This window comes from Emys orbicularis, chromosome 14 (assembly GCF_028017835.1).
Source record: "Emys orbicularis isolate rEmyOrb1 chromosome 14, rEmyOrb1.hap1, whole genome shotgun sequence".
Lineage (NCBI taxonomy): Eukaryota > Metazoa > Chordata > Testudines > Emydidae > Emys > Emys orbicularis.
In genome coordinates, this window is record NC_088696.1 from 44,430,305 (window position 1) to 44,501,520 (window position 71,216).

The 71,216-nt window shown below is 51.5% G+C and overlaps 1 protein-coding gene across 1 annotated transcript; it reads right to left on the minus strand.

Moving 5' to 3' along the window:
* Positions 1-6,594: 6,594 nt before the first annotated feature.
* On the minus strand, positions 6,595-38,320 carry ACD (ACD shelterin complex subunit and telomerase recruitment factor). Its single transcript, XM_065416636.1, has 14 exons — positions 38,256-38,320; positions 34,654-34,783; positions 25,554-25,669; positions 23,559-23,649; positions 20,026-20,105; positions 16,841-16,885; positions 15,882-15,916; positions 14,409-14,569; positions 13,887-13,974; positions 13,206-13,283; positions 11,319-11,414; positions 9,472-10,343; positions 8,486-8,565; positions 6,595-7,524 (listed from the first exon to the last, which is right to left on the minus strand). Exons 1-14 carry the CDS (start codon positions 38,261-38,263, stop codon positions 7,464-7,466), a joined length of 1,941 nt encoding a protein of 646 aa, XP_065272708.1. The 5' UTR covers positions 38,264-38,320; the 3' UTR covers positions 6,595-7,463.
* Between the last annotated feature and the right edge of the window lie 32,896 nt (positions 38,321-71,216).

Consider the following 71,216-nt stretch of genomic DNA (forward strand, 5'->3'; position numbering starts at 1 on the left):
GAAAGGACCTTCCCTTTTATCCCATGACAGCTTAATTTACGTAAGAGCCTTTGGTGAGGGACCTTGTCAAAGGCTTTCTGGAAATCTAAGTACACTATGTCCACCGGATCCCCCTTGTCCACATGTTTGTTGACCCCTTCAAAGAACTCTAATAGATTAGTAAGACACGATTTCCCTTTACAGAAACCATGTTGACTATTGCTCAAGAGTTTATGTTTTTCTATGTGTCTGACAATTTTGTTCTTTACTATTGTTTCAACTAATTTGCCCGGTACCGACGTTAGACTTACCGGTCTGTAATTGCCGGGATCACCCCTAGAGCCCTTTTTAAATATTGGCGTTACATTAGCTAACTTCCAGTCATTGGGTACCGAAGCCGATTTAAAGGACAGGTTACAAACCTTAGTTAATAGTTCCGCAACTTCACATTTGAGTTCTTTCAGAACTCTTGGGTGAATGCCATCTGGTCCCGGTGACTTGTTAATGTTGAGTTTATCAATTAATTCCAAAACCTCCTCTAGTGATACTTCAATCGGTGACAGTTCCTCAGATTTGTCACCTACAAAAGCCAGCTCAGGTTTGGGAATCTCCCTAACATCCTCAGCCGTGAAGACTGAAGCAAAGAATCCATTTAGTTTCTCCGCAATGACTTTATCATCTTTAAGCGCTCCTTTTGTATTTTCATCGTCAAGGGGCCCCACTGGTTGTTTAGCAGGCTTCCTGCTTCTGATGTACTTAAAAAACATTTTATTACCACCTTTGGAGTTTTTGGCTAGCCGTTCTTCAAACTCCTCTTTGGCTTTTCTTATTACACTCTTGCACTTAAGTTGGCAGTGTTTGTGCTCCTTTCTATTTGCCTCACTAGGATTTGACTTCCACTTTTTAAAGGAAGTCTTTTTATCTCTCACTGCTTCTTTTACATGGTTGTTAAGCCACGGTGGCTCTTTTTTAGTTCTTTTACTGTTTTTCTTAATTTGGGGTATACATTGAAGTTGAGCCTCTATTATGGTGTCTTTAAAAAGGGCCCACGCAACTTGCAGGGATTTCACTTTAGTCACTGTACCTATTAACTTTTTAACTTTTAAATTAAATTTATTTAATTTATTTTTAATTTTAATTTAATGGAGATATCCCATCTCCTAGAACTGGAAGGGACCTTGAAAGGTCATCGAGTCCAGCCCCCTGCCTTCACTAGCAGGACCAATTTTGATTTTGCCCCAGATCCCTAAGTGGCCCACTCAAGGATTGAACTCACAACCCTGGGTTTAGCAGGCCAATGCTCAAACCACTGAGCTATCCCTCCCCCCCCACAATGCATTGGTGATCTCCCAGAAAACACCATCCTAGCCACCATGGATGTGGAGGCTCTCTACACAAACATCCCACACACAGATGGAATACAAGCTGTCAGGAACAGCATCCCTGATGATGACACAGCACAACTTGTTGCTGAGCTCTGTGACTTTATCCTCACGCACAATTATTTCAAATTTGGTGACAATATGTACCTCCAGACCATGGCCCCACAATATGCCAACATTTTTATGGCTGACCTGGAACAATGCTTCCTCAGCTCTGGTCCACTCACGCCCCATCTCTACCTACCCTACATTGACGGCATCTTCATCATCTGGACCCATGGGAAGGAGACTCTGGAAGAATTCCACCACGATTTCAACAGCTTCCACCCACCATCAACCTCAGCCTGGACCAATCTACACGGGAGGTCCACTTCCTAGATACCACAGTACAAATAAGTGATGGTCACGTTAACACCACCCTATACCGAAAACCCACTGACCGCTATGCCTACCTTCATGCCTCCAGCTTACACCGCGGACACACCACACGATCCATCGTCTACAGCCAAGTGCTAAGATACAACCGCATTTGCTCCAACCCCTCAGACAGATACCGACACCTACAAGATCTTCACCAAGCATTCTCAAAACTACGATACCCGCACGAGGAAATAAGGAAACAAATCAACAGAGCCAGACGTGTACCCAGAAGCCTCCTGCTACAAGACAAGCCCAAGAAAGAAACCAACAGAACTCCACTGGCCATCACCTACAGTCCTCAGCTTAAACCTCTCCAACGCATCATCAGTGATCTACAACCCATCCTGGACAATGATCCCTTGCTTTCACAGACCTTGGGAGGCAGGCCAGTCCTTGCCCACAGACAACCTGCCAACCTTAAGCATATTCTCACCAGCAACCACACACCGCACCATAACAACTCTGGAACCAATCCATGCAACAAACCTCGATGCCAACTCTGCCCACATATCTACACCAGCGACACCATCACTGGACCTAACCAGATCAGCTACAACATCATCGGTTCATTCACCTGCACGTCCACCAATGTAATATACGCCATCATGTGCCAGCAATGCCCCTCTGCTATGTACATTGGTCAAACTGGACAGTCCCTACGTAAAAGGATAAATGGACACAAGTCAAATATTAGGAATGGCAATATACAAAAACCTGTAGGCCAACCTCCCTGGCCACACAATAGCAGATTTAAAGGTAGCCATCCTGCAGCAAAAAAACGTCAGGACCAGACTTCAAAGAGAAACTGCTGAGCTTTAGTTCATTTGCAAATTTGACACCATCAGCTCAGGATTAAACAAAGACTGTGAATGGCTACCCAACTACAAAAGCAGTTTCTCCTCTCTTGGTGTTCACACCTCAACTGCTAGAAGAGGGCCTCATCCTCCCTGATTGAACTAACCTCGTTATCTCCAGACTGATCCTGCATATTTATACCTGCCTCTGGAAATTTCCATTACATGTGTCTGACGAAGTGGGTATTCACCCACGAAAGCTTATGCTCGAATACATCTGTTAGTCTATAAGGTGCCACAGGACTCTTTGTTGCTTATTACCTTCACAGTTATACATAAACATCAATAAAGAAAACAAATGAAAATCTGAACAGTTCAGTCCCCCCAGAAACACAGTGAAAGTTCCCCAAAACTTGGGTTTTGTTCACTTAAGTCTCAGAGTCTTTGATCACCAAATCGAGACAATCTGCTGAGACTAAACAACATCTTCCCTCCACTTGCCTGTAGGGATCTTCAGCTGGAATCCAGGCAGACTCTTCCTCTGCTGAAATCACTGTTAGCCACTCAGCTGATGGATTAACCAACCACTCAGTTACCTGTATAGAGTTAAAGAAAACCCTGTTACAAGAAAATACAAAACTGAGAATAGCAAAATAGAAATGACTCTTTCCCCATTATCACATTTAAAGAACAGTTGATGACTCAAACTAGTTGAGATAATGTAACTAGAGCAGTTTGGCTAAAATCAAAACAATATTCAAAGCGTACAAATTAAAACAGAAGTGATTTTTCCCTCCCACTTTCCCTGGGCTATAATTAGCATTGCCCAGGCTTCCCTGTTAGAGGGTTCACAATATCACTAATCTGCTGCAAAATGCTTCAGAGCAGCGGTTCTCAAACTTTTGTCCTGGTGACCCCTTTCCCATAGCAGCCTCAGAGTGCGACCCCCCTTATAAATTAAAAACACTTTTAACACCATTATATTTAACACCATTATAAATGCTGGATGCAAAGCGGGGTTTGGGGTGGAGGCTGACAGCTCGCGACCCGCCATGTAATAACCTCTCAACCCCCCGAGGGGTCCCAACCCCCAGTTGAGAACCCCTGCTTCAGAGTTCGGGAGAGCAGCCTGCTTCCTCCCCCTGGCCTCAGCTTCTCCCGACTCACCCAGGGCATGTGGCCTTCTGCCAAGCACCTGCCCTGACTGCTGCCCTCAGGGAGTCTGACCCCAGCAACAGGGAACCTACGGGAGCAGACCCAAATCTACTACACCCAATTCCAGAAGCTTCTGGATCTGGAGTGCTTAATCTGCCTAGCAACAATGACCCAGAGACAGGACACTCCTCCCTCCTCCCTATCTTAAAGAGATATCTCCCTATTAGGCACATGGGTTACACGCGCACACCCCCTCCAAGAAGAAAGGGGCCAAAGCCAACTTCAAATAGAGGTGGCCCTGTTCCCCACCAGTGCCACCCCTCCCCCCAGCTGGTAACGTTACACTGCTTGCGTTTCCTTCAGGTGTAAAAATCCCCCTGCGCCTGCAGCGCTCGCCAGTCCTGAAACGGAAGCCTAAGCCCAACTCCATGGTGGATGTGGCGGGGAGCAGCACGCCCAGTGCCCCGGCAGCATTGCAGGGTAAGGATGAGCTAACCCTACAGCCTGTGCACAGGGCATGGCACCTGCACCAACTCAGAGCCCTTTCCCCTTCGGCATTGCCCCGGCACCTCCTGCTGGCCTCCCCCCAGGCCCAGTCCACTCCTCTTCCCTACACCCGCGTGCTGCCCTGGGCCTGATCCTGCTCTCACCCCTACTAATGTAAGGTGGGAATGGCCACCCTGAGGCCAGTGCAGTTACACTGGTGTAAAGGGGGAGAATCAGGCCCTACGGGGACAGGTGCACAGAGACTAAAGCAGCCAGTCAGGCCCCTTCCCTCTTACTGAGCTGCGGCTCCCTTTGTTGCCCTACGGAGGCACCTTTAGTAATGCTGTTGTGACCCTCGCTAATGCCGTGTTTGTGGCCCCTTCCCCAGACACTCTGCCACAGGACGAGCACAGGGCCACAGCCGAACTGCAGGGGGAGCAACCGCAAGCCGTGGAACAACCGGTTGAAAATGCACAGAACAGCCATACACCAAAGAGCAGCAGCTCCAGGCCTGCCAGCAGCCCCCCAGGGACAATGAGTTAGTGAGGGCTGCGGCCCGCTGTCATTTCCAATAAAACACTGCGACCAAGTGCAAGCTGAAGGGTTATGATTTGCAACAGAAGCTCAAGCACCTGTGCAGTGTAGGGCACCATGGTGCAAGCAGCGGGGAGATGGGGGAGGAGGCCCCCAGCTTGCTCCCCCTCCCTTCGCTGCTCCCAGGTGTAGAACATCAGTGCTTCCTATGGAAACGGGGACAGACCGGAGCCTGGCCCCACTGGGAGGCTGCTAACACTTCCTGAACGATCTACGAGAGGACCGCCCCTTCCAGCTCCCACTACCCTCTGCTAGTCTCATACTGCGCAAAGCTGGCTTTACACAAGCTCCAGCTGGCTAAAACCGAGATGCCAGAAGCCAGTAGCTGAGTTTGCCACCAGCCTAAGCTTTTCCTGGAGCATCTGGCTCTTTGGATGCATGCACAGCTATTAAGTATGCAGCAATAGCAGGCATGGGCCAGTGGCTTGTGTGTGTTTGCCATACATGGGGACTTGCCTTGCATTGTACCGCCCCGGATCAACAGGGCTGCACAATGCTGAATTAGGTGGTTTTCAGGCCGGGTGTGGCACTCACATCCAAACCTACTCAATACAGAACAATCTGCCTCTTCTGGGGGCCAGAGCGGGTCGTTCCCCTCCAACCATTAGTCTGGGTGCATGCCGTCGGCTTGGTTTAACCTGTCTGCACGATCCTGCCGTTCTTCCTCAAGCAGATCCTCCGCTGCCAGCAACGGGAGTTTGGGCTGAAGGCACAGCCCCATGTGCTCTGTGCACGCTGGCCCTGCGTTCTGCGCTGCTCCACCGTGGCAGGCTGGACATTCCGTGGCACCGCTCAGTCAGTTGAAAAAACAAAGCTGGAGGGTTTGATTAAAATGTGAACATGACTAATCGAAGCAGTGCAGCTCCCTGTGGTGTTTCTCCTGCCGGTGCATTTATTTCAGGCTGCCCCATCATTTCAGTGTGCTGCAGAACTGGGCACTGAAACGGAGCAACTGCTCTGAAGCCAGCAGCAGGTTTAAGGCAGCTGGACAAGGCGTGGGGGTGGGGGTTGATATGCACAGGAACTCGGTGTTTGCTAAGATGAGCTGCTGGGAAATAGTTAAATTGAAGCTGGTGGGAGGCTTTGATGTCATCAAGCTGCTGTGGAGAATGGAGCTGTTCAGAGCTGTCGTGCTCTTGGTTCTGGCTGGCTGCAGCCTTTACAGGTCGGTCACATTTGGGTCTTGGTTGAGGTTTTGGTCACCAGCACAAGGGCTAGAATTTATTTAATTTAATTGAAATAGTCTGGAGCAAAAATCTGCAGTCAAAAATACAAGTGATTCTGTCCCCAGGCTCACAGCCGAAGGCAGTGGTCCCCAAACCTTTTACATCAGTCCCCCCCGTCCATGTGGTCCCCAGAGCCACGGTCGGAGCTGGGGGTGGGCTTGGGGCTGGCAATCAGGGCTGCTGCCAGGTCCAGCGCTGCAGCCGGGCTGGGAGCCAGGGGCTGAGACCAGAGCTACAGCTAGGGGTGGGGCATCCCCTACACCCCCCAAACGTTCCTCCACACCTCCCCCTCCCCCAGTTTGGGAACCACTATCCTAAGGTAACAAAACTTCCCTTAGCTCTGCTATTTCCCCCCACTCCTCGGACAGACAATACCTGACCTTAGCTCAGCCAGGCCCACAGCCTCCCCCAGGATAAAGCAGAGTGAAGGGTACTGTATTTGTATTCTGAACAGAGGTCTCTTTGCTTCCCCCTCCAGCTCTGCAGCATGCCCCTTGCTGCACCTCACGTTTGTGAGGGGGGATGAGGATATTCTATCAGAGCCATGTATTTAAAAATAGACACTTTATTTTTCATTTCCAAAGCATAAACCATGTGAAATATTTTGTAACAAACTGAGCAGGAATCGAATCAAACTAAGCATTAAAAGACCAAACTACTGCATTGACTCCAGAGTCGCAATTGGTAGAGGGGTGCGCTGCTGTGGATAAGGAACGCTACCACAGCGCTTTCTTAACCTCTGCTACATCATGGACCTCCTCTGCCTGGAGCCCAGGGCTGGGGCATTAGCCCAGTTAAGGGATGCTGCGGGTTGTAAGGAGATGTAGCAAGCCCCTTGCTCACAGCTGCTCTGCGGTAGTTGCCTGCTCCTATCCCAGCTCATTGCATTCCTTGACAAATAACAGACCGGGCTGGTGTGCGCGACAGGCAGAGCGCTGAAGGGCATTGCTTTCCAGCTGGGGTTTAACGTGCTGAAGAGGTGATTGTAGGGAGGAGGGAGAGCAGAATATCCCACAGCAAGGTATCCAGCTGCCAGGATGACTTGTCTACCCGACGTTCCCTCCACCAGCCCCTTCTCCGTGGAGCACAGGATAAAACCCCGCTGCCCCTCACAGCCAAGCATGAGATTCAGTCCCTGGCACACCGTACCAGTGAAGGCTCATGCACGCTGCTGCCATGCCCCCGCTGTGGCCGGGGACTCCCAGCATATGGCACAGGAGCTAGTCCAAGAGGCTGGGCAGGAGTCGTTGGGACTGGGAGTGCCTTTTGGGTAACCTGAGTGCCAGCGGACCTTCCTTTTGGCCCCAGAGGGCCTACTCTGCATGGCTATCGAGTCACACCCTTCCATGCTCGTCCCTTCGGGTAAGCCGTGAACAGGAACAGGAGAACCTAGGTACAGCACATTGGAACTCCCCCAGGGCCTTCGCTCAGGCCTGCTCAGCTTTGGTGATCACCCAGCAGGCCCAGCGCAGCATCGCCTTCGAGATCCTATGAACCAAAACAGAAGCGCAAGTGAGAATGGGACGGTCGCTCTGCAACTGCAGTGCCTAGCTGCTGCAGGGCTCGGCTGCCATCCAGAACGATGCTGTATTCTGCCGAGGGAGCCCCTGAGTGAGACCCCCAGAGCAGCTGTGCTCCACACAGCAGTGACTGGTGGTCCCCAAAGTGGCTGGTCATGTGCTGCTGCTTCTCTGTAGCTGCTTTGACAAGGGTCCAAGCGCTCATTGCCAAGGACTGTAAGAGCAGCTCAAACCAGGAGTCAGCCTGGCTGCCTTTACTAGAGCTGGCCAAGAGCTGGGACTGCCAGCCGGCAGGGAGGGGACCGACAGTCTGTCCAGGGTGGAAGGGAACCGGTGGGCAGGGGAACATTGCAGGTGGGAGGAATTAAGCTGTGTAATGAAGAGCCAAATCAAGTGTGATTAGCTTTCTCAGCAAGGCAACACGGGTCAGAGCTCCGGTTCTACGCTCCCACAGGCAGCACTGCCCTACTTACCACCCACATGTTTGAGAACTGCAACTGAGATGGGAGAGGGCCATGACTCAATCTCTGTATTACAGGGTGAGCCACACTGGCTTGGTTTGAGAGCCTAGTGAAGCAGTGGGGACCCAGCCCACAACAGCGTCAGTCACTGCATGGCCAGAGACCCACAGGTTGTGTTTGTAGGGGCTACGCAAAGGCAGTTCCCTGACAGCGGCACTGTGGCCCAAGCTGTTATCAGAGGGAGCTGGCAGACAGGAGTGAAATCTAAGGGGGACCGGCGCAGCTCTCTCCTCCAGCTGTACCGGCAATAGGGTCTCTGGAGCCGTGCCGGCTGCTTTGGACAGGGCGCAGAGCAGCTTATGGGGTGAGTTTATTTTTGCTCTTATTTTAAGTGAGGTGCAAAGGGTATTTGAGAAGCCCACTTAGCTGGGGTGTGCCCCGTCTGGGAGACCCACGCACCGCACTGACCTGGTGGAGTTCACTCGGGCACAGAGATCCGGCGTTGGTGCCGTGTAGGCGTATTGAAATGGGGTTGTTTTCACATACTTCTGGAGGGAAGGAAGACAATTCAGCTATATTAAACATCACAGCTGAAAAACATCCCCAGCCCATGCAGAGCTCCGGACATAGCTTTCTCCCCCACCAGCTCTCCTGGCTCAGAGAAGCTGGTTTCATGCACATTTACCCTGCGGAACCACGGCACTAGATGTCCCCAGGGGAAGGACAAGAGCTCTGGGCAAGCCAGCAGGCAGGAGTGGTGGATTCTCTTGGAAATCTGAGTTACCCTGAGTGCTTGGCGTAGCCCTGGAGTGGAAGCCTCCCGAAACAGAAGCCAACCTTAAGGAGAGGTCCTCTGAAACAATGACCGATCCCTTCCAAGGAGGGGGCCTTGTGCTGTAAGATTGAGCCTAATTCAGCAAGCGCAGCATGGCAGGGTCTCTCTCACACATGTTATTGGGTTAGTTACTTAGAGAGCTGGAGGATTTCCCTGGTTGTTTAGGACCCAGTCCCCATCTGGGAGCCCAGGAGATGGCTTGTAGCAAGTGCTGGCGTGTGTTCTCTGTATTCTCACCCCTGCGCTCTGACTGGCTCCTCCAACTCCTGCTGCATGTGGCTTCAGCCTCCCCCTTCCCCAGCCACATGGTCACAACAGGCTCTTCCCACCACGGACATGGCTGTCTCCTGTCTGGCACAGGAGCAATGGCTGTTATTCGGAAGTGCCTGGCAGAGGGCAGTCCCCTGGCAGACGTGGGCTGGCATGCAGACCCCTCGCTCCTGGAGAAGGACTGCTGCAGGGGCAGAAAGCTCAGGCCCAGCCTTCAGAGGGAGCCCTTCCCTTTTCTTCTCAGCTGGAAGGCTGGTGGCTACAAGGCAGGGCTTTGGGGCCCAGAGACGGGAGATTGTGGGACACTAAGACAAAACTAAGAAATGACAACGAGCCTGCGGACCTTTACCTGTTCCTGGGCTCTGTGCTGGCCTGGCCCGGACGCAGCCACGCTCCTGACTGCTGCTCTCTCATTCCCCCTTCCTGGCAGCCCCTCCAGGTCCCCGGGCAGTGCAGGCTCCTGAGCTGGCCCGGCCTGCTCCAGCCTGGTCTTCTTGGCTCTCTGAGCACTCACCAACTCCATACCTGGGTTCTGGCCCACTATGTTCGCGTCCACGCAGCGCTCGTCCCCCATGGGCACATCCGCATGGGGAGGTTTCCTCTGTGCTCTCTGATGGGTTTTGCCTGGATTGGGCAAAACCTCGCCGTGGGCCTTATTGTCATCCACCAGCAGCTTTCTCTTAGTCACCCTGTGCTGCCTGCTCCTGGACAGATCTTTTCCCCCAGCTCCACTCCCCAGCTCAGTGTCCCATTCAGAGCTTGGCAGACCACTGTTCTCCACATCTGGGAGGGAAGCCGCGCCACCAAGCTCAGCCTGCTCTCCATTTGCAGGGGGTGCTGCTCTGCTGTTGATGCTGCCCAAAATGGGAAGAGCAGGAGAGAAAGGGCACAAATTGGTTTGGAAAGCTCCAGATGGCTGGCCGCAGGGGACGTCATGGCTGGCATCAGGGTGTTTATCCACATCAGGTGCCCTCTGGAACGTGGCAGCAGCTGTTCCTCGACTGGCAGCCTCTGGGGGACATGTACTGCTGTAGGACAGCAGTGATGGGGATACAGTCTCCACTGGTTCATTCTGGGATAAGCTACAAGGGGACTGCTGGCTGGAAGGCTCCAAGAAATCTGGGGTGTTGCTGTCAGGCTGTGTGATGGCCGCCTCCTCTGCGGAGTTGGGTAGCTGGGCCTCTTCTGTGCTTGGCAGGCTGGGCTGGATAATGGACTTCTCTGACAAAAGAGAACAAAACACAACTTTCCCCATGGAAGAGGGCAGGAGACAGCAGCACGGGCAGAGACTGTCCCACCTGCCTGGAGCTGGGAAGGCAGCTGGGGAAGGACAATTCCAAAGGGGAACTATCCAGAGGGGCCAAAGATAGCAAAGCTGGCAGGAGAAGGTTCTGCCACAGCAACCCTTGGCTACCGGAGGCGTCCTCCAAGTGTCTTATCCAGGTTCTACTGGGCATTCTCTCCTCTGTGCTGACTGGCTGTTTGCATCAATACCCTCCCTCAGAGTCTCTGCCTGCTGTACAGGCTGCCCCGCCCCGTCCGACCCCCTCCACGTCCCCTCTCCCTTCGTTTAGCTGATCTCGTCCCAACACAACCCCTCCCAGAACATTAAAAACAAACCCAAATGGTGGCACTACTACAATTTCTGTCACTGATCTCATTGTTTACGCTGCCCATTATCCTCCATCCCCCAGCCTTTGTCTGCCTATTACTGTGTCTGTACAGCACCTAGCACAAGGGGGTGATCGCCGGTGGTCCCTAGGCATGACCATGATACAGTCACCACCAATACCGTGCAAGGGCAAATCAGCCATTTATGGGGGAGATAAGGTCTATCACCCTTGGTGCATGCAGATGGGTGGACTGGCAAACGCAATCACACACACAAACAGGCACCTGAATGTATCAAAGAGATCCAGGCTGCACCTTCCTGAAAACCATCCCCATCCCCTGCACGCGCACACAGCATGGGCCATGTTTTAAGAACTGCATGTGTAAAAGTGAGTGTGCAATTTCAAGTGTGATGGTGGTAACAAGGCTTACAAGTTGCATGGGTGTGCGCGCAGGTGAGCACACCGTTCTTCCTGTCTGACCCTGTATCTCCAGGTGTAAGATGTAGGGTGTGCAGACACAGAGAGAAGGAAAGATGCTCTCCGCTTGCAACAGGAGATGCTGGAAGGCAGTGTGTGCACTCACCTTCCAAGGAGGAGGACAGAGTCACGGACAGTGACTGAAGCTTGTCCCAGGGATTATCCAGGGATACGTCCAAACTTCGGGACATTGCGCCAGGGTCTGCCAAAAGCGAGAATGAAATTAGACTGCAGCCCTACAGATCGGAGCACTGTAGGCCAGGCTAAAGGCCCCAGCAAGGAATAGTAACACCCACACATGCTACAAATCCCTTCTGTCTCCTTGTGTTCCCATAGCCACAATCCCCACCATGAGCAGGACAGCAGTTCTCTGCACCCCCATCTTCACGGTGTCCCGCTGAGCTGAGCTTTTGTGAGGACACATTCCTGCTTGGGGGGGGCTAAGCATTGCCTTGGGCGGGTGAGCTCAGCATCCACTAGACGTCAGCGCCCCTGGGGCCACTCAGCTGCGATCCATCAAACCAGGGACCCGGACGCTGATTAAGTTGGCCACAGAGCCACTCTGGTGAGCCGATCCCCACAGTGGCTGATTCTGGGCATGTTATCGGCTGAGTAAAGCAAGGGCTTATACTCAACTCAAGCTGCCGTGCAGGCGAGGGGCCCAGCTAGGTTACAGATCGCCTACAGAAGCAATGAAGCGTGTGACTCTCCGCTATTTATGCTGTAGTAGCACCCAACGGCCCCAGTCACAGATCAGGGCCCGGCGTGCTAGACGCTGTACACACTGTACCAGACCTAGTCGACTGGGTCTGCCCCATCAGCAGGGGGACAACTCTCCTACTCATCCCACCCCTTTCTGTCTTCTTTGGTTCTAAGAAAAAAGAGGATGGACTAGCTAGCTGTAAACAGCCAAAGGGACAGCAGATGAGACACTGCTATGGGGTGCAAAGCATGGGTGACCCCATAAGAGGCTGCTCCAAGCACACATGCCCCACGAGGGGGATGCACAGAGACAACGCCTGTCAACTGGAGTGGCTGGTTAGCACCGATCTTCCTGCCCTGGCAGGTTTAAGCCACAGCCTGAGTGCTGATTTCCTGCCGCTTGGGGGTAAGAATTCCCTGGGGGGGTTGTGTGTTTTTACAAAGCCACACCTCTTGTCGGTGCATGCGCAGCAAAGAACTTGCCTGGGCAAAATGACAGATACCCCTGGCAACGGCTGGTGCAGAACCGCTGTCCTTAGGCCAGAGACGTTTAACATCTGACAAAGCCTCTGGCCCACTAACACAACCTTACGCTGCATCGCACAGAAAACTAGGCTCAAAATGCCACGGGACGGGGACCCTCAGGTCAGAGGTCCCCGGCCCCCCCAAAAGAACCAAGAGCAAGCGCCTCCCAGCTGATGAGAGGGAGGGCTGGTCCCTTAGGGGACGGAGGGCCAGGCCAGGCTAATTGCCAGCACCCTGAACGGCACTCAGAGAATGAGACCTCGCAGACAGACATTCGCCTGCTGCACACTTCTGCGTGCCATGAGCTGGCCCACTGCAGAGCGAACAGCAGCAGTCTAGCCAAGCGGTGGCAGAAGCATGGGTGATGACTGCATGTGGGAGAGGAAGCTACAGCTCCTTGGCCGGCCGGGGGTGGCAAGAGGTATCGCTGCCACTTATTTTATTCCACATGCAGCTTAAACAATTGTTTTTCAAGACAGTTGGTGCATTGACGGTTACCTCTAACATGGACAATCTATAACTGGGGGCAAACAGCCCCGCTTGGTTAGCAGCCGACCAAAACTCCCCCCACATGCTCCATACCAGAGTTTACGTTTCAGAGAAGGACAAGGGCCTGGAAGACTAGTGGGATATTGCAATAGCCCCTCCATGGACCCCATCCTCCAGTGGAGAGAAAACTGGGATGGGCAAACCCCAAAAGAAAATCCAGAACAGACCAGACAGCTGCTGCAGGATCCAGGCCACTGCCTTAGGCTCTACTACTCACCACTGGGGCATGACACTACACTACAGTCATCCAGGTCCCTGTCAAGGCAGCTTCTCCCAGGAACGGTGTGAGGAGCTCCTGCAGGAATAGGGGGGTTGCCGTCACCCTCTGGATGCCTCTCGCTGATTCAGCTTGTTCCCTGAGAGTTCCCTAAAGCCCCCCCTCAGAACCACAGGTACCCGTCAGGGCAGAGCTCCACTGCAGCCGCCCCTCCCCGCCCCCCCCCAGTCTCCACTGGGGAAGATCACAGGGTTCGCAAATCCCCTGGCTAGAGGCAGCATCTCATTCTAGCTGCATCTGTGAAGGGCCAGGCCGGGGACTGGAATGTCAGTTGCCGTCCCGCGCCACGTGGATCAACATCCCCGGAGAGCGCAGCCCCGCAGGCAGGGCCTGACTGAACCATGCGGCTCAGGAGCCCTTCCCCCATTCCAGAGCCACCCCGGAGAGGCAGACCCGGTTGGTGCAGGAAGCTTGTGAGAGATGGGGGCGGAGACAGCGTCAGGCAGAGGGTGCTTCACTGAGACCTGGGCACGCTCCTGGAGAGCCACAGCCTGCTAACCCGAAGGGACCTCTGACTGAGAGCCTGCAGCTCTCAAAATCAGGTCTGCAAGGCGCTGGGGTAGAGCCCCAGCCCAGACATGGCCAGGCTTTGCAGACTGTAGGTACAGCTGTGGCACTGACCTGCCACGCAGGCATCACGAATCGCCTCCTTCTCCTCCGGGCCAATCACCAGGAAGTTGGCTGGCACTGTAAAGACGTCTTTACTCAGCTGAAATGAGAATTGTTAGCCAGCTTCTACATCACAGACAAAAGACAGAGAGTCCAGGCAGCCCGGCACACTGACCCATCCCTGGGGCTCCCAGCATCACTGGGAAGACCAGCAGCTCTTCCCCAGACCAGGAGAGAGAGCCCGGAAGAGCTGATTTAGCTCTTAGGTCTGAGCATCCAGCGTGAGCTCTAGGAACCCGACCCAGTGCAGCACTCTCCCAAGAAATGCCAAAAGCCAGTATGCCACAGCAAGAGCCACCCTCGCTCCCTCCAACTCGAAACCCCTCCCGCACTGGGTCCTTCCCTCCCAAGGTCGAAGGATTTACCTCTTTCTTCTGCGAGAAGAGCCCCACCGTCGCCCCTCAGCCCCACCTGGCCCCGTACCAGATCATCGGACACATGCACAGCCAGGACAGGCTGGCAGCCAGCACTGACCTCTCTCTTGCGCTCCACTTCCCAGTTGGTGACAGGGAGCCTCTCCCCTATGGCTGGCACCTCACTTGGGTCCAGTAAATCCAAGCAATCCTCAACATTCTGCTTCAAAACCTTGAGCCGTCTCTGCCCTATGTCGATCATTAACTGAGACACCGACATCCCTAGAGGGGGACAGACGCGCCCACGTCAACAGGCCATTGAGACCCCCTTGAGGCCACGAGCCCAGAGCCTAGCTGTGACACACACAGAGAGCCTGGAGAAGCTATTTTGTACCAACAGCTCTCAATACTTCCTTTCTGTTCACAGCAACAACCTTGTCTTACATTCCCACAGCACCTTCCATCACACAGGATCGCCAAAGCACTTTGCAAAGGATGTACTGCTCAAGAATTACTTAGCACGAAATGCCACCGCCTCTGGGGCAGAAGGGGACAACCCAAAGGCACTGGGGAAGGCAAGAGGAGTTTGAATGGCGTCTGCTCCGAGTCCTCAGCTGAGAGTTAGTTTTGGTTCCAGGAAGACCCAGGACTGGAACAGCAGGGGTTGCTAAGAGCCAGGATGGGGGTGTCTCAGTGCAGTTCCTGACGGACAGGCGCCCACAGCACACCACAGCCTCCTGCTGGCCGCCTTGCTGCCTGTTGCAGAGAGGCAAGGGGCTGATTCATTCGAATGCAGACGAGTCAGAGGCTGCCCAGTGGGAGCACAGTTATACCCAGTGCAGTGACTTGGCACTCCGGTGTAGGAACGAGGCAGAAGGGGGCACTGCCCATGCTCTGTGAAGGCACACAGGTGCCCAGTGCCAGGGCTGTCGATCAGGCCCCTTTCACCAGCACGGACGTCACTTCTGGGTGGGGGGGAGAGAGAGTTAATATGAATCTGGACTCTTTATTAACCAAGCGCTTAAGACCATTTTGTGCTGCCGAGAGTTCCACAGGGAGCCACCCAGGGCCAGAGGGAAGGCAGGGCAGAGCAGGCTGGCCTCAGGGAAAACACACCTCCATTGCACACCAGTGTAGCGTGGCCAAATGTGGCAAGCAAATCCTCAGGCCGAACTCCCTGTGCTTAGGGCCTCCCGCTGGCCTGGCTGGGTTTACAGCCCTTTGCTCCAGAGTGGTTCTCTGACTGCAGCACAGATCAGGGCTCTGCATTGTCAGTGGGTTTAGTAGCGGCACTGACAGCCCCAAAGCTCTCAGTCCTGTTTATCCACTGAGAGCCCTGGCAGTGTCAGGACGCACGGCTCATGCTGTTCCACCAGTGCGTCTCAGCCCCGCCCAGAGCAGACAGCTCCAGAGCGCAGGTCAGTCTTCAAACCACATCCAACTCCTTGCTGGGACGGCCGACGAAGCGGGCAGTTAGTGCCATCGTGGCAGAGGTCTGTGTAAGGTGGACTGAGAACTGAGATCCACCAACTCATTTCACACAGGTCAGCAACACCTACCACCCCCGCCTCTCCCGTCACTGTTCCCACTGTACCTGAGGAGGAAACAGTCTTCAGGGTGAGGCCTCTCCTGCAATAGTCAAACAACACAGATCCCAGGGTCAGGCTCCAGACAGCTTCCCTGCCCAGAACCCAACAGAAAACCTTACAAAGGTCATGCAGTGCCCCCCGGCCCAACAGGGAAACCAGAGCCGGGGGAGTGCCCCAAGACTGAGCCCCTGTGGGAATCAGAGCCATCCCTTGGCCTCTCTCTCGGATACCTGAGCAATTTCACTCCGGCAGCTCACTATACAGACGCTCCCTGACTTACGCAAGCGTTCCGTAAGTTGGGAACATATACCTGACAATTACACACACAAACAAGGCTTACAGAACTTTTCCCATAAGTGCGGATTTGCGTAAGTCGACCTTGCTGCAGGCAAAGCACTGCACTTCTTTGAGGAGATGGGCCTTTCCGGGAATACGCTAGCCCTGCACTTCCGTGTGCAACGCTTGCACTGAGACACGGGGGAGCTAACCCTACTGTTTCAGCCCAACTCCCTCTGCAGGCGATATGAAGGGAAGCGTGCTGCTCTTCAGCAGCAACCCCAAACAGGAGGTGAGCAGTGGAAATTGTAAGACATTGTCTCAGCGGAGCAGGAGCCGCCTTCTTGCACACTAAGGGAGCCATTCACAAGCAAGGCAATGTTCCCTCTACCCCTCCGAGCCATTGCTCGCTCAGGAGGAATACGTGGCCAGTAGGGGAAGTTTCCTCACGCCCTGAAGCACAAGGGCTAACACCCTCACATTTCATCCCAACCATGAACACGCTCAGCCATGAAAACCAGCTTTTTTTGATGACTCCTGCTAAGCTCAATCACAGCCTGTGACACAGGAGTCCCGCACACTGCGTAAACATGCACCTCCTTTCGCTAGTCAGCACTACCCATGCCCTGACCTAGCACAGATCTTGGCAAGTCAGGAAAATGGTGCCAGAACTGGGTCATGTACTCACTGCCATAGTTCCTTTATCTTCTGAAGGATTGAGGGCTCCTGATTACTGGAACAACAAAGAGTCTTGGTTACTGGTGCAGCAGCCTACCCCCCACGCCCAGACAAGGCGCTGCCCTCGCTGTAGTATGCAGCGCTATTTCCTTGAAGCCTTCATCTCCCCCTTCCCTCATCGCCTCCCCGAAAGAGCAGATGAGCTAGAACACGTGGGAGGGTCACAAAGACAGCCTCCAAGGGTGATGTGATTAAAGCCAGGGGGAGAACGGCAGTTTAGAGCTACAGAGAGCCTCCACGGAAAAACAGGGACCCGGGGCATACAAGGGGTTTAGAGAACCATCACACAGGGGTCTAGTGAAAGCCCCAATGACTGACTACATGCCTTCAACCCCTGCAGTGCCCAAGCAGCTGGGCCAGGGAGTGCAGAATGGCCAGCCCCGCAAGTTCAAAAACCTGAGTCAGACACCCCAAAAAGGGTTAGAACACCTGGCCTGCGAGGAAAGGTTAAAACAATTGGGCACGTTTAGCCTGGAGAAAAGACTGAGTGGGGCCCTCATTACAGTCTTCACGATGTTAAGGAGTGTTATAAAGAGCATGATGATCAATTGCTCTCCATGCCCACTGAAGTGATGGGCTTAATCTGCAGCCAGGGAGATGTAGGTTAGATATTAGAAAAACTTTCCAACTCTCAGGGCAGTTAAGTTCTGCAATATGCCCAAGGGAGGTTGTGCAGTCCCTGTCACTGGAGGTTTAAGAACAGGTTGGACAAACCCGTCAGGGCTGGTCTAGGTTTGCTTGGTCCTGCCTCAGCGCAGGGGGCTGGCTTAGGTGACCCCTTTGAAGTCCCTTCCAGCCCATGATTTTATAAAATTGGCCCCCAAATCATGAGTTTTAAGATTCAATTGTGATTTTTGGTCGGTCTTCTGAATTCTGCCCTCCCCATGTACCCCACTGTGTGTGAGCGCGCCACTATACTCCCAACTCGCCCAAATAGCGAACGAGGCGATTTTAGCCTCTTGAGCAGGAGCTCGCAATAGAGAACCCAACCGAGATCAGAGCCCTGTTGGGCTACGCACTGTACAGCCACAGAGTAAGAGACTGTCCCTGCCCTGAAGAGCTAACAAGCTATGGACTGGCTCATCACATATTGCTAGCGGGGTACACAAATCGTAGTGTTCTGGAGTTCAAAGCCAGAGGGGACCATCTTCTAGTCCCATCTCCTCTCTATCATAGGCCATCAACACACCCAGCCACTTGCCTAGTAAATCCAACAACCATAATTACACCAAGGTATTACAGTCCTCAGGAGATTAAACTACTGGGGGCCACAAGCAGAGAACAGGAGGGACCCAGGTGCATCAATATCTGAGGCCCGGCAATAGCAGGGGATTGATTAAGTGAGATATGACCAGATGATCCCCACTTCTCATGCTGCAGAGGAAGTTAAAAGAAACCCAACCCAACTCTGACTCCAAGTATTTGAGGGACTTCAAGGGGATACTGGGCATTAGGGCCGAGATCCCCAAAAGGTATTTAAGGTAATGGATGCTCGGTGCCTAAAACACTTTGAGGACTTGGCCCCAGGATTCTAAGTTTCTGTTCCCAGCCTCAGAGCAGATTGTGGTGAGAGCCCAGCCCAGCACCACTGCTCAGGTGCTCTGCGAGGACTGGACCTGGGACCGCTGAATGTAAAAATAAGAGGCTAACTCACTTGAGCTGAAGGACCAGATCTCTTAGCATGGAAGTAGTAGTAGTAGTCTCAAACCTCTGTACATGGTCTAGTTGCTAAAGGGTGACCCAGCCCTGTACTGTGCTAGTGTGGGTCACAGAGGCACCTCACTGGAGAAGTTCCTATGGAAGGTTGTGTGGCAAAGTGCTCAAGACTTAGCTCTGCTCTGTTAGAGACCTGGGTTCTATGCCCCGCTCTGCCTAGGGATCTTGTGCAAGCACGTACTGATCTGTGAAAATGGTGAATGATAGTTACTCCTTCCAAGACCATAGCAAAGGCACAAAAATATCATCCCGGGAAGAGCTAGGAGTCTGGGCATACAGTTTAGCAAATCTTCCATCTGGCCAAAGGGCCCTGTCTGGGACGAGTCTCTCATATATATATATATATATATTTTGCTTTCCAAAAAGCATCTGATAGGTGGAGCTTTTCACAGCATCTGCAGCCAGGGCCTCAATTCCATGACCCGCCATAAATTCGCAAGAAATGGCCATGCCGTGAGCTGCATGAAGACTAAGGCTTGGTCTACACTTACCCCCCAATTCGAACTAAGGTACGCAACTTCAGCTACGTGAATAACGTAGCTGAAGTTCGAAGTACCTTAGTTCGAACTTACCTCGGTCCACACGCAGCAGGCAGGCTCCCCCGTCGACGCCGCGGTTCCCCCGTCGACGCCGCGGTACTCCTCTCGTCTAGCTGGAGTACCGCAGTCGACGGCGATCACTTCCTGGTTCGACTTATCGCGTCCAGATAAGACGCGATAAGTCGAACCCAGAACTTCGATTCCCAGCCGCTCAACTAGCGGCTGGGTGTAGACATACCCTAAGTGAGGGACGCTGCCACAGGACCTCAGAGGGGTAAAGAGGCAGATGGGATCCCAGACCGCCAACCCTATGCAGTTCCCACACAGAGGGTGGTTTTCTGCCCGTGACAGGCCTGCAGGGAAAAACCCTGCTCTCCAGGGAAATCCCCAGCTATGGGCCTTCCCCATTCCCTGTCTCCTGCAGGCGGGGGGGAAGAAGATAGCCAATCGGAGCTGCTGGATGTGCTGCGAACAACCTGATGCCTCAGCACAAGCAAGAGGCCTAGCCCCTCCCCCTGAAAGCAGAGGGCTGGTGCGCCCCGCAGCTCTCGCCCCAGTGCAGAGAGCTGCACAACCCCTCTGGCTTCCTTCTCCCAGGCGGGGGGGAAGAGAATCTGGCTGCTGCTAACCCCACAAGCTCCTAGAGGTGAGGGGTGGGGGTGATAAAATTAAAAGTTGGAGGGTGCGATACTGGGGTCTTTCTGGCATCATCCCCGTGCACAGTCGTGCAACACATGGGCCAGTCGATGCACTGTTTGCAATCTCTTGGCTTTGCCTTGAGGGTGCGGGATCCACATGGGGCCCCCATCCCCAGCTGCAAACTCAGCGAGTGGGGAAGTGCGTGCGCGCCAGCAGCCACCACACCAGCAGAGGGCCTTACCAGTTCAGCGCCTCCATCCTCTGCCTCTGCAAGGGCAACACGATGAACTGGTGGACGGACAGGTAGAACTCGCACTCCTCCTGGAAGGGATGGACAGGCAGGGTCAGGCGCGGGGCGCACAGCAAAGCCACCTGCTCCCCACAAGGGGGCATCGGCACCCCCCACGGCACTGGAGGGTGAGGGCCCAGTGAGCGAGGGGAGGGTCTCCACCAAGCCCCTCAGCAAATGAGGGGTGCGAGAGGTGTAGGGGGCCAGGGAGTTGGAGGGAGCAGGAGAGGGGAACGGGGCCCTCTCGCCTCAGTGCTCTCTGGGGCTCCCCCTGGCTATGTGGGATAACAGCCTGCCCCCAGTGGGCATTAAAGGAAACCGCTGCAGGTGGGCGGGCATCCCACAGCCTAGGCCCAGCCACCTCCGGCCTGGTTGCCAGGGCGCTCAGCCTGGCTGGAGCGCCTGATGGCACAGAGACCTCTAGTGGCTGAATAACGTACTGCAAGCTCTTTCACACACCCCGGTGTCTGAATAGTGTACCACAAAGACACACGCCCCAGTGACTGAATAACATACTGCAAGCTAACACACACACCAGTGTCTAAACAACATATGCACATGCACCACAACCAACCACACACACCCGACACTAGTGGCTGAATAATATACTGCAAGCAAACACATCCACGCACCCCCTCCCTCCCCTCGGCTCTACCTGGGGCATCCACAAACAGTCCTGCTATTTTTTTGGAATGTGAAAGGATTGGGCTGCTCAGGCTCAAGTCACAAACCTCTGAGCACTGCCTGTCCCGGTCTGCCCCCTCCAGGCACAGCCTAGCCCTCTGCAGACCGTCTCCCTCTCCAGGGCAGGGCCTGTGCCCGGCTCCAGCCTCAGGCCGGTTTGGCAAGCCAGGCTGGAGCAAGGCGATGCACTCCCCGGCTAGCCCCTCGCCGAGGGATGGACCCCACAGGGGAGACAGGCCAAGGAGTGCCTAGAAAGCGTTTGGGCAACAGCCGCAAAGGATTCTGGGAAAGCTATTGGGCTGCAAGCGGACGAGCAGGGGACGAGCAGTCACCTCAGCAGGAATGAGAACAGTCAGCCCCATGGGACGGGCGGTGTGACACAGGTGCCAAGGAACTGAGGGTGTAATGGGATTGGGAGCGCCTGCTTCCTCCAGCCACCACATCTTCCCTCCCCTCACAAAACCCACATTTTCTAAGGGGCAGTTCTCCAGAGCCTGGCACTACCCCTACTCTGGTTCACTGGACCCTCACCTCTCATCCCCTCAAGCAAGGCCTGGGTGTGAATGGGGAGCTTGGAGTCAGGCTCCTGCAACACCGGGGCGCAGACCCCTCCAGAGATCTCACCCCTCCCAGGTGCCCCACCCCTCAGGTCTGGAGTGCACAAAAAATTCCTGTAAAACAGACGAAGGGCCCCCCTCAATCCCCCACATGCCACCCCCCGCCTCCCCAATCCCATGACGTGCCCCATCCCGCCCCCATCTCCCACATTCCATGCCCCACTCCTTGTCTCCCACGTACCACCCCATCCCACATGTTCCATGCCTCATCCCACCGCATCCATAATGATCTATGCTGTCTCCTCATTCCAAATGTTCTGATACTCACCGGCTCTTTCCCACATCCATCCATAATGTAACATGCTGACAGGCCGCAACTGTCTCTCCACACCCCATCAAGGCCCATTCCATATCAGACATGCTGCATTGCCATGCCCTCCACCCCCCTCACCCTTTCCAGGACTTTCTGTGCCCAGGTGGCACCCCAGAACATTCTACCTGAGGAAGCCCCTACTCCCATCCAGAACAGTCAGCAACTGGGGGCTGCACTCCCATCTCCATCCCATGCCCTCCAGAATATTCCATACCCAGGTGGTGCATCCACAACACACTGCCGACACACTGTCCCCATGCCCGCCCCTGGGGCATGGGAGGGCCTAATTTGCATCCTGACATGTCAGCAGAGGCTGTTTTGCATAAGAGATGTTGAATGGACCAGGGAGGGACTCGTTCGTCAGGCCCGAGGGACCCATGGCAGGCATGGCCCACTGTTCTGCAAACAAGACCTCTGGGCAGCAAAGACCAGACCAGGAGCAGGCATGGGCCTGAAGACCTGGAGGCAGCCTGGGGAGAGGCAACGCAGGGCTGCAGTGCCCAGGCGCCGACCACACATAAGGTAGAGGGGTGGGGTGTAGGACTGGAGGCACCATGTGAGGCGAGCCCTGGCTTAAAGGCGAAGCCAGAGTGACAGCAGTGTGCTGCCGAGCCAGGCCCAAGGAAGGGCCTGCTGCTGAAGGACAGGGAGCTGGGGAGGGTTGTATTCACTTGGGAAGGTGGGGGACCCTTCAGGAAGGGGGCACTGGGGGGGGGGGGAGAGAGAGGTGTGGTGGAGAGGAGTTCTCTGCAGTACATCACCCATCAGTCCAGTGAGCCTCACAAGGCTGGCTGCCCAGAGCAAGCCGGAAGAGGAGGCCCAGCAGGCCATGAAATATGCCTGCCCACGTGCCCAGAGAGTGGAGGCTGTTGTTGACCACACAGCTAGGAGCTGGTTCCCTAGCAAAGGAGCACCAGCCCTTCAGGAGAGGTCATACTGGGAAGGTCCACACCATCCACCTGCCCGCGCAGGGGCCGCATTGGAGGTGCTAGTTCTGGAGCTCCACCTAGTACTCCTAGGCAAAAATAGTCACGGCTTAAAGCACCAGCTCCACTCTCTAGCCCAAAGCAAGGGTTAAGCCTCGTAAACACGGCTGGAGGCCCTGGCAGGCAGCAGCTACTGGGGTCACTCAATGTGTTGCTAGAGCAGAATGAGTTTACATGTGCACCATCCGTCTCTGTTGTGAACATGGGGTGAACCAGAGGCTATGGAACTAGACTTGGATGTGTGGAGAGGCTCATGTACCTTCCCTTGAGGATCCAGAGTCTATTCCTTTCCCAGATAGCTCAATTCCCCCCTCCTCAAAATCCCCTCCTTCCCCCAAGCATTCTCCTCCTCAGTATTTTGCCATCAGGTCTGTGACACCCTGGCACCCCAGTGCATTCCTTAGGAACTGGGAGATGCCTTAGCTTTGCCTTCCCATGCAGGGGGTGGTTAAAGAACCTGTGTGTGTTGTGCTGCAGTTGGGTGTATCCCTACCTGCATGCATGCTGGAGGGGGCTTGAGAGTTTGTCACAGCAGTACAGTGTAAAGGGAGCCCAGGCTGGTGGGTCAGGCGGGCTCAGTGGTACCCCACTCCAGGTGGCATCCTGGAGGGAACTGTCACAATGTTGTAACATTTGCTGAACACCTCAGCCACACAACAAAGTGAGCCAAAGGGTTTCCAGCTGCACAAAGGGAGCTACGTGCAGCTTACGTTTGATTCTGGGCCCTTGGTGAGGGCAGCTGCCTGTCCAACACAAGGCATCTCAGCGGGATCCAAGAGCATTAGAATATCCAGAGAGCAGGGCACAGGGTCACCCTAGAGTACAACCCCCATCACTTTGCTCAGCTGGTGGATCCCATGGCCGCGGAGACAGACAGAGCCTTACCGCTTTGGTCTCCTCCTGGAAGCACACCATGTACTTCTGCAAGATGATAATCCTGCCAATGATGTTGGAGAACCCAGACTGCAGTTGAACACTAGGAAACAGAGAGCAGCAAAACAAATTTGTGAGTGACAAATGGTCTCAAACGTGCATGAGCAGTTGGGTGATGGCCTGTGAGAGGACTCTAGAACCACTGCTCCAACTCAGCGGCGCTGTTAGAAATCGGCCTGTTGGGCGACTATCAGACAAAGTGATCCCAAGTGCAGCACGGTGCTTAGAGCTGCGCGGCCTGCATGCTATTCGTGACTCCACTACGGACAACAGGCACGGCACTTTTCCCATCTGTAAAATGGGGAATTAGAATACGTACCCGCCTTTGATGGGGAAGCTGAGGCAGACAGGTTAAGTAACTTGGCTCGAGGCCACAGCACGACTCAGTGGTGGAGCCAGGATTAAAATGTTCATGTTCCAGTCCCATGTTCGGAACATGAGCCTTTGCTCCCAAGAGTTTTCCAACAGTTACTGCTGCAGAGCTCACCTTGGTGCATGCCAGGAGAGAGCGAGACTGAGCCGTGATCCATCCGCTGCAAACACTGCGGCAGCAGCAGAGACTGGACACAGAACTGGCAGGCACTGGCTGATGACGCGAGGCAGAATCCTGCAGTAGGATGAGCCGCTTTATATCGGCAAGGGATGAATTGCTGCCTGCGTGACTGAGGAGTTCAGGCTAAGCCACAGGGCAGTCTCTAAGTCTGTGGTGTTAGCTGATGTCCAGCGCACAGCTGCACTTACATAGCCAGGCAACACCCAGTGTCACAAGAGCAATCATCCTGCGTGTTTACATAAAGCTTTTCTTGCCTTGCTCTCAAACCTCTTTACCAAGGCTGGTGAGTATTATCCCCATTTGACAGATGAGGAGATGAAGGCTCAGAGGGGAAGTGACCTGCCCCAGGACACAGCAACAGAATTGGAACCAGAACTCAAATCTTGTGACTCCGATGCCTAGCGACTGGATGCTGCTGCACGCCTCAGAAGCACCACTCACTCTGAGGAGTGTATATTGGACTAAGGCTGCTAACAGGAGGCTCATAAATGTTCATTTAATTCCACATACGCTCACAGAGCTCCTCTGCTGGCTGGGGATCCGAGTGTTTCTGGCGCGAACACCCAGTTCTCTAAGCTGGGAGAAGCCCCCCGGCTTGGGAAATGATCATGAGGGGCAATGTCTGTCTCTGGAAGCGAGACACTGAGAACATCAGCAGGACGTTTGCTGCCCGTGTCTTCTCTTCCACCGACAGACAGACATTTAGCTTAGAGCTAGTGGATAAGTAGAAAGGCAACACTGCAGAAATGGCAGAAGTGTTTTCCTTCCATTGTTTTTCCTAAAGGGCCAATTCCCAAATTTTCCACACACAAAAATGGTAATTCTGCCTTTGAAAATGAAATTGGAGAATGGGGCGACTTTCAAACCTTGTGCTGAGCAAAATGAACACAGCTCCTTACACCTCATACCAGCTTGTAGCCAGCGGAGTCCCAAGGAGGATTATAGACCAATATAATCCCTTTACCCACGTTGGGGGTGGCACATACAGCAGCCCTACACAGACTGTTTAGGACAGGAAGTGAAGGACATCAGATCCAACTGAAACTGCAGGGGGAAGTTAGAGAGGCAGAATGGAACCACCTGAAGTTACCAGTAGCGCTGGTGTCCTGGCCAAACTCTGTGACTCCTGTGTAAAGTGCCACTGCACCTTTAACGATCCCGAATAAGCAGGACCTCAGCCGAAACTCAACTCAAAGGCAGCACAGTTTGCAGCACAGCACCTGCAGGTGTCATGCTGGGACAGTAGATAAGTTACTTCCAGCAGCACCTGGGCTTTCCACATAGGCTCTCACCCAGCTACTGATTTAGCCCAACCCAACTTTCAATGAGAACCTGGCCGCCAGCTGCAATGCACAGTTACCCCAGCAAGGGTCGACAGACAAGGTGTAACCCACCATTCTGCATTCTGCACAGCTTCCGGGGAGACGACCACCCGGATGTAGTAGGACCCATCTGAGATGTGCAGGACGGCGGCACTGCCTTGGTCTGCAGCCTTCAAGTCACTCACAACCTATCAAGAGATTGGGAAGAAAACAAACATGGGCTTGACTCTTCCATCATCCCCGAGGAGCAGAGCTAGCGTTCAACACCGCTCCCAGCAAGACAGCCAGGGCAGGGGATGCTGCAGACACTCGGGCCCCCTTTACGATCACTCACCATGAAGTCAGTGAATTAAATTCACCCCTGAAGTCACAGGAGCTCTGCATCTGCCCATGCCTGCCTGTCAGGGAATCACACTTAGGAGGAGCAGCAGATGGAAACAGCGGGGGTCATGAGAGTGCTACTCCTCAGGCTGGGTAACAGCAGGAGCTATTACAGGGAGGATTGAGAATCAGGCAAGGGGCAAAGGAGGGGTGGCCCCACCACCCAGAGACTTTCAGCAGGACGCCAGGCAGGAGGGGGCCGGGGAAGGCTGTGGGCAGGAGCCCTGCAGGGAAGCAGAGTGAGAGGCATGGCTGCTGCCCTGGCTCTAAGGCAGTTCCTTGCTTAGCGATGCTTCGCCATTGTCACATGACACAAGTCCCAGGTTGGGTCAGAAAGGCCCCTCGAGAGGAAGCAGCCAGAGCTGGGAAGTATTGCATGGAGGCCTGTCCAGGGTTACAAGAGTCCAGCTCGGCCTGTTACATGAAATTGTTTATAAAAGTCAGCAAACGTTAAAGACCGCCAGACTGGCTTAGCATCACACAGAAGGACTGTGCCCAGGGGCTGTGTGACGGTAATGACTGGTAAATGCAAGAAGAATGGAATCGGAAATTAACAGACCAAAATTGGTATGTTGGAAAATAAACCTCACCCGTGATGGGCTATTGTGCACACCGCTCTCTTTTGGGGTCCCTACAAATAGGCTTTGGAGGGGCTCAGAGCACCAGGGATGGCTGGAGTGGAAGAGCACACTTTACCCTCCCCTGGCTGGGACCTTGGGAGCTGCTATGACACCAATGGACCTTCATCATCCTGGTCCTGAAAGGCATTCTGAGCCGCCCCAGCCAGAGAGGGAACTGACACCATTGGGCTCCAGCTAAACCCTGAACAGCATCTGGAATGGGTTCCTGTTCTCACCCCCACCCTGAAGTGTCTTTTTCCTTCCCATCTCTCACTCTTTTTCTATCTTCTGTCTAGAGTCTGGCTTAGACAACGCCATTTTTTGCAGCACTGCTCTGAGCCTGCGACCAGAAAGGTAGCTGAAAGCAATGCCCTAAACAGCCCGACATTGGTACGAGTTTGCCAGGTCTCAGGATGGCTGATCAGACCACGTGTTTCTCCAGCAAAGAGGTTGCAAGTGAAAGTCAGCACCAAAGACAGAGCTGCATCTTCTATCTTTGCTGTTCTTTTCGCCCTCTTTTGTCTTGCTTTATCATAAGGAAGCAAGACTGGACTTCCACCAAAACAACTGCAGCTCATCTGTTTAATTTTCCCCCAAAAGGACATTTATCATCATCTTTAACACGATTTAAAAACTGTCAGGTGCTCTTCCCTATAAGAAGTTTTCTACAGCGAAAGGGAAAGGGAGGAAGAGATACTGTTAAAATGAAAGCCTTACTTCATACTCTCCTTTCTAAATGCTCTCGCTGTGTTTCCTTCTTTTTTTGTATCTTTAATAAAAGGTTTAAAACAATTTACTGGTTGTTGTCCTGGGACTAAGCAGGTCTCTGTGCTCAAAACCCCAAGCCATGCTTAATGTTTAATGTCGGACAGTGACAGAGTCATGTTAATGCCCTTGACTCGGTGGGCTCATTTATTCCATCGGAATTAACACAGCAGAAGGAAGACTGGTCATAGAGGAAAAGAGGGAGTGCAGAAGAGAGGCAGGGGGATGGGGGTCCCATTCGGGAGAGGAAAGGGGGCTAATTCAGGACAGATGGCAAGAGGGAGCAGATGACTGGCAGGAGTGAAGAAAAAGTTGTTTGGAATTTCTAAGGCAGGTGGCAAACTCCCCTGCGATCAGTTTGCATGAGAGCAGCTCAGGGGTGTACAAAGGCAGAGGAAGGGGGTTCACTAGAGCTGGGAAGGAAACCGTTTTTCCATCCCACAAACAATTTTGAGATTATTACCGCTCAGTAATAACAACCACAGTGGAATTAAATTTAACATCCCTGTAGAGGGGAAAATACCGAAGAAACCCACCGTAGTAGCATTTAACTTCAAAAAGGGGAACGACACACAAATGAGGAAGCTAGTTAAATCAAAATTAAAATATACAGTCACAGGAGTGAAATGCCTGCAAGCTGCATGGAGACAGCATAACAGAGGCTCAAACTAAATGAATATCACAAATAAAGAAAACAAAAAACAAAAACAGCAAGACCATCAAAAGAAATGCCATCATGGCTAAACAACAGAATAAAAGAGGCAGTTAGAGACAAAAAGACATTGCTTAAAAATTGGAAGTTAAATCCTACTAAGGAAAACAGAAAGGAGCATAAAATCTGACAAGTCAAGTTTAAAAGTATAACTAGGTAGGCCAAAAAGAGAATTTGAAGAGCAACTAGCAAAAGACACACACACACGAAAAAAACATTTAAGTACATCAGAAGCAGGACGCTTGCCAAACAATCAGTGGGGCCACTGGACGATCGAGATGCTAAAGGAGCACTCAGGGAAAACAAGGCCATTGTGGAGAAATTAAATGAATTCTTTTCATCTGAAGAGGATGTGAGGGAGATTCCCACACCTGAGCCATTCTTTTGAGGTGACAAATCTAAGAAGCTGTCCAGAATGAGGTGTCAGTAGAGGAGATTTTGGAACAAAATGATTAAACAAAGAGTAGTAAGTGACCAGAACCAGATGGTATTCATCCAAGAGTTTCAAGGAACTCAAATATGAAATTGCAGAACTTCTAACTGTGGTATGTAATCTGTTACTTAAATAAGCCTCTGTACCTGATGACTGGAGGGTAGCTAATGCAATGCTGATTTTTTAAAAAGTTTTCAGAGGCAACCCTGGCAGTTACAAGCCGCTTAGCGTAACTTCAGTACCAGGCAAATTGGTTACAGTAAAGAACAGAATGATCAGACACAGAGACGAACAGCATATGCTGGGGAACAGTCAACATGACTTTTGTGAAGGGAAATCATGTCTTGCAAATCTGTTAGAATTCTTTGAGGTATCAACACGCAGGTGGACAAAGGTGATCTAGTGGATATAGTGTACTTGGACTTTCAGAAAGCCTTTGACAAGGTCCCTCCCCAAAAGCTCGTAAGCAAACTAAGCTGTCATGGGATAAGAGGGAAGGGCCTCTCATGGATCAGTAATTGGTTAAAAGATAGGAAACAAAGGGTAGGAATAAATGGTCAGTGGAGAGAGGTAAACAGCTGGGTCTCCGTTCAGCATAGAAGATTAGGATCCGAAGAGACCTCAGGAGGTCATCTAGTCCAACCCCCTGCTCAAAGCAGGACCAACACCAACTAAATCCCAGCCAGGGCTTTGTCAAGCCAGGCCTTAAAAACCTCTAAGGATGGAGATTCCACCACCTCCCTAGGGAACCCATTCCAGTGCTTTCCCCCCTCCAGTGAAATAGTGTTTCCTAATATCCAACCTAGACCTCCCCCACTGCAACTTGAGACCATTGCTCCTTGTTCTGTCATCTGCCACCATTGAGAACAGCCGAGCTTCATCCTCTTTGGAACCCCCCTTCAGGTAGCTGAAGGCTGCTATCAAATCCCCCCTCATTCTTCTCTTCTGCAGACTAAACAAGCCCAGTTCTGTCACCTCATAAGTCATGTGCCCCAGCCCACTGATCATTTTCGTTGCCCTCCGCTGGACTCTCTCCAATTTGTCCACATCCTTTCTGTAGTGGGGGCCCCCAAAACTGGATGCAATATTCCAGATGTGGCCTCACCAGTGGAGGGGAATAATCATTTCCCTCGATCTGCTGGCAATGCCCCTACTTATACAGCCCAAAATGCTGTTAGCCTTCTTGGCGCAACAAGGGGACACTGCTGACATATCCAGCTTCTCATCCACTGTAACCCCTAGATCCTTTTCTGCAGAACTGCTGCCTAGCCAGTCGGTCCCTAGTCTGTAGCAGTGCATGGGATTCTTCCATCCTAAGTGCAGGACTCTGCACTTATCCTTGTTGAACCTCATCAGATTTCTTTTGGCCCAATCCTCCAATTTGTCTAGGTCACTCTGGACCCTATCCCTACCCTCCAGTATATCTACCTCTTCCCCCAGCTTAGTGTCATCTGTGAACTTGCTGAGGGTGCAATCCATTCCATCCTCCAGATCATTAATAAAGATGTTGAACAAAACTGGCCCCAGGACCGACCCCTGGGGCACTCCGCTTGATACCTGCTGCCAACTAGACATCGAGCCGTTGATCACTACCCATTGAGCCCAGCTCTCTAGCCAGCTTTCTATTCACCTTATAGTCCATTCATCCAATCCATACTTCTTTAACTTGCTGGCAAGAATACTGTGGGAGTATATATAGTCATAACAGTCATAAATGATCTGGGAAAAGGGGTAAACAGTTAGGTGGCAAAATTTGCAGATGATACAAAACTACTCAAAATAGTTAAGTCCAAAGCAGACAGCGAAAAGTTACAAAGGAATCTCACAAAACTGGGTGACTGGGCAACACAATTAACAGCTGAGTCAAGGGAGAGAATTATTCCAGGAGTGGCCTGCATCATGCGGGAGGTCAGACTAGATGATCATAATGGTCCCTTCTGACCTTAAAGTCTATGAGTCTATGAGTCTATGAAGTTCAATGTTGATAAATGCACAGTAATTCACACTGGAAAACATGATCCCAACAATACATACAAAACGATGGAGTCTAAATTAGCTGTTAGCACTGAAGAAAGATCTTGGAATCATCGTGGATAGCTCTCTGAAAACATCTACTCAATGTGTAGCAGCAGTCAAAAAAGCTAACAATATTAGGAACCATTAGGAAAGGCATAGATAAGACCACCGTAAATATCATAATGCCACTATATAAATCCATGGTATGCCCACACTTTGAATACTGTGTGCATTTCTGGTCACCCCAGCTCAAAAAAGATATTAGAACTAGGGCTGTCAATTAATCGCATTTAACTCGCGCGATTAACTAAAAAAAAATTAATTGCAATTAAAAAAATTAAGCGTAATTAATCGCACTGTTAAACAGAATACCAATTGAAATTTATTAAATATTTTTGGATGTTTTTCTATATTTTCAAATATATTGATTTATATTACAACACAGAATACAAAGTGTACAGTGCTCACTTTATATTATTTTTTATTACAAATATTTGCATTGTAAAAATGATAAACAAAATAAATAGTATTTTTCAATTAACCTCATACAAGTTCTGTAATGCAATCTCTTTATCCTGAAAGTGTAATTTACAAATGCAGATTTTTTTGTTACATAACTGCACTTAAAAACAAAACAATGTAAAACTTTGGAGCCTATAAGTCCACTCAGTCCTACTTCTTGTTCAGCCAATCCCTAAGACAAACAAATTTGTTTACATTTACAGGAGATGCTGCTGCCTGCTTCTTATTTACAATGTCACCTGTAAGCGAGAACAGGAGTTCACATGGCACCTTTGTAGCTGGCGTTGCAAGGTATTTACGTGCCAGATATGCTAAACATTCGTATGCCCTGCATGCTTCAGCCACCATTCCAGAGGACATGCTTCCATGCTGATGATGCTCCTTAAAAAATCATGCGTTAATGAAATTTGTGACTGAACTCCTTGGGGGAGAACTGTATGTCTTCGGCTCTGTTTTACCCACATTCTGGCATATATTTCAAGTTATAGCAGTCTCGGATGATGACCCAGCACATGTTTGCTTTAAGAACGCTTTCACAGCAGATTTGACAGAACGCAAAGAAGATACCGATGTGAGATTTCTAAAAATAGCTACAGCAGTCGACACAAGGTTTAAGAATCTGAAGTGCCTTCCAAATCTGAGATAGGGATGAGATAGGGAGCATGCTTTCAGAAGTCTTAAAAGAACAACACTCAGATGCGAAAACTATAGAACCCAAACCACCAAAAAAGAAAATCAACCTTCTCCTGGTGGCATTTGACTCAGATGATGAAAATGAACATCCGTCAGTTTGCACTGCTTTGGTCATTATCAAGCAGAACCTATTATCAGTCTGGATGCATGTCCCCTGGAATGGTGGTTGAAGCATGAAGGGACATATGAATCTTTAGCGCATCTGGCATGTAAATATCTTTTGACGCCGGCTACAACAGTGCCATGAGAATGCCTGTTCTCACTTTCAGGTGACATTGTAAATAAGAAGCGGGCACATTATCTCCAGTAAATTGTAACCAAATTTGGTTGTCTGAGCGATTGGCTGAAGTAGGACTGAATGGACTGGTAGGTTTTACATTGTTTTATTTTTCAATGCAGTTATTTTTTGTACATAATTCTACATTTGTAAGTTCAACTTTCATGATAAACAGATTGCACTACAGTACTTGTATGAGGTGAATTGAAAAAGTACTATTTCTTTTGTTTTTTTATAGCACAAATATTTGTAATAAAAAATATAAAGTGAGCACTATTCACTTTGTATTCTGTGTTGTAACTGAAATAAATATATTTGAAAATGTAGAAAACATGCAAAAATATTTAAATAAATGGTATTCCATGATTGGTTAATCACACAATTGATTGCGATTAATCTTTTTAATCGCTTGACAGCCCTAATTAGAACTGGATAAAGTAAAGAGAAGGGCAACAAAAATTACTGGAGAGATTAAAAAGACTGGGACTGTTCAGTTTAGAAAAGAGATGACTAAGGGCAGATATGATAGAGGTCTATAAAATCATGAATAGTGTGGAGAAAGCAAATAGGGTAAATAACACTTCCTTTTCATATAACACAAGATCCAACAGGCACCATATGAAATTAATACGCACCACGTTTAAAACAAACAAAGGAAGTACTTATTCACACGATGCACAGCCAAAGGATGATGTGAAGGCCAAAGTATAAGTGGTTTCAAAAAAGAATGAGGTAAGTTCATGGGGGATAAGTCCATCAATGGCTATTAGCAAGATGGTCAGGGATGCAATCCCATGTCCTGGGTGTCCCTAAATCTCTGACTGCCAGAACCTGGGAATGGGCGACAAGGAATGGATTATTTGATAATTGCCCTGTTCTGTTCATTCCCTCTGAAGCACCTGGCATTGGCCACTGTCGGAAGACAGGATACTAGGCTAGAAGGATATTGGTCTGACCCAATACAGCCGTTCTTATGTTGATTTAAAAAAACATTCCCATCCCAAATTGGGATGAAAAGTCAAAATCTCAAAAATATTTGCAAACTGAGCATCCAAAAATAATAATAAATCAGTTTGGGTCAATTCATAGAAGATTAGGGTTGGAAGAGACCTCAGGAGGTCATCTAGTCCAACCCCCTGCTCAAAGCAGGACCAACACCAACTAAATCCCAGCCAGGGCTTTGTCAAGCCTGACCTTATATACCTATAAGGATGGAGATTCCTCCATCTCCCTAGGTACCCCACCCCCCCCGAGTCGAAGTATTTTGTTTTGATTTTGACCTTTTTCATATTTTTACTATAAATTAACTTCACTTTTGAAATGAAAAGTGGCTTCTAACTGAAAAACTGAACTTTTTGTTTAGAAAATGTCAAAATGAAACATGAGACACAAGGTGGGTGAAGTTTTATTGGACCAATGTCTGTTGGTGAGAGACAAGCTTTTGAGCTTACACAGAGCCCATCTTCAGGTCTGTGGGGCTCGAAAGCTTGTCTCTCTCACCAACGGAAGTTGGTCCAATAAAAGATATTTCCTCGCCCATCTTGTCCCTGATACCCTGGGACCAACACAGCTACAATAATCCTGCATAAAACAAAACATGGACAAATCAAACTTTTTTCTGAAACGAGAAGTTTGTCAAAATTGACCCTTTCCTGCGACAAGTTTTGATTTAGATGAATTGACGTTTTCCAAAGAAAAAAAAGTTTTATTGAAAAATTCCCAACCAGCCTCAGGCATCACAGCCTCTGTCTTCTCTTATGACATTAATGACACAAACTACGCTCACTCTACACACACACTCTGGTCTTAGTGAGGCCAAGGCACTGCCTTCCTGCCCCATTCTCCACCAGCTATGCCTCTGTAGTTCGTGGGTGTGTCTCCACTGTGACTGCAGCATGTGTAGACATACCCAAGCTAAGCTGGCTCAAGTAACAATAGCAGGGAAACCACGGCAGCACGGGAGGCAGCCGCTCAGGGTCCCACCATGACTTCACTGCGACTCTTGCTAGAGCTAGCTTTGATCTAGCTTGGGTACATCTACACGTGCTGCGATCATACTCCTGATTGCAAGACAGACATACCCTGCAAACCCCTCAGGGCAGGCACCTGTCTCTAGCCAGTGTTCAAATAACAAGAGTGGGACGAGACCCAGATCCAGGAAGGGAAGGGGCAGCACCCCAGAGGCCGCCCCATTGCAGCACGTGTGGGAGTGCTGTGGGAAAGGGCTGCCTTGCCCAGCTGGCTAGCGACCACCTCAGGCTGATGGAAAGAGCAGCAGCACCATGCGCTTCAGGGCTCAGACATGGGAGGGGGTCATGTGGTATGTTGACCATGAGGGGCAAAAAGAGAGATCTCAGCCCATCCCCACCCAAAAAGCCGAAAGAGAAATGCCACAGGGGCGGGAGAGAACCAGACAAAGAACTGGCAGGCACGTGGGTTCTAGGGAGAGAAAACTGCACAACATTCAAGGGGAAGAGAGAACCAGAGCCCCAGGAGGGGAGTTCAATTTTAGAGCGAGATGGTGTGTGGGGAGCTGGAAAGACCAGCCCTCTAATGTGTCTCAGTTCCCTACCCTTTCTGGGGGAGGGGCAACAAACCTGCACCATGCCCTCCTGGCTAGCCCTCGGGGAGCCCAGTGAGTGGAGCCCTGCAGAAACGCTCAAGCCACAGTGACATCCCGCAGCAGAGGTTTCCCCCGTCCAGCAGGGTGCTGGGAAGAGGCAAGTGATGCACAGCAAGTCCCAGTCACTTACTTTCAGGATATGCCCAGGCACCTGAGTATTTCTGGAGTCCAACTCTTCGTATTTCATCAAGAGGCTCAAAATCCAAGGCTGGAGGACGTAGACTTTAGGGACAGACAGCCACCTCCTCTCGTCCTCTAACCTGAGAGAGAAGAGGCAGGGGTCAGGTCTGAAGACAGGGAAGTGTGAAGTCTGCAGCTTCAGCCCAGAGTTCAGAGACACGTACAAAACAGCAGAAAGGCCAGCAGTTGCCCCCAGCTCTCACTGGTAACAGCTCAGTGACCATTAGGAAAGATGGATCAGGTCCCTTCCCTGGGCAGGACCCTGCACATGGATCTCACCAGCATTCCTTCTCTGGCTGTCCGGGCAAGCCATTTTCCCGTTGCATCTTTAATGCATACAGCTATTTGCGGTCCCTCCATGGCTGCTATTTAAATCCCACCGCAAAGGGCTGGTGACCCCTCGCAGTACAGTCGAGCAGAAACAGCTACCCATGCTTACCCCAAAGTGTCCATCCTTCTAGTAGGGAAGGCCACAGATCTCGCCCAGCTGAAGAAAACATCTGACCTCTGGACTGTATCTCAAGAGCTGTGTTTTTTGACTGAGGAGAATAGGTTCCCTGCAGTAATTGACTGTAATAGGAGGGTATTAATTCCTCATTGTTCATGACGAATTAATTTATTATTGATATTGGCAGAGCACTTGGGAGCCCCAGCCATGGCCCTAGCCCCCGCTGTGCCAGGCACTGGGCAGGCACAGAACAAAACGAGCTCACAGTTTCAACATTAAAAATAAAGTAACTCTTCTAAAGCTGCTGTGGCAATTCTCTTGTTCAGGGACTGATCCACAACTTCCCATGCCTTGCCCAACAGGCCCGATTCTGGGCTCCAGGCAGGCTGGAGACCCGCTGGAGGGGATCTGCAGAGCTTCCTGTTAGAAGAAAGGGGATTTGCAGGTACACATGGATGATTTCCCTGTGTCTAAGCCCCTTTTTATTCTACCATAAGTATTTCTACGGCCCCCATTCTATGGTATTTGAGCACTTCCCAGGCTTTGATGTATTTCTCCCCCCAATACCCCTGTGAGACAGGGCGCGGCTACTATCCACAATGGACAGAAACTGGAGCACCAAGAGGCTGGGCCACGGGAAGTCTGTGCAGGAGAAGAGAACTCAAGCCTACTAGGCCATCCTTCCCATCAGGTTTTACGGCAGTCACCGTGTGCAGCTCTGTGACCGGCTGCATCACTCAGCGACAGGCAGTGCTTGAACAGCAGGCCTGCGCGTCTTTCACTGTGCAGCTTCAAGGGACGGTACCACACTGAGCTCCCTCCCCTCCTTCTCTCAGACGCCTCTTCCCAGAACGCGTCAGCCATAACCCAGGCTATCGCAGCCCGGCTGTTCCACAGCACAGCCGGAGGGAAGAGGTCGCTAGCAGCTGCCGTGGGGGCTTGTGACCCCTCTCCCATTCCCCACCTCCAGTCTCTGCTGAAGGGCATTTACTCAGCCACGACAAGCGCCACACACAAACGTGCCTACCCCCAGGTTCCTCGCTCAGGGAGAAGTGCCGTGATTTCATAGAATCATAGAATATCAGGGTTGGAAGGTGTGACATTTAAAGCCTTATGGGGTACACTGTATGTATGATATAACTGGAATAGGGTTTTGCTACATATGCCATGTAACATATCTATGTAAAGGTTATGATCTACTGGTTATGTTCATCCTAGTTGTATGCAGGCACCATTTGTGTGTTCAAAGTTATGAACATTGGCTGTATAATTGCTTGATTTCTAAGTAGCCTTAGTTAGAACATTTGGTCACTTCCTGGGAAAGGAATGTGCAAATTAGGTGCTCAATCAGGAAGCACTTAACAGACAAGAGAGCTTGGAAGGCTCCAATCCACATAAGAAGTCTACCTGAGGACGTTCAAGGTAGCATGTGGGTAATGGCTGCTACCTGCAAGTCCTGAGTCATGCATGGGCATGTGACTTGCCCATGTGATTCCGGATCTCCATTTTGTGCCTGGATTCTACACAGGGTGAGGAGGGGGTCTCCACCCACAAGAGAAAGTCTATTTAAACCCCTGGGAAACCCCTCCATTTTGTCTTCAGCTGGCTAAAGAAGGAGTCTCTCCACCCCCCAGAATACTGGAAGGAAACTGGAACAAAGGACAGTAACTACAGGGGGTGTGAGTGATTGCTGGACCCAGGCTAAAAGGAGATTAGCCTGTAAAAGGGAGCATTCTGGAACTGGTGAGGATCTTATCTGTATTCAGTGTTTGATTAGACATGGATTTGCGTGTTTTATTTTATTTTGCTTGGTGACTTACTTTGTTCTGTCTGTTACTACTTGGAACCACTTAAATCCTACTTTCTGTATTTAATAAAATCACTTTTTACTTAGTAAAAAACTCAGAGTATGTATTAATACCTGGGAGAGCAAACAACTGTGCATATCTCTCTATCAGTGTTATAGAGGACGAACAATTTATGAGTTTACCCCGCCTAAGCTTTATACAGGGTAAAACGGATTTATTTGGGTTTAGACCCCATTGGGAGTTGGGCATCTGAGTGCTAAAGGCAAGCACACTTCTGTGAGCTGTTTTTCAGGTAAACCTGCAGCTTTGGGGCGAGTAATTCAGACCCTGGGTCTGGGTTGGAGCAGACGGGAGTGTCTGGCTCAGCAAGACAGGGTGCTGGAGTCCTGAGCTGGCAGGGAAAACTGGAGCAGAGGTAGCCTTGGCACATCAGTTGGCAGCTCTCAGGGGGGTTTCTGTGATCCAACCCGTCACAGAAGGGACCTCAGGAGGTCATCTAGTCCAACCCCCTGCTCAAAGCAGGACCAATCACCAGACAGATTTTTACCCCAGATCCCTAAATGACCCCCTCAAGGATTGAACTCACAACCCTGGGTTTAGCAGGCCAATGCTCAAACCACTGAGCTATCCCTCAGTACTGCCCCTTTGACAGGAATTCCTGCCCAGCTGGTCCCCTCTATGCAGGGCAGCACTAGTCTGAGACTCCCACGAGTCCCTATAGGGCTGCCCAAAGTGCTATTCAAAGCCCCTCAGCCCCTCCCTGAGGGCAGAAATGCAGGATTTTCAGCCCTATGCTCCCTGGGCTCTTAGATGAGCTGGGTTTGGGAGCCTGGCGCACGAGGAGGGACGGAAAGAGACCAAATCCCAACGTCGCCTTGGCGTTGGCCTGCATAACAGATGAGGGAGTAGCTCAGGTCGGCCCAGTATTTGTCCTGCACACAAAAGACCATTTACCCTGCTCCCCATTCAGGGCCCGAGCCTACCAGGCGCTACAGGCATTCCACACTTCCTAGGATCTGGCCTCACAATCCCATGGGGTAGCCAGTTCTCCACATGCAGGAGACACAGAGCCAGCATGTCTTTGTAGGTAAACGTCGCCGGCCGAGATCGTGAGGGGAGAGCGCCACGTGAAGGAAGGCCAGCATGGCGATAAAGCAGCACGCTCAGTAGCAGAGACATGGGCATACAGCACATACATGGGCATTCTGCATGCAAAGACGGAAAGTGGGAGGCTGGCCTCTCTACAAGGGCATGGGTGAGGTAGCTGGGTGCCTGGCGTGGGATGTACAATCTTACCGCTGCATTCCTTCGCACTCTGGAATTCGGTCAGGGTTCTTTGCTTGGAAGATCGTAGACCTCGGAAGGTAACACACACTCAAACCGCTGACATGCCTACAACCACGAGAGAGACAAAGCAGGTAAAGCAATGTCTGTTATGAATCAACTTGCATTGGAGAAAAGGGCAGCTTTTGAGCTTCAGGTAGCTCTCCTTCAGGTCTCGGGAAGGTAGCCAGAGTGTCCAAGCTAAAAACATGGTGGGATAGCGGTCTCCTATAGCATGTCTGAACCACTTATGCTTAACAAGCTGTCCCACCATGTATTTAACTTGGACACTCTGGTCACCTTCCCCAGACATGAAGAAGACTCTGAAGCTCAAAAGATTGTCCCTTCCACCAACAGAAGTTGTCCCAAGAAGAGGTATCACCTCCCCCACCTTGTCTCTTTAATATCCTGGAACCAACAGGGCTACAACAACCCTGCAATTAACCATGTCACCCCCTTAGCTGTGTGTGGGAATTTCCTTGGTTTCCCCACACTCTGTTGGAGAACAGCCCAATTCCTGTAACCCGCCCTAGGAGGCCCACAAGAGGGAAGGCCTGCTCTAGTGCACCATAGGGAGCATGAGCGGGGGAGAAATGAGTTGATTAATGCAAAGATACCAAGCTGTTGGGATAACATGCAACACTGGGAACCATTTTATACATTTCCACAAACTTGGTCACCTGCAGGCTGGCATTTGGGGGATAGAAAAGGAAAGGACGTAGAGATATTCCAGCCACAGATGAAGATTTCTTCAAATGCCTTGAAAAGGAAAGTGTTCTCTAAAGCTGCTAGCTGGTTCATCTAATTGCAGTGTACAGGAATTAGGCAGACTATTTTACAGCAGTTTGTGAGCCTTCTAGTAGTGCTCACTGTGTTCTTTGCTTTAGATTTGAGCTTGGCATTAAGTGTTAAGCCTCAAACATTAAGCCAGAGCATTAAGCTAGGTCTTGGATGTTTGTCTGTAGGTAATGAACATGGTTATTTGGGAGCCTGCTGTGTCCAATTTCTTCATTTTTGTTGTGTTCAGAGAAAAAGACAAGACTAATCATAACAACTATTTTATATCTGTGACAATTAAACACATTTTGATACATTTAGACATTTTTCCTGTTCTTAATCAGTCTAAGAACAAGCCTGGCTTGCTATAGAGAGGCTTGGCAGAAACTGACTTTTTTCCCCACTTATAATTTCAACAGATAATATCAATGTTGATTTTTAAGCATTGTTTTAGATTTCTATCTATTTAAATTCTCCTGGTTGTGGGAAATTACTGGGGTGGGGGAGGTCAGACACTTATTTAATGACACCAGATGTTGAGATTCAGAAAGTTAAAGCTATATAAACCGTTAAACCACAAACTGTCAATCTCACCTGTGAAAATACACAAAGTAAATATTCTTAAATCAACAAACCCTACCTGTTTTTACAATTTATTCGCTAGTCCATTTGTGACAAGCCTAAATCACTGGATTTGGTCTCTAAGTTCTCAAAAAGCATTTTTCTTACGTTGCCTATCTGTACATTTAATTATTGATGGAAATATTTTTTCAGTGTGTGTGTTGAAATCGACATTTACTGGTAAAAATCGAATCACTCCAAGCCTGGCTATAGACGGTCTCTATCATTTCGGCGAAAGGGTTACAGCTGGGTTTGCCACCAATTGGCTGGCTGCTGGTTTGGGTTGACTGTAGGTTCACTAACAAAGAAAACGAAAGAGAAAGTGGGGACAATACACCGGATCCAAGAAAAGAATCCAGCGGAGAGAAGCGGGGCAGTGAGCGCGTGGACTAGGAGCCCGGACTCCTGGGTTCCGACTGGGCCCTGTGAGTCCTGTAAAGACATCTGGAAAATGGGGGTGACACTTTTACCCATATCCCGGCAGGCTTAAATCGCTTCCTGACTGCAAAGATCCCCCGGCAAAAGGCACGTCCCGAAGGCTGGGGACAGGAGTGACCCCAGCAGCCCCAGGCTGGGTGCGTTGCAGACGCTGCTCGTATTTGCACGCACGGCCCGTTTCCTTCACTCGATTTACCTTTCCGTCAGGCCGGCGGGGGCCAGATCGCGCGGAGTTTGCGGCTTTTCCGGGCCCTCCGCCTCTCGCATCCTGGCGGCGGGGCGCTCACTGGGGCTTCGTGGCCGCGCTGGCGGGGCGCGGGGGCCGGGAGGCTGGGTCCCTTCCGCCGCCGGGAGCAGCAGGCAGGGGGTGCGCGGCGCTGGGCATGGCCGAGGGGGAGCGGGGGGCTCAGCGCAGCCCGCGGCCGGGGGCAGGTTACAACAGCTGCAAAAACCCGCTCGCGGGCCGCGGCCGCTGCAGCTGGGGAGGGGGAAGGCGCCTCTGGTGACCCAGGAAGGAAACGGCCGCGGAGCCTGTCCGAGTGGGCGGGGCCAGGCTGCGCCAGCCGTGCCCTGGGGGGGGCGGCCATTGCTGTGTGGGGACAGAGCCGGGTTGCGTTTACACGCGGCGCAGCGGGATTCCCGGCGCGGGGCCGCGCTGCGCTAAAGGCAAGAGTTGCGTGAGGCAGATGGGTGGGGAGAGACACCGTGTCCTTGCCAAGGGCTGGCCTGGCCTGGCCAGGGGCCCCAGGGGCGAGAGTTCGCATCCTCCAGGGCTCAGCCATGAGGCTGCTCTGTTCTGAAAAGCCATAGCCCCCTCCTTCCTCAGGCCCCGAGTCACAGAGCAGCATGGAGACCCTCGTGTGCCAGCAACATCTCCCCCACCAGCTGACCAAGCACAGGGCTGTTTCCCGTCCCCAAGGGTGTGTCTACACGGCAGCAGCGTGTAGTTGTGGCTCCAGCACGGGGGGAGAGCTCTCCCAGCGCTGTAAAAAACCAGCTCCGCGGGGGGACTAGCTCCCAGCGCTGGCTACACTGCCCCCTTACAGCGCTGAAAATGAAGGAAGCGCTAATAGAGGGCCTGATTTAGTCAGACATGATTTTGATAAACCATTTCTGCTGTACACCAATACTTGTGATATTAAACTGAAAGCTGTAATAATACAGGACCAAGAATGGAAAATTCCTGTGATGCATTCAGCAGTGTCTAGGGACACTCCTTTCTGCATCAAGTTTGCATGGGGGGGGTGACGCTGTATGGAATCTGGGGGACACTTCAGGATATCATGAATACCGATATTGTAAAATTTCAATGAGTTGTGCCAGATATGCTGTGTAAGGTATCTGCAAAAATGTTGTAATTTCCCAAGTATGATCATCTTGTTTATATGTCTGTATCATCTTTGTATTATGAGTTATAGATATGTAGGGTATATCTGTATTTCCAAACTTGTGCTGAGTTTCTGGGTGGCACCCCCAGACAGATTGGCATCAGTTCTAGGCCTGCTTGACAGCCCATCAAGGGACATCAACTGTACAATGAACCCATTGAAAGGAACAAGGACTACACCTGATGACTCAGCAAGCCATGGAGGGGCTGCCTATGGACAGAACTCTAAGACAGTAGTTCTCAAACTTTTGTACTGGTGATCCCTTTCCCATAGCAAGTCTCTGAGTGCCACCACCCCCCCTTATAAATTAAAAACACTTTTTATATATTTAACACCATTATAAGTGTTGGATGCAAAGCGGGGTTTGGGGTGGAGGCTGACAGCCCGCGACCCCCCATGTAATAAACTCGCAACCCCCTGAGGGGTCCTGACCCCCAGTTTGAGAATCCCTGCTCTAAGGGCTAGTTTACACTGGCAGTGTTAAAGCGGCAGCACTTTAATGTGGCTGTGTAGTTGCAGCAGAGCGCTGGGAGAGAGCTCTCCCAGCACTCCAAAAAAAACACCTCTATGAAGGGCGCGGCTCCCAGCGCTGGTGCACTGTCTACACTGGTGCTTTACAGCACTGAAACTTGCTGCACTCTGGGGTGTTTTTTCACACCCCTGAGCGAGACAGTTGCAGCGCTGTAAAGTGCCAGCATAGACAAGCCCTAAGGTTCTTCCATGCCATGTGCTGGACAGCTTGTGTTTGGGACACAGGAATAGGGTGACCAGATGTCCCGATTTTATAGGGACAGTCCCAATTTTGGGGTCTTTTTCTTATATAGGTTCCTATTACCCCCCACCCCCATCCCGATTTTTCACATTTGCTGTCTGGTCACCCTACACAGGAAGTACAAGCCACATGGCAAAAGGAATATAAAGGCAGCTGCATCATCTCAATTTTGTGTTCAGTCCTGCTTCTTACCTCTGGAGCAACCTTTCTACACAGTGAAGCTCTGAACAAAGGACTGAATGACCCATCCAAGCTGTGGATGTGTTCCAGAGGGACTTTCAAGCCAGTAAACTTACCAATACTGCTAAGAACCTGATATTTGGACTTTGAAGTCTTTGTGTGTGTGTGTGTGACTGCTTTACCATTTAACATCTCTCTTCTTGTTCTTTCTAATAATCCTTTAGATGCTAAAGAACTGTCTGGCAGCGTGGTATTTTGGGTAAGATCTAAACCTATACTGATCTGGTAACGTGGCTGACCCTTTGGGATCAGAAGAACATTTGGTATATGTGAGCAGAGTTTTTTAAATAACTTCTCACTGTACTGGACCTAGGTGCTGATTGGGAGCCAGAGAACTGGAATGCAATAAAGGGGACTGTGTATTTCCTTTTTTTTTTTTTTTTGCTTCTTGATAAACTCTTCAACAGTCACACTGGTTAACTTCAGTGTTAACTATCACTCTTACGGAGAATCTGCTTTTCCTTTTGTAGCCTGCCCGGACTGTGACATTTTCAGTGAGGGCTATGGCAGGCACCATGGGTCACAACTCCCGCAGGGATTTCTGCTGTGAATGCTCTGGCCCTGAGGGAAGGATTCTGTGGAAAACAGGCCTTTCCCTTGCTCCAATCCAGGCTCTGCTGTTCTGATGCTGCAGAGCTGATACAGAAGGCCTAAGGGTTCCTGGAGAGCATGCAGCAAAGCCAGCATTCTATGCTGCCGTAGCCCAGGGGACACGTCTTTCTCTCACGGCACCTTCCAATGGAAGGAAGAACGTGACACGTGAGTTGGAGTCTCTCCTTGGCTTACAGATAACCCATCTGGCAGTAACACAAGTGTGAACTCGGGAATGCAGTGCTGCTGTTTATATGCCCTGCAAGATACTCACTCGTGAGAGGAAGCAACACTGTGATTATCACTGGAGTCTGGGCAATAAGGAAGAGGAGTTGGAGATTCTCATTGAGGAGGGGAACTGGGGAAACCTGGTGGGACGATGTGTGTGACTGGAATGTCCGTGTCGCTGGTTACAACCCATATAGGAAGGGGCGAGAGGATGAAAATGGTGGGCTCGGTGGCACTGGACATTAGACACCTGTCATAACTGTAAAGGGAAGGGTAACAACCCTCCTGTGTACAATACCATAAAATCCCTCCTGGCCAAAGACACCAAATTCCTTTTATCTGTAAAGGGTTAAGAAGCTCAGGTAACCTGGCTGACACCTGACCCAAAGGACCAATAAGGGGACAAGATACTTTCAAATCTTGGTGGGGGGAAGGTTTTTGTTTGTGCTCTTTGTTTTGGGGGTTGTTCGCTCTTGGGACTAAGAGGGACCGGACATCAATCCATGCTCTCCAAATCTTTCTGAACAAGTCTCTCATATTTCAAACTTGTAAGTAACAGCCAGGCAAGGCGTGTTAGGTTTATCTTTGTTTTCTCAACTTGTAAATGTTCCTTTTGCTAGAGGGTTTACCTCTGTTTGCTGTAACTTTGAACCTAAGGCTAGAGGGGGTTCCTCTGGGCTCTTTGAATCTGATTACCCTATAAAGTTATTTTCCATCCTGATTTTACAGAGATGATTTTTACCTTTCTTTCTTTAATTAAAAGCCTTCTTTTTAAGAACCTGATTGATTTTTCCTTGTTTTAAGATCCAAGGGGGTTGGATCTGGACTCACCAGGAATTGGTGGGGGAATGGTTAATTTCTCCTTGTTTTAAGATCCAAGGGTTTGGATCTGTGTTCACCAGGAAATTGGTGGAGAAGTCTCTCAGGGCTACCCAGGGAAGGGTTATAGTACTTGGGAGGGAGATATTCTGGGGGGGAGGTAGACAGAGTTTCCCAAATGACTCATAAATAATTTGGGTGGTGGCAGCAAAACCAGATCTAAGCTGGTAGTTAAGCTTAGAGGTTTTCATGCAGGTTCCCACATCTGTACCCTAGAGTTCAGAGTGGGAAAGGAACCTTGACAACACCTGTTTAAAGTTCTTGGTTATTGAGACCCCCAGGACCTCGAATGGACAGGGATCATGCTGGTAACTAACGCAGCCCAGCAGGGGAAGCGGTGGGGGGCTGGTACAGTTCACTGAATCCAAACCAGAGAGCAGGAGCTGTTTCTCCTTTAGCACTTGTCTGTGACTTGTAGGAAGACAATTGGGTTCAGGGGTGGCGAGTTATATGGGCCCATGGTGCCTGGGCTCCAGCAAATGGAGGACCCAGCTCCACCAATGTTCGGGGCTGGGTCTCTCCCCCAGCCTCGCCTGCCGCGCCCGCATGCCTCCCCCAGCCTCGCCTGCCGCGCCCGCATGCCTCCCCCAGCCCCGCCTGCCGCGCCCGCATGCCTCCCCCAGCCCCGCCTGCCGCGCCTGCATGCCTCCCGCAGAGCGTCTCCCGGCCCCGCCTGCCGCCCCCCTCCCCCGGAGTGTCCCCCAGCCCCACCTGCCAGCCCCCTCCCCCAGAGCATCCCCCGGCCTCGCCTGCCGCACCCATCCCCCAGAGCGTCTCCCGGCCCAGCCTGCCGCACCCATCCCCCGGAGCGTCCCCCGGCCCAGCCTGCCGCACCCATCCCCCGGAGCGTCCCCCGGCCCAGCCTGCCGCACCCACGCACCTCCCCTGGAGCGACGCGTCCCCTGGCCCTGCATGCTGCCCCCACACGCCTCCTCCCTGAGTGTCCCTGCCTGCCCTGGGCAGCTGCCCCCTGCAGCTCCGCACTGTGCTCCCTTCCCGGCTGCTGCTGTGGCCGGCTACAAGGAAGCGGCCCCGGGGACAGGCTGAGGTGGCTGCTGCGCCTGCGGAGGGAGGAGGCGCATGACAGCCCCCACCCCGGGAGGCGACTCCGAGTCGACTCGGGGGGGGCTTATCCTGGCTGGACCTCCTGAGCAGCAGCCTGGGGGGACTTTGGTGAGTCGTGCTGGGGGGGCCAGGGAGGGTCTCCCCTCCCCCGCAGCTCGCTGTTGCCAGTGGGGAGAGGGCTGGGGGGGCAGTCTGCCTGCTGCACCCCACACTCCTCATCCCCAGCCCCACACCCTGCACCCCAACCCCATCCCAGCCCAGAACCCACGCCCAGCACCCAAACTCCCTCCCAGAGCCTGCACCCACTCCTGCACCCGAACCCCCTGCCCTAGCCCAGAACCTGCACCCAGCACCCAAACTCCATCCCAGAGCCTGCACCCCTCCCGCACCCAAACTTCCTCCCAGAGCCTGTACCCCAAACCCCCTCCCACACCCAAACACCCTCCCAGAGCCTTAGGCAGATGTGGGGGTGGGGGAGGGGCAGCGGGAGTCGAACTTGGACCTGTTCTAGGCACCACCAAAAATTATACAAACCTGCAGCCCCTGATTGGGTAAGCATGGGGCACTTCCTATTGGGAGACAGATGGAGGAGGTCTCACGTAGCCAGTAGTAAATCATCCTTGGAGATTTTAAAAAATGATAGATACTTTTCTAACACAAAGTTTTGGACCCAACTGGGGTGACTCTACTGTGGGCCTCATTGTGGTGGATAAAGATGAATTGATCATTGGACTAGATGTTAGTGGTTGCCATGGGGCCAGTGATCATGACTTGACTGTATTCAGTAAGGACCAGTTAGGAGGTTTTGGAACAAATTGATAAATTAAACAGCAATAAGTCATCAGGTCCAGATGGGATTCACCCAAGAGTTCTGAACAAACTCAAATGTGAAATTGGAGAATTACCAACTGTGGTATGTAACCTATCCTTTAAATCCGTACCAGATGGCTGGAGGATAACTAATATGACGCCAATTTTTAAAGAAGGCACCTGAAGCAATTACAGGCTGGTAAGCCTAACTTCAGTACCAGGCAAACTGGATGAAACTATAGTAATGAACAGAATTATCAGACACAGAGATTAACATGATTTGTTGTGGAAGAGTGAACATGTTTGTAAAGGGAAATCATGCCTCATCAACTTACTAGAATTCTTTGAGGGGGTCAATAAGCATGTGGACAAGAGTGATCCCCCATGGGTTTGTACTGAGACCAGTACTGTTCATCATATTCAGAAATGATCTGGAAAAAGGGTTAAACAGTGAGGTGGCAAAATTTGCAGATGATACAAAACTACTCAAGATAGTTAAGTCCAAGGCAGACTGTGAAGAGCTACAAAGGGAACTCACAAAACTGGGTGACTGGGCAACAAAATGGCAGATGAAATTCAGTGTTGATAAATGCAAAGTAATGCACATTGGAAAACATAATCCCAACTCTACATATAAAATAATGGAGTCTAAATAAGAAAGATTTTGGAGTCATTGTGGATAGTTCTCTGAAAACATCCATCCAATGTGCAGCAGCAGTCAAAAAAGCATACAGAATGTTGGGAATCATTAGGAAAGGGATAGATAATAAGACAGAAAATATATTGCCTCTCTATAAATCCATGGTATGCCCACATCTTGAATACTGCAGGCAGATCTGGTCCCCCCGTCTCAAAAAGATATATTGGATTTGGAAAAGATACAGAGAAGGGCAATGCAAATGATTAGGGGTGTGGAACAGCTTCCATGTGAAGAGAGATTAATAAAAATGAGACTTTTCAACTTGGAAAAGAGACGACTAAGGGGGATATGATAGAGGTCTATAAAATCATCACTGGTGTTGAGTGAGTAAATAAGGAAGTGTTATATACTCTGTCCCATAACACGAGAACTAGGGGTCACCAAATCAAATTAATAGGTAGCAGGTTTAAAAACAAACAAAAGGAAGTATTTTTTCACACAACGCAGTCAACCTGTGGAACTCTACCGGGGATGTTGTGAAGGCCAAAACTATAACAGGGTTCAACAAAGAACTAGATAAGTTCATGGAGGATGGGTCCATCAATGGCTATTAGCCAGGATGGGCAGGGATACAAAGCCATGCTCTGAAGTGTCCCTAGCCTCTGTTTGCCAGTAGCTGGGAATGGGTGACAGGGGATGGATCACTGATGATTATCTGTTCGGTACATGCCCTCTGGGGCACTGTCAGAGGATAGGATACTGGGCTGGATGGACCATTGGTCTGACCCAGTACAGCCGTTCCTATGAACAATAGAGGACAGCCCCACCCAGCAATATTTAGATTTGGTGCACTGAAAGAGCTAACTTTCCAAAGCTGACAAAAATTATTAGTGAAAGTGTTTGGAGGAAAAACAGTAAACAGAACTATGTGAATGAAAATTGGGAGCTGTTGTTTAAGAGGCTTGTTAGATGGGGGCAAAGGCCACATTGCATAATTAGCTGAGCTTGCAATGGCCTTCCACTCAACTCGCTGACATTCCTCAGTCTGTAAATGCAGTAACAGTTTTAAATTCTAGAGCCAACCAATCAAAAAATTTCAGGTCTCACTCCCTCCCTCCCCCAGGAGCCACCCACATCCTCTGTCCCCTTTCTGCCCCCGCATCCTCTGCAAACTTTCAAAGATGGATGCCTGTGATCAGTGATGAGCTGCCAAAATCTTAGGAACCGGCTCCCTACCAGGTCTTCAGCGGCACGGCTCCGGCAGCTGAAGGACCCGCCACCGAAGACCCGTTAGGGAACCGCCCAGTGAGTACACCCCCCACCCATGTCCTGCCCCCGACTGCCCCCCTCAGAAACCGCAACCCATAACCCCCCCGGCTCCTTGTCCCCTGACCACTCCTTCCCGAGACCCCCAACCCTAACTGCCCCCCAGGACCCCACCCCCTGTCCAACTCGCCCTGCTCCCTGTCCCCTGACTGCCCTGACCCCATCCACCACCACCCCGACAGACCCCCGGAACTCCCACGCGGCGCCTACCCCATCCCCTGACCGCCCCCCAAGAACCTCTGCCCCATCCAACCGGGGCCCGGGCCGGAGCCACGCCGCGCGGCTGGAGTTGGGGCCAGGGCGGGACCGGAGCTGGGCAGTGCCGCACGGCCGGAGTCGGGGCCGGGGCTGGGCCGGGGCTGGGCCGGAGCCAGGCAGCGCCGCGCGGCTGGAGTTGGGGCCAGGGCGGGGCCGGAGCCAGGCAGCGCCGCACGGCCGGAGTCGGGGCCGGGGCTGGGCCGGGGCTGGGCCGGAGCCAGGCAGCGCCGCACGGCTGGAGCCGGGCCAGGCCGGGCGGCGCCTGGAGCCCTCCTCGTGCCCCGCCCTCGCCCCAGCTCACCTGCAGGAAGCCCTGCTGGAGGGGGAGGAGAAGCCGGGGGGAGCGTCAGGGGAGGAGGTGGAGCTAGGTGAGCTGGGGCCGGGAGCTGCCAGAGATTTTGTTAAATTTGAAAGCCCCTTTAGAACCGGGACAACCGGTTCTAAAAGGGCTTCTAAATTTAACAACCGGTTCCCGCGAACCGGTGGAAACCGGCTCCAGCTCACCACTGCCTGTGATGGTCAAGGTTTAGGCCCTTCATCGTGCCGGGCGGGGGTGTGTGGAGGGTGAGAGAGAGAAGATGGTACAGGAGTCCAGGGCCTCCCACTCTGACCCAGGCCCTTCTGAGGGCAACACAAGGGTCTAACACCTAGGAGTGCCATAAAGCTGCCATCCCTGGGCCACCTCCTATGACCCTGCTGTTGTCCAAAGTTCATAGCCTATCACAGGTTGGCACCTCTTCACAGCCAGGCATGGCGTGGCAGCTCTCTCCCTCTTGGGGTGGCAGCTGCCTGCTCTGATGACATGGCCCTCCAGCCAGGTCAGTTCCAAGCTTCTCCCCCTCCAGTGTAGTCAATAAACAAAAGCCACGGAATCAACACCCCAAAAACTGGTTAGTAGGCATGAAGGGGAAATGCCTCTCTCTCTCTCTCAGTATAACAGAAGCAGGTCCTCCCTTCCCTCAGGCAGGGACCTTCAGGCAGTTGCTGAGTGGGAGATCTTGCCTTCCCTCAGTGCCTTCAAGGTAGAAATCCTTTCTCTTGCCTGGTCTGCCCACAAGTGAGTTGTTCTGCTCCCTTTTAAATCCCCCTCCCCCAGTCTGTGCATCCCCTGCAGGTGTGTTGGGGTGGGGCTGGATGAGGCCAGAGCAGCTCCTTAACCCTTTGTTGCCCAGTGTGGGATTTGTATTCCCCATCACAAGTCCAAACAGAGGGGAAAGAACCTTGGAGTTACACCTTCCCATACTGTTAACGGCTAACAAGCATCAGTCAGATCCAGCTTTTTATTTTTATTATTGATTTAAAGTAAAAATCAGTGTTACACACTGCACAGGCTGTGCGTGTACATCTGTGAATCTTCAGGGCAGAAGTGAGATTGAGTGTACACGAGAATTTATGAGAGAGTGATATAGAAACATTCCAAAATGGTGCAAAGCATGGCTTTGTGGACAGATAGAAAGCAAAGTGGGGGATTCTTTCTCCGCTCCCTCCCCCATGGCAATACAATGAATATACCCTGTTTCATTTCATTGGAACACACAGGGCCAAGCCTGCTGCCTGGGAGTGCGGGTGCTACGAGTGGCTAGCAGTGGGCCAGGAGGAGGATGAGGAGGACCATGGAGGAAGTTTTGGAGATAGTGGGAAGGAGGTGCAAAGAGCACCTTGCTTTCAAAAGAGCCAAGTAGGAGAGGGACACGGTCCATGTAGAGAGACTGCTCTAGGGCTTCCTGGACAAAGAGAGGAGGAGCAGGGCTCAGGATATGTGGGCCAGCAGGGTGGTTCATCCAGTTCACATCACAGCGCCAGCACCAATGCATGTGCCAGCTGCATTGTGCAGGTCCATGTAGACTTGACAGAGGGATGGTGTTCCTGGTCCTGGCTCACAGTGGTAGAAGGGTGGAGTTTGTGGCAGGGCCAGTGAGCAAAATTACAGAGGGGGTTTCTGTTCCAAACTATTGACAGTTGTGTGTCTGAGAGAAAGATCCTCTAACCTCTGTCCAAGAAACATAGCCCTGACTCCAAGAGCAGTGAGGTAGCAGAGCCATATACTGCACCTTTTCTGGTCAGGCCTGAACTCTCCAATTCCCTGAAGAATGTTCTGACACTTGTGGCAAATTGCCAGCACTATTATGAGGGGTCCCACGCTTTCTCCTCTTGTGGGGATTCAGGGTGCCATTTCTCACCCCTGAACTGGGGTATCAACTGTCCCCCTAGTGTCCCAGAAAAGGGGAGTGGAGAGGGAGGGAGGGAGGGACCCAGGCCTGCCCTCTACTCCAGGTCCCAGCCCAGGGGCCCTAAGGATAGCAGCGAACCACTTGAACTAGTGATTCCTTCCCCTGGGCTACTTCCCTCTCCAGCCTTTCAGCTTGTGGGGCTTCCTGCCCTCTCTCCACTTGTGCCAAGTTTCTCCCAACCCCTTGTGCCTGTAGAGTCCCTCTGCTCTGCACAAGCTTGGTTTCCCTTTACCTAGGGTCTTGGTCTTCTAGCCCACCACAGCACTTCTCTAAATTGCTCTCCACTCTTACACCAAACCACTCTGCTTCAACTCTTTCCTCCAAACTGCTCTCTGCTCCAATACCAAACCACTCTGCTTCAACTCCTCCAACTGTCTGATTGAAGCAGGGGGGTTTTATCAGGTGACTGGCTTCAGGTGCTCTAATTGGCTTAATTGGTTTCAGGTGCTCTAATTAATCTGTAGCAGCCTCTCTTCCCTCTACAGGGAATAAGGCTCTCCTCATCCTGGGGCTTACATATCTCCCATCTATCACTCTCCTGCTGCCCTCTGGCCATGCTATATCACACACTTAATAGCTTTTATATTTTCACTGTAGCGATTATTCAGATGCTCAGCCAAATTGGCCAAGTCCTGCTCCCATGCAGTGCCTCACTTTCCCCCTCTCTAAAGTGGGGATAATCCTGACCCACATTTAGAAAGTGATTGATCCTCTGCTCTTGCTTCCCAAGTTCCTGCCCTCCTTGTCCAACACTGGCCTCTGCCCTATTCCCCAAACGTCCATGCCCATGTTACAGCCTGTCTCACCCTGCAACTGCAAGGTCTCATACACAGTCTCCTGCCAGCAAATGGAAGCTCCCCCTGTATCTGGAGCTTCAATCGCATGTCCTGAGAGCTGTCTTGCACAGCATGTTCGCCATGGGCATGGCAGATCATCAGCCTCCACCTCTGTCCCAGGAGTAGGATGGCCTCTGGTTTCTGCTCCCTCAGGCACCTGGAGCTGCTGAGATAGGGGTGGGGTTGGCAGAGCCTGAGAACAGCCCATGAGGTTAAGAAATGGCAGGGAGAGCCTCTTCCCTCCATGGGACATTACATTGTCCCTCCGTGGGCAGTCCTTTCTTTCCGCAGGCTGTGCCTTGGTTCCAGGACTCTGTCAGGAAGCCCAGCTCCCATCCCTAGCAGCTTGGCCGTTCCATACCCTGCTGTGCACCAGGCCCTCTGCAGAGAGCTGCTCTGGGCAAGGAGTGCAGAGCCAGCTGTCACCCTGGCAGGTGTAGCCCCAGGTTCCATAACTCTGACTCATGGTCTCCCTCCGCTGGCAGGCTCTGAACAAGGGCTGCCCAGAGAACATGGATGCCATGCTGAAGAGCCTGCTTAAAGCAACTCCCAGCACAGACAAATTCCACACCTCTGCACATCCTGGAGGTGAGCACAGTGGGGAGGGACAGCAGGGGCTTTATCTTAGCCCTGGGGACTCCTAGAAATGGAGACTGGAAAATCCATGTTTCCACTGTACCCTTCCGAGTATGCATTTGTGATACAAACTCACTGGGTGACCTTGGGGTTCACTCACTTCCTGCTTACGGCATCAGTTTTCTCCACTATAAAATCTGCCCTGGGGAAGAAGGACATAAGCCAGGGCAATCACCTTCACCTGTGGGTATCTGGCCCTCGGAGCCTAAACCAATTGGACTATCTGCCCCATCACCTAAACTTCCCTGTCTTTCCCTCTTTGGGCCTTGTCCTATGTGCTCAGCCTGGCCCCTTCCTGGCATGTCCTTGACCTTTAAAGCACTATCCAAGCCCCTCCCAGGCCTGCTCCCCTTGAGGTTTCTCTTGGGGAAAGCTGAGCGCAGGCTGCCCTTACATCTCCCAGCAGGTCTGGGTCCTAGTCACATGCTGCTCCTTGCCACGTGGCCCCTGCACTTATTCCCTTCACCTGGGGAGTTGCTTAACCTGGGCTAGGTGCAGTTGAGCTCCCACCCCTTGAATGGCCATCTCACCCTGGGACAGGCTGACACTGGATACCTGTGGGTAACAGTAACTGTTTGCTATGAAAGGTGCTGAAGACACAATGGAAGAGGAAACCTTTGGACTGGATTTAAATTATTCCAACGGAAAGTGAATGAGGGAAAATATGTCCAGAGTTTTCTTCCTAGCAGCAGAACAATGTTAAGGCCAGAAAGTACCATTATGTCCATCTAGTCTGCCCTCCTGTATAACACAGGTCCTAGAATGTCAAAGAGTGGTTCCCCCAGCAAACCCAGGACATGTGACTGAGCCAGAGTATGTCTTTTGGAAAGACACCCACATGCATTAGAGCCAGCTGGCTAAGAGAAAATCTTTCTTCTGCTGTGATGCAGAGTTAAATGACATGGAGAAGAAAACCTCTACTTGGGCTGTGACTGAAGTTGGAGAAGAGCGGCCAGGATAACCAGGGCTAGGGCCCAGGACTGGCTATCAGCAGATCTGCCATTTTCTATTCCTGGCTTTTTGACCATGAGCGAATCTCTTTGCCGCTGTGTGCCTCAGTTTCCCCAACTATAAAATAGAGCTAATCAAGGTTTCCTTTATTATTCCCATATTGCAGGGTAGGAGACTGTGATGTTCCCCTGGTGTTATCTGGACCACTGATCTGCTAAGTCACTCTAATCTTTGACTCTGGGAGCCAGCCTTACCCTGCTCTGCTGTGAGACCCCCCACTGTTCACACACAGCCTCTAGCATGTAAGCTGCTCCAAGCTACATGAGTGAGCACTTTTGGCCAGCCACTGCTTGGATTGTGCAACTGAATGACATCAGCCAATATCTCCGGTCCCAGACACAACCCTAGGAACCTCTGTCTTGCAGTGTCCAGTTATGGACGCTGGAAGCTTACATGAGTTCATCAATTTAACAAAGAAATTGATATGTACCAGGCTTCTTATCCCAAACGCTTCAAACCAAACTTACTGCTTCGGATAGAACAAACAAACAGATTTATTAACTACAAAAGATCGATTTTAAATGATTATAAGTCAAAGCACAAGAAGTCAGATTTGGTCAAATGAAATAAAAGTAAAACGCATTCTAAGCTGATCTTAACACTTTCCGTACCCTTACAAACTTAGATGCTTCTCACCACAGGCTGGCTGGTTGCTCTTCAGCCAGGCTCTCCCCTTTGATCAGCGCTTCAGTCGCTTGGTGGTGATGTCTGTGGATGTAGGAGGAAGATAGAGGAAGAGCATGACAAATGTCTCTCCCTTTTATCATGTCCTTTCTTCCCTCTTGGCTTTGCCCCCCACTTCAGAATCAGATGAGCATTACCTCATCGCAGTCCCAAACTGACCAAGGGAAGGGGGGTGACTCACTCGAGAGTCCAACGGATCCTTTGTTGCTGCCTAGGCCAGTGTCCATTGTTCCTATGAGGCTGGGCTGGGTTTGTCCCATACATACCCTGATGAGGTGTGAACTGCCCCTCTGCTCCTGGAGAGTTTTGCCTGGGCCTGTTTTAAGCCATGAGGACACATTTTCAGCCTCATAACTATATACATGAAATTACAACCTATAATATCACTATAACAACAATGCTCAGTGCATCATGAGCCTTCCAAAGACACCCAACATGACAAACTTTGCATTGGATACCACACAATCATATTATAAGGATGAACATGGGGGTGCAGGATGTTCCTCCGAGGTACAGAGCATCACAGAAACTGAGACACAGTTGGGGCCTGTCTACACTCTAGGTCTGTAGCCCGTTTGTAAGCTGCTGACTCCCACATGTTGTTCAGAGCCTATGGAGAACACAACTCCTAAGCATGTGTTTGTTCTGTGCTTAGCCCCTATGTAACAGCTGGGCTGGACGGCCTTTTCTCGCTGTGCTGTGGGGACCAGGTACTGGGCACTCGGGATCTGAAGAGGCTCTCAAGGACTAATTCTTGAAAATAATGGTTATCAATTAACTGGAAGCCAACATAAAATCACTGCTGATAACATTGGTGGCTGACAAAATACTGGCAGAGTGGTAATTAATGATGAGGACAGGGCAGTGATACAGAGCAATCCGGATCCCTTGGTAAGCTGGACCTATTCAAATAAAACAGGTTTGAATAGAGCCAAATGCAAGGTCCTATACCTAGCAACAAAGCATGCAGGTCACACCTCCAGAATGGAGATGTGTATCCAGGAAAGCAGTGAGTCTGAAGAGGATTTAGGGGCCATACTGGGCAAGCTGTTCAACATGAGCTCCCAGTGTGATGCTGAGGTGAACAGGGCTAAAGCCATCATTAGACGTAGGAGCAGAGCCGTGAGTAGGATAGGGAGGTGACACAGCATCAGTGAGACTGAGATTGGAATACTGCATCCAGTTTTGGTGTCCATCTTTGAAAAAGATGTTGAAAAATTGGAGATGGGGCAGTAAAGAGCCACAAAATGTTTTGAGGGCTGGAGAAAAATGCCTTCTAGTGAGCTATTGAAAGAGCTCAATCTGTTTAGCTTAGAAAAAGAAGGTGACTTCTATGATACAGCATGGCCAGAGGGCAGCAGGAGAGGGTTAGAAGGGAGCCTTATTCCCTGTAGAGGGAAGAAAGTTTTTGCTATAGATTAATTAGAGCACCTGAAGCCAATTAGGGCACCTGAAGCCAATAAGAGCACCTGAAGCCAGTCACCTGTAAACCCCCCTTGCTTCAATCAGACAGGGGAAGGAGTTGGAGCAGAGAGCAGTTTGGAGGGAAGCAGAGGAAAGTTTGGAGAAGTGCTGCGGTGGGCTAAGAAGACCAAGACCCTAGGTAAAGGGGCACCTGGCTTGTGCAGAGGGAGGGAAGGAAGCCCCTCCAGAAGCTGAAGGGCAGGAGAGGGAAGTAGCCCAGGGGAAGGAACTGCTAGTTCAAGTGGTTTACCACTATCCCTAGGGCCCCTGGGCTGGGACCCGAAGTAGAGGGCAGGCCCGGGTCCCTTCCTCTCCACTCCCCTCCTCTAGGACACTAGTGGGGCAGTTAACATTCCAGTTCAGGGGCAAGAAATGGCGCTTTGAATCCCCCCCACCCCCCCCAAGAAGAGAAAGCGTGAGGCCCATCATAGTAGTGCCGGCAATTTGCCACACTTCATTGAAGTGCTGACGTGCCTTAATCGAGAGAAAATATCAGGTATTAAAGGGCTCTTTAATCTATCAGAGAAAGGCATAACAAGACCCAATGGCTGGAAGCTGAAAAGAGACCAATTTATATTAGAAATAAGGCACAAATATTGAACAGTGAGGATGGCCTGGTCTACACTACACCTTTAATTCGGATTTAGTGGCTTTAATTCGAATTAACTCTGGAACCGTCCACACAACGAAGCCATTTAATTCGAATTAAAGGGCCCTTTAATTCGATTTCTGTACTCCACCCCGACGAGCGGAGTAGCGCCAAAATCGAATTTGTCAATTCGAATTAGCGTTAGTGTGGCCGCAATTCGATGTTATTGGCCTCCAGGAGCTATCCCACAGTGCACCATTGTGACCGCTCTGGCCAGCAATCTGAACTCGCATGCACTGGCCAGGTGGACAGGAAAAGCCCCGGGAACATTTGAATTTCATTTCCTGTTTGCACAGAGTGGAGAGCACAGGTGACCACAGAGAGCTCATCAGCACAGGTAACCATGCAGGCTGATAATCGAAAAAGAGCACCAGCATGGACCGTACAGGAGGTACTGGATTTGATCTCTATATGGGGAGAGGATTCAGTGCTAGCTGAACTGCGTTCGAAAAGACGAAATGCCAAAACTTATGAAAAAATTTCCAAGGGCATGATGGAGAGAGGCCACAATAGGGACACAGATCAGTGCCGCGTGAAAGTCAAGGAGCTCAGACAAGCCTATCAAAAAGCAAAGGAGGCAAACGGTCGCTCCGGGTCAGAGCCGCGGACATGCCGCTTCTACGCTGAGCTAAATGCATTTCTAGGGGGGGCCGCCACCACTACCCCACCTCTGACTGTGGATTCCGAGCTGGGGATAATCTCATCAGGGACACCTGATGATTCCGCGGAAGGGGAAGAGGAGGAGGAGGAGGAGGACGAGCTGGCAGAGAGCACCCAGCTCTCCGTTCTCCCCAACAGCCAGGAACTGTTTCTCACCCTGACTGAAGTACCCTCCCAAGCCTCCCAAGCCAGCACCCAAGACCATGACCCCATGGAAGGGACCTCAGGTGAGTTTACCTTTTAAAATATAAAACATGGTTTAAAAGCAAGCATTTTTAATGATTAATTTGCCCTGAGCACTTGGGATGCATTCACAGCCAGTACAGCTACTGGAAAAGTCTGTTAACATGTCTGGGGATGGAGCGGAAATCCTCCAGGGACATCTCCATGAAGCTCTCCTGGAGGTACTCCAAAAGCCTTGCCACAAGGTTTCTGGGCAGTGCAGCCTTATTCCGTCCTCCATGGTAGGACACTTGACCACGCCATGCTAGTAGCAAGTAATCTGGTATCATTGCCTGACAGAGCCTGGCAGCGTATGGTCCCGGTGTTTGCTGGCATTCAAGCAACATCCGTTCTTTATCTTGCTGTGTAATCCTCAGGAGAGTGATATCGCTTAGGGTAACCTGGTTGAAATAAGGGAATTTAATTAAGGGGACTGAGGTGGCCGTTCCTACTGGGCTGTTTGCCTGTGGCTGAAAAGAAATCCTTCCCTGCATTTAGCCAAGTGCAAGGGGGGGGGGAGGATTGGCCCAGAGCTTTTCGCGTTTTGCTAGCAGGGATCTTCCCTGATACCAGCCAGGCGGTGGGGGGAGGGATAAAGCACTCATCCCAGAGAATTCATGGCGGGTGGGGGGGGGGGGGTGTTAGTTTGGTTCCTGCAGGGATCTTCCCTGATACCAGCCACGCGGTGGGGGGAGGGATAAAGCACTCATCCCAGAGAATTCATGGCGGGTGGGGTGGTGGTGTTAGTTTGGTTCCTGCAGGGATCTTCCCTGATACCAGCCACGCGGTGGGGGGAGGGATAAAGCACTCATCCCAGAGAATTCATGGCGGGTGGGGGGGGGGGTGTTAGTTTGGTTCCTGCAGGGATCTTCCCTGATACCAGCCACGCGGTGGGGGGAGGGATAAAGCACTCATCCCAGAGAATTCATGGCGGGTGGGGTGGTGGTGTTAGTTTGGTTCCTGCAGGGATCTTCCCTGATACCAGCCACGCGGTGGGGGGAGGGATAAAGCACTCATCCCAGAGAATTCATGGCGGGTGGGGTGGTGGTGTTAGTTTGGTTCCTGCAGGGATCTTCCCTGATACCAGCCACGCGGTGGGGGGAGGGATAAAGCACTCATCCCAGAGAATTCATGGCGGGTGGGGGGGGGGGGTGTTAGTTTGGTTCCTGCAGGGATCTTCCCTGATACCAGCCACGCGGTGGGGGGAGGGATAAAGCACTCATCCCAGAGAATTCATGGCGGGTGGGGTGGTGGTGTTAGTTTGGTTCCTGCAGGGATCTTCCCTGATACCAGCCACGCGGTGGGGGGAGGGATAAAGCACTCATCCCAGAGAATTCATGGCGGGTGGGGGGGGGGTGTTAGTTTGGTTCCTGCAGGGATCTTCCCTGATACCAGCCACGCGGTGGGGGGAGGGATAAAGCACTCATCCCAGAGAATTGGATGGGGGGGGGGTGTTAACCTTCAGCAGCAGAAAACAAGCTAACAGGAAAACTGCAGCACAACGGGCTTTGCTTGGTATGTGGGAAAGCAGGGCGCAGAAGCCTAAAGACAGTGGCTTACCATGGCAGCATGCAAGGTGAATTCTGTTTCCCCGACCTGCGTCTGTGATCTCTAGCAGCAAAGCCACAGGCACTCAATATTAAGAGGCAAAATGCGACCTTGCACAGAAATCACATGTGCTATGTAATGTGAATAGTATACACCGTGAAAGAGTATAAGCATTGTTCTGAAAAATGTATCTTTTAAAAAAATTCTCTCCTTTTTTCACTCCCTCCAGCAGGTGCAAATGTTTCAAGCCTCCCTCCTCCTTCCCGAAGGCTATCCCAGATAAGGCGTCGTAAAAAAAAAACGAGAGAAGAGATGTTTTCCGAAATCATGCAATCCACCAGGAATGAAAGAGCTCATCTGAATGAGTGGAAGGAGACGGTTTGCAAGTATAGGAAAGAAGCCAGTGACCGTGAGGACAGGAGGGACCAACGTGAGGACATGAGGGACCAACGTGAGGACAGGAGGGACCAACGTGAGGAGAGGAGAGACGCTCGAGATGAGAGGTGGCGGCAGGAAGATCAGAGGAGTCGGGAAGCAATGCTGGGGCTGCTGCGTGAGCAAACAGACATGCTCCGGCGTCTGGTGGAGCTTCAGGAACGGCTGCTGGAGAACCGAGTGCCGCTACAGCCCCTGTATAACCCCCCTACCTCCTCACCATGTTCCATAGCCTCCACACCCAGACGTGTAAGAACACGGGGGGGGAGGCTCCGTACACCCTCCCATTCCACCCCAGTGGACAGCCCAAGCAAAAGGCTGCCATTTTTTTAACCTTTTTTTACTGGGCTTTTCCTTCCCGCAGATCCTCCTCCCAAACCCCACTCAGGTTCTGTGCCGCTACAGCCCCTGTATAACCCCCCTACCTCCTCACCATTTTCCATAGCCTCCACACCCAGATGTGTAAGAACACGGGGGGGGGGAGGCTCCGTACACCCTCCCATTCCACCCCAGTGGACAGCCCAAGCAAAAGGCTGCCATTTTCTTAACCTTTTTTTACTGGGCTTTTCCTTCCCGCTGATCCTCCTCCCAAACCCCACTCAGGTTCTCTCCCTCTTTTTATAATCAATTCATAAAGAATAAATGATTTTTAAACAATGGTGACTTTATTTCCTTTGAAAGCAAGCTGGGGGAAGGGGGAGGGTGGGTTCCTTACAGAGAATGAGTCAATAAAGGGGGCGGGTTTTCAGGAAGGATAAACAAACATAAATTTCACACTGTAGCCTGGCCAGTCATGAAACTGGTTTTCAAAGCTTCCCTAATGCGCAGCGCTTCATCGTGTGCTCTTCTAATCGCCCTGGTGTCTGGCTGCGAGTAATCAGCAGCCAGGCGATTTGCCTCAGCCTCCCACCCTGCCATAAAGGTCTCCCCCTTGCTCTCACAGAGATTGTGAAGCACACAGCAAGCAGTAATAACAATGGGGATATTGGTTTGGCTGAGGTCTGAGCGAGTCAATAAGGATCGCCAGCGACCTTTTAAACGGCCAAATGCACATTCTACCACCATTCTGCACTTGCTCAGCCTGTAGTTGAACAACTCCTGACTCCTGTCCAGGCTGCCTGTGTATGGCTTCATGAGCCATGGCATTAAGGGGTAGGCTGGGTCCCCAAGAATAACAATTGGCATTTCAACATCCCCCACGGTTATTTTCTGGTCCGGAAAGTAAGTCCCTTGCTGCAGCCGTTTAAACAGATTGGTGTTCCTGAAGACGCGAGCGTCATGAACCCTTCCCGGCCAGCCCACATGGATGTTGGTGAAACGTCCCTTGTGATCCACAAGTGCTTGCAGCACCATTGAGAAGTACCCCTTGCGGTTTATGTACTGGGTACCCTGGTGCTCCGGTGCCAAGATAGGAATATGGGTTCCATCTATTGCCCCACCACAGTTAGGGAATCCCATTGCAGCAAAGCCATCCACTATGACCTGCACATTTCCCAGAGTCACTACCTTTCGTAGCAGCACCTCCGTGATTGCTTTGGCTACTTGCATCACAGCAGCCCCCACAGTAGATTTGCCCACTCCAAATTGATTCCCGACTGACCGGTAGCTGTCTGGCGTTGCAAGCTTCCACAGGGCTATCGCCACTCGCTTCTCAACTGTGAGGGCTGCTCTCATCTTGGTATTCTGGCGCTTCAGGGCAGGGGAAAGCAAGTCACAAAGTTCCATGAAAGTGCCCTTACGCATGCGAAAGTTTCTCAGCCACTGGGAATCGTCCCACACCTGCAACACTATGCGGTCCCACCAGTCTGTGCTTGTTTCCCGGGCCCAGAATCGGCGTTCAAAGCCTATAACCTGGCCCATTAACATCATAATCTCCAAAGCACCGGGGCCCGCGGTCTCAGAGAATTCTGTGTCCGTGTCCATGTCCTCATCACGCTGGTCGCTGCGCTGCAATCGCCGCCTCCTCCTCCTCCTCGCCTCTTGTTTCTGGTCCTGTGTAAGCATAAACTCCACGAGAAAGCGCGAGGTGTTTATAATGTTCAAGACTGCGTTCTGGAGCACAACGGGATCCATGCTTGATGCAGAATGGAGTCTGCAGAGTTCACTCAGGAAAAAAGGCGTGAAATGGTTGTCTGCCGTTGCTTTCAGGGAGGGAGGGGGAGGCTGTACCCAGAACTACCTGCGACAATGTTTTTTGCCCCATCATGCACTGGGGTCTCAACCCAGAATTCCAAGGGGGGTGGAGACTGCGGGAACTATGGGATAGCTATGTAAAAGCTACCCACAATGCAACGCTCTGGAAATCGATGCTACTATGGTAGCTTGGACGCAAACCACCGAATTAATGGTGCCTAGTGTGGCCGAATACATTCGAATTTACAAAATCGGTTTCCTAAATTCGAATTATATAAATTCGAATTAATCCTGTAGTGTAGACATACCCGATGAGTCACCAAAGGAACAAACTACCAAGGGAAGTGGTGGATTCTCCATCTCTTGATGTCTTCTAATGAAGACTAGATGCCTTTCTGGAATGTGTTTGGTCAAAAAGTAGCTACTGTGCCATAAAGGAGCCCTGTGATATGCAGGGGGTCAGGTTAGATGCTCTAATTATCCTTTCTGGCCATAAAGTCTACTAATTTATGAAAAACTGAGTGTGGCCTGGGGAGCAGCTTCTGATGTTTTACTGTGTAGCTGGCTTGCTTCCTAGAATGAACACTCATTGAGTGGGCTGATCCACAGGGAGTAGCTCAAGCATCCAAAGGGGCTAGCCAGTGGCAGGACATCAGCCCTGCAGGGGAGAGGTGGGTGTGGCAGTGACATTACAAGGGCCTTTGGCAGGACCTCAGCCTATTGGGCAAAGGTGGTGGGGAGGTGGTGACCTCACAGAGAGAGCTGACATCAGCCTGGCAGGACAGGGGTGCAGGACCGGGGGCAACCTCGGAGACCCCTGTGGCTTTGCCTCAGCAAGTCTCCTTCTCGAGGTCTCTCCTTGAGGAGAGAGAATTCACTTTCACATATGTGAGCGTGAGCCTGAGGAGGACCCTCTTCGGCGTTTTCTCCTTTCCTTTTACTGATTTCATTAAAAAACAGACATCCCTGTTTAGAAGGTAAGAGTCTCGGAGAGGTTTATCCCCTCTGGTGGTGACCTGGGCCATCTTTTAGGACATATGGTGAGAACCCTCAGCCTCCCGCCTCTCAGAGTCTCAGTGCTGATTGGGCAAGCACAGAGCTATTGACAGGGAGGAGATTCAGGTCCTTTTGTTCTTTTTTAAGACCAAGGAAATAAGTCCTAACCAAACATGTATTTGATTACTCTTGCTGCTTTATGCCCAAATAAATCTGTTAGTTTTTAAGGTGCCACCAGATTCCTCATTGTTTTTACTGAATAATTAGATGTTAATAAAGCCATATGCAAACCCATACATCTGGGAAGAAAGGAGTCAGGCCACACCTACAGAATGGGGGAGTCTCCCCTGGAAAGCAGTGACTTTCAAAAGGATTTAGGGGCCATAGTGGACAAGCCACTCAATAGGAGCTGTCAGTGTGAAGATGAGATAAAAAGTTAAAGCCAACCTTGGATGAATAGAGTAGTGAGAATGGAAAGGGAGGTGACCCAGAATTGGTGAGATTGATACTGGAATATTGAATCCAATTCTTGTGTCCACATTTTGAAAATTATGTTAAAAAACTGGAGAGGATACAGAAAAGATTCATCTTTGAGTGATGGAGATGCTGCCTTATAGTGAGACATTGAAAAAGCTCAGTCTGGTTAGTTTATACAAAAGAAGATTGAGAGGCGAGTTGCTTGACTTCATGGGGAGAAAATGCTGAGTAGGAAAGGGCTCTTTTATCTAGCAGAGAAAGGCATAACAAGACCCCATGGCTGGAAGCATAAATCAGAAAAATTCTCATTAGAATAAGATCCAGATTTGTAAATGGGTGATTCATCATTGGAACAAACTACCAAGAGAACTGATGAGCCACCATCTCTTGATGTCTTCTAATTAAGACTAAATGCCTTTCTGGAAGAGGTTTTAGTCAATAAAACAGCTATTCTGACATACAGGAGGCCTAGGATATGTAGGGGTCAGACTAGATGCTCTAATGGTTCCTTCTGGCTATAAGGTTGACTAATTTATGAAAAACTGAGTGTGGCCTGGGGAACAGCCTCTGATGTTTTACTGTGTAGCCTGCTTGATCCCCAGAATGAACAGTCATTGAGTGGGTTGATCCAGGGGAAGCAGCTCAAACATCCAAAGGGGCTGGCCAGGGGCAGGATGTCAGCTCTGCAGGGGAGGGGTGGGTGTAGCAGTGACATCACAAAGGCCTTTTGCAGGACCTCAGGCTATTGGGCAAAGGTGGTGGGGAGGTGGTGACCTCACATGAGATCCTGCCATCAGCCAAGCAGGACGGGGTGCAGGACGGGGGCAACCTCGGAGACCCCTGTGGCTTTGCTGCAGCAAGTCTCCTTCTCGAGGTCTCTCCTTGAGGCCTGAGAGAGAATTCACTTTCACGTATGTGAGCGTGAGGAGGACCCTCTTTGGCGTTTTCTCCTTTCCTTTTACTGATTATACTAGAAAACAGATATCCCTGTTTAGTAGGTAAGAGCCTCCGAGAGGTTTGGAACCTGTTTAGTGTGAGCTGTCTGGTGCCAGCTGAATTCTAGGCATGGAAAACACTAGACTGAGGTGGCAGAATTTTATTCCCCACCTAGGACTTTGTCCCTTAGAATCACTGGGGACATTGGGGTTTCTCCTTTTAGTTTTCCCTTTTCCTCTGTCCCTCTCTCCTTTCTCTTCTTTTCTTGCTTCTTTTGTTCTTTTCCCCTGCTCCCCACCCACCACTAGGAGCTGTGTATGTGTGTGTGGATTGGGGGGTGGGGGGTGCTCTCCAACTCTCATTGTGGGAGGCTCTCACAAAGAGGTGGGGCTGGAATAGTGCTCTGAGAGTGATCCCCTCAGATGATCTGGGACATTCTTTGAGCTATTTGATAAGAACCCTCAGCTTCCCGACCCTTAAAGTCTCAATTTTGATTGGCTGAGCAGGGGGCTATTGACAGGGAGGAGACAGGTCCTTGTTGTTCTCTTTTTAGACCAAGCAAATAAGTGATAACCAACGACATGTTTGACTAATTTTCATTCTTCTCTACATTCATTGTCTCTGAGCAGTTCATGATTCTCTCTACCATTCCAGTTCGGCTAAAATACTTGCTGAATAATTACTATGAACTGTTGTTGGTCTATAGCTCATTTGAGAGCATTTTCTTCTCATCATTCAATGTATGAAATTCGAGATGTGATGGTTAGTTTGAAAGTCAGGACTCCTGGGTCCTATTCCCAACTCTGCCACTGACTGGCTGTATGACCTAAGACAAGTCAATTCTCCTTACTCAGCCTTGGTTTCTCCCTCTGTCAAGTTAGGGGTAACAATCCTCTCCTCCCTACTTCACAGTGGGTGGAGGATGGGGATTCATTGGAGAGTGCAGAATATGAGGTGTCATAGAATCATAGAATATCAGGGTTGGAAGGGACCTCAGGAGGTCATCTAGTCCAACCCCCTGCTCAAAGCAGGATCAATTCCCAACTAAATCATCCCAGCCAGGGCTTTGTCAAGCCGGGCCTTAAAAACCTCCAAGAAAGGAGATTCCACCACCTCCCTAGGTAACACATTCCAGTGCTTCACCACCCTCCTAGTGAAATAGTGTTTCCTAATATCCAACCTAGACCTCCCCCACTGCAACTTGAGACCATTACGCCTTGTTCTGTCATCTGGTACCACTGAGAACAGCCGAGCTCCATCCTCTTTGGAACCCCCCTTCAGGTAGTTGAAAGAAGCTATCAAATCCCCCCTCATTCTTCTCTTCTGGAGACTAAACAATCCCAGTTCCCTCAGCTTCTCCTCATAAGTCATGTGCTCCAGCCCCCTAATCATTTTTGTTGCCCTCTGCTGGACTCTTTCCAATTTTTCCACATCCTTCTTGTAGTGTGGGGCCCAAAACTGGACACAGTACTCCAGATGAGGCCTCACCAATGTCTAATAAAGGGGAACGATCACGTTCCTCGATCTGCTGGCAATGCCCCTACTTATACAGCCCAAAATGCCGTTGGCCTTCTTGGCAACAAGAGCACACTGTTGACTCATATCCAGCTTCTCGTCCACTGTGACCCCTAGGTCCTTTTCTGCAGAACTGCTACCTAGCCATTCGGTCCCAAGCCTGTAGCAGTGCATAGGATTCTTCCGTCCTAAGTGCAGGACTCTGCACTTGTCCTTGTTGAACCGCATCAGGTTTTTTTTGGCCCAATCCTCTAATTTGTCTAGGTCCCTCTGTATCTGATCCCTACCCTCCAGTGTATCTACCACACCTCCCAGTTTAGTGTCATCTGCAAACTTGCTGAGAGTGCAGTCCACACCATCCTCCAGATCATTAATAAAGATATTAAACAAAACCGGCCCCAGGACCGACCCTTGGGCACTCCGCTTGAAACCGGCTGCCAACTAGACATGGAGCCATTGATCACTACCCGTTGAGCCCGACAATCTAGCCAGCTTTCTATCCACCTTACAGTCCATTCATCCAGCCCATACTTCTTTAACTTGGCGGCAAGAATACTGTGGGAGACTGTATCAAAAGCTTTGCTAAAGTCAAGGAATAACACATCCACTGCTTTCCCCTCATCCACAGAGCCAGTTATCTCATCATAGAAGGCAATTAGGAGAGTGACGAGACCTTCCCACCAGAGTGGGCGGAGCCAGCGAGTCCTGTGCCCGCCCCCCAGAGGTCAAGACGCAAGACAGGAAGTATAAAAGCCTGACCCCAGAGCTCACTCGAGAGGCCAGATGCCTCCGGCCTAACTCCCGCTTGGGAGACCCCGGCGACCTACGGTGGACACGAGGGCTGACCTGACCTGCCGACGCCGACCAGAGCTCAGAGGAGCTGCACAGACTGCCCCTCGCCAGTTACCCAGAGGACCCCATGGTGCTTGACCCCGGAGGACACCGTCCGGATCCAGGTACCTCCAGTGGGGGAGTTCGGAAGCAGCCCGGGGCAGCCGACCCTAGTCTGGCTGCAGCACTGCCAGAGCCTATATCAGTGTGTTGCGACCAGGATCCTCACTGACTCAGCAGCGAGCTTTCTGCCACTGCTAGGGCCCCAGACTGGGACGCAGTGGAGTGGGTGGGCCTGCGTCTCCCCTGCCACCCAATTTGTGGGTGTCAGTCTCCCCTCTCCCAGGCCCCTCTGAGCCAAGAGCCTGGGCTTGTTGTTTACCTGCCTTTGCTCAGCCCCTGCCTGTGGGCCTGAGCCATTGACTCTCTGCTGCCCCGCCCTGACCCAGGGCCTGAGCAGGGATCGGCAACCTTTGGCACGTGGCCCACCAGGGTAAGCACCCTGGCGGGCCGGGCCGGTTTGTTTACCTGTCGCGTCCACATGTTCGGCCGATCGTGGCTCCCTGCTTCCCGCAGCCCCCATTGGCTGAACCTGCGGACATGGCAGGTAAACAAACCGGCCTGGCCCGCCAGGATGCTTACCAAGATGGGCCGCATGCCAAAGGTTGCCGATCCCTGGTATAACCTAGGCTCCTGCCTGAGGACCTGAGCCCTTGACTCACTATTGCCAGCCGACCACGGGCCGGGCGCGAGTAACTGACTGAGTTTGCCTCTACTGCTGCAGCGGTGAGAGACCCCCGCGCCCAGGCTAATTCCCCGTCAACAATTGGAAGGAAGTAGTGAGCCGGTGTGGTCCCCCGTCGCCCTGGCCAGACCCCTATATAAGGAGAGGCTTTTGTTTTGCAACAAAACATTTTTGCAAAGAATTTTCATCCAACTTGTGATTTCAAGAAACAAACCGGTTTAGTCTCTATTGGATTTTCTGACAGAAAACGGTTTCCATGAACACTTTCCCCCATGTGGATTCCTGGGCTCTCTCCCTGCCTCGGGGGGTTTGTTGTCTGTTAGTTAGAACAGGAGTTGGGACTGGTGGCTTCTCTTTCTGGTTCTGCCACTGCCTTGTGTGTGGGACCTTGGGTAGGTCACCTCCCTTCTCTGTACCTCAGGATCCCGTCTGTCCAATGGGAACGGGGACAATTCTCAAACTCCGGGCAGTGGTGAGCCTGGGTAAGATAAGGGGCGTTAAAGCCCTCTGAGAAGGAGAAAGGTGTGTTTCAAGGTGTTGAGGGCCAAGGAATTCTAAACTTTGCTAAAATGTCTAGTTGGCGGAAAGAAGAAATGGCCGGGGCCAAATTTTAACCATTGTTTTCTTTAAAGCCCATCCAGGGATGCGAGTCCCACTGAGCCATAGAGTGGGGGAGCAATTTGCCCCAAATCCCACAGGTCAGTAGGAAAACCAGCAATGGAACCCAGGAGTCCTGCAATGCCCTGGTCCAGTCACTACAGCAGAGCACCCTCCCTCTCAAAGGCAGGGGAACCGGAGGGCCTGGTTGTAAATGCCAGCTGTGGGAGGCAGTGTGCAGCAGTGGTTAGTGAAGGGTCCTGGAAATAAGGACTGCTGGGTCCCATCCCTGGCTCTGACACGTGGGGTGACCCTGAGCCAGTAGCTTCCCCTCCCCAGGCCTGTTTCCCATCAGTAGGGTTTGGGTCCCAGTTCCCACAGCCCAAGGGGTTGTGAGGCTTCATGCAGGTGTGTAAAGTGCTGGGATGTCAGGAGCTGGGAGGCGCTGTCACTAGGGCAGGGTTCTGGCCCCCTGCTGCTGGCTGAGTTTCTCTGTCCCTTGGCAATAAGACAGACTCTTGTTTTCACAGCCAGTTGATCGCCCTGTGTCATCACCCTGCCTGCTGGCTGGGCAGGGTAACTCCTCAGGTCACCACCCTCTCAAGCCTGCCTTGGGCTTGGGGAGTGAGGAAGAGGGTGAGGGACAGCTGGTGACACTGACTATCCACCATCCATCGCTCTATCACCTAGAGCAGTGGTCCCCAACCTTTTCCGGGTGGCGGGTGCCGGACGCTGAACCACTGAGGACCAGCAATGTCAAGAGGCGTCGCCACCGAAATATCGTCATCAAGAGGCGTCGCCACCGAAATAGCGTCATCAAGAGGCGTCGCCACCAAAATGCCTCCGAAAATCAGCGGCATTTCAGCGGCGACGCCTCTTGGTGATGCTGCTTTTCGGCAGCATTTCGGCAGATGCTTGTCCGCCGGCCAGTACGCGGGCGCACATAGATGCTATGGCGGGTGCCATGGCGCCCACGGGCACCACGTTAGGGACCACTGACCTAAAGCAAGTGAGTGGTGCTAGAGTTCCTCGGTGGCTATCCCATCTGTCTGGGGAGAGGCAGAAAGAGGGGGAGAGAATCTCTCCCAAAGGAGATTTCATTTGCAAACAGCCCCCAGAAGCCCCTCACTCTCCGACCGGGCAGGGGCTTCTCCAGAGCTGTTTCCAGTGTGTTTGGAAAGGTCCCAGCAATGGGGCTCCCAGCCCTTCCCTTTTGGGAGGCTGTTCCCCAGGCTGAGAGTCTCTAAGGGTATGTCTGCACTACGAAATTAGATCGAATTAATAGAAGCCGGTTTTATAGAAATCGGTTGTATACAGCCGATTGTGTGTGTCCCCACATAAAATGCTCTAAGTGCTCTAGTCGGCGGACCGCGTCCACAGTACCAAGGCTAGCGTCGACTTCCGGAGCATTGCACTATGGGTAGCTATCCCACAGTTCCCGCAGTCTCCGCCGCCCATTGGAATTCTGGGTTGAGATTCCAATGCCCGAATGATGCAAAACAGTGTCGCGGGGGGTTCTGGGTACATGTCGTCAGGCCCCTTCCCCCTCCGTCAGAGCAACGGCAGACAATAGATTCGCGCCTTTTTACCTGGGTTACCTGTGCAGACAACATACCACGGCAAGCATGGAGCCCGCTCAGCTCAGCTCACCGTCACCATATGTCATCTGGGTGCCGGCAGCCGTGGGACTGCATTGCTACACGGCAGCAGCAGCTAACTGCCTTTTGGCGGTAGACGGTGCAGCATGACTGGTAGCCTTCATTGGCGATCTGGGTGCCGGCAGCCGTGGGGCTGCATTGTACCAGCCCCCTTGCCTTTTGGCAGTAGATGGTTTATTACGACTGGTAACCGTCCTCGTTGTACAGCAGTGGCTGTCAATCATGGGCACCTGGGCAGACATGCTCAGTCCTATGGAACTGTCTTGATGATGATGGTTATCAGTCGTAGTATGCCATTTTCTGCCACGCGCCCTGTTGGCTCATCACACGTTAGCTGAGTCTTCCCTGAGCAGCAGATCGTGCAATAGGCCTGAAGGCTAACTGCCAAGCGCCCAGTATTTGCTGCCAAGCACCCAGAAAATGCCGAGGGCTATCAGTCATGCTGCACCGTCGTCTTAAGATGTAAAAAATAGATTTGTGCTGTATTCATTTCCTTCCCCCCTCCCTCCGTCAAATCAACGGCCTGCTAAACCCAGGCTTTTGAGTTAAATCTCTGGGGGGGGGGCCATTCTGTGTGACAGTTGTTTGTGTTTCTCCCTGATGCAAAGCCACCTTTCTTGATTTTAATTCCCTGTACCTGTACGCCATGTCGTCACTCGCCCCTCCCTCCCTCCCTCCCTCCTTCCCCTGGTCCGTCAGATACTAGTTTCGCGCCTTTTTTCAGACCAGATGCCATAGCTAGCACTGGGATCATGGAGCCCGCTCAGATCACCGCGGCAATTATGAGCACTATGAACACCACGCGCATTGTCCTGGAGTATATGCAGAGCCAGGACATGCCAAAGCAAAACCAGGACCAGGCGAGGAGGAGGCGATTGCAGCGCGGCGACGAGAGTGATGAGGAAATGGACATGGACCTAGACCTCTCACAAGGCACAGGCCCCAGCAATGTGGAAATCATGGTGTTCCTGGGGCAGGTTGATGCCGTGGAACACCGATTCTGGGCCCGGGAAACAAGCACAGACTGGTGGGACCGCATCGTGCTGCAGGTGTGGGACGATTCCCAGTGGCTGCGAAACTTTCGCATGCGTAAGGGCACTTTCATGGAACTTTGTGACTTGCTTTCCCCTGCCCTGAAGCGCCAGAATACCAGGATGAAAGCAGCCCTCACAGTTGAGAAGCGAGTGGCGATAGCCCTGTGGAAGCTTGCAACGCCAGACAGCTACCGGTCAGTCGGGAATCAATTTGGAGTGGGCAAATCTACTGTGGGGGCTGCTGTGATCCAAGTTGCCAGGGCTATGAGAGAACTGGTGATATCAAGGGTAGTGACTCTGGGAAACGTGCAGGCCATAGTGGATGGCTTTGCTGCAATGGGATTCCCAAACTGTGGTGGGGCGATAGACGGAACCCATATCCCTATCTTGGCACCGGAGCACCAAGCCACCGAGTACATAAACCGCAAGGGGTACTTCTCAATGCTGCTGCAAGCCCTGGTGGATCACCAGGGACGTTTCACCAACATCAACGTGGGCTGGCCGGGAAGGGTACATGATGCTCGCGTCTTCAGGCACTCTGTTCTGTTTCGAAAGCTGGAGGAAGGGACTTTCTTCCCGGACCAGAAAATAACCGTTGGGGATGTTGAAATGCCTATCGTGATCCTTGGGGACCCAGCCTACCCCTTAATGCCATGGCTCATGAAGCCGTACACAGGCAGCCTGGACAGGAGTCGGGACCTGTTCAACTACAGGCTGAGCAAGCGCCGAATGGTGGTGGAATGTGCATTTGGGCATTTAAAAGCGCGCTGGCGCAGCTTACTGACTCGCTCAGACCTTAGCGAAAAGAATATCCCCATTGTTATTGCTGCTTGCTGTGCGCTCCACAATATCTGTGAGAGTAAGGGGGAGACATTTATGGCGGGGTGGGAGGTTGAGGCTAATCGTCTGGCCGCTGATTACGCGCAGCCAGACACCAGGGCGGTTAGAGGAGCACAGCAGGGCGCGGTGCGCATCAGAGAAGCTTTGAAAACGAGTTTTGTGACTGGCCAGGCTACGGTGTGAAACTTCTGTTTGTTTCTCCTTGATGAACCCTCCGCCCCTCCCCCCCCACCCGGTTAACTCTACTTCCCTGTAAACCAACCACCCTACCCTCCCCCCTTCGAGCACCACTTGCAGAGGCAATAAAGTCATTGTTACTTCACATTCATGCATTCTTTATTAATTCATCATACAACTAGGGGGATAATTGCAAAGGTAGCCCGGGATGGGTGGGGGAGGAGGGAAGGAAAAGGACACACTGCAGTTTAAAACTTTAAAACTTTAACACTTATTGCTCGGGAAATCATCTGGGGTGGAGTGACTGGGTGGCCGGAGGCCCCCCCACCATGTTCTTGGGCGTCTGGGTGAGGAGGCAATGGGACTTGGGGAGGAGGGCTGTTGGTTACACAGGGGCTGTAGTGGCGGTCTGTGCTCCTGCTGCCTTTCCTGCAGCTCAACCATACGCTGGAGCATATCAGTTTGATGCTCCAGCAGCCGGAGCATCGACTCTTGCCTTCTGTGTGCAAGCTGACGCCACCTCTCCTCTTCAGCCCGCGATTCAGCACGCCACCTCTCCTCTCGCTCATATTGGGCTTTTCTATAA

What these genes read in the sequence shown, in the direction of transcription:
- ACD (XM_065416636.1), bottom strand. An exon ending in TCGTGATGCCTGCGTGGCAG is followed by an intron (nt 13,284 to 13,886) that starts GTCAGTGCCACA and finishes CTATTCCTGCAG; the next exon opens with GAGCTCCTCACACCGTTCCT. An exon ending in TGTAGTGTCATGCCCCAGTG is followed by an intron (nt 11,415 to 13,205) that starts GTGAGTAGTAGA and finishes CGCTTTTGGCAG; the next exon opens with ACCCTGGCGCAATGTCCCGA.